The sequence below is a fragment of the Pituophis catenifer genome, unplaced genomic scaffold, assembly GCF_029215685.1.
Source record: "Pituophis catenifer annectens isolate HBS135680 unplaced genomic scaffold, rPitCat1.0.hap2 SCAF_2, whole genome shotgun sequence".
Lineage (NCBI taxonomy): Eukaryota > Metazoa > Chordata > Lepidosauria > Squamata > Colubridae > Pituophis > Pituophis catenifer.
In genome coordinates this window covers 238,008,121-238,080,209 of record NW_027256882.1, presented here as the reverse complement: position 1 = coordinate 238,080,209, position 72,089 = coordinate 238,008,121, and the positions used below count along the sequence as shown (strand labels likewise).

Genomic DNA, 72,089 nt, shown 5'->3' with positions numbered 1-72,089 from the left:
TCATTTCTAGATGTAAGTCTCACATGACTTACAGTACATATAGAAACAATATGTAAGTGAGAAGGCTCCAGAATCTCTTTGTGGTAACTTTTGTATTTTCAAGATTGTTCTTATTTTTATGTATGCAATTCCTTAGTGTTAACGGGAGACACATTATTTAGTTAGATGGATACACATGGCCCCAGAGAGTGTTTCTCAATTACAAGAATATTAGTATGAAACTTAAATTAAAACTTAGAAATGTTCTTCTGTTATAAACAAAATATTCCCTTTGGTAATTAAAAAATATTGTGATTTTAATTAAAAGGGCTTATGAGCTTATCAGAGAAATAGCAGATTTTCAGCCATGCTAATTATTTTTGTACATTTGCTATTTAGATTTGCAAATTACTCAATGGTATATTTAATTGCTTTTAAGGGATATGATTATTTCATTTCTGTACAGCGCTTGAAAAAAAAATTCTCCCTCTCTCTCTCCCTCCTCCCTCTCTTTTGCTAATAACTTAAAAGGCCAAAATAGTGCAGGGAGTTTTCTGAATGCTGAGGGGAAAAAATAGGGCTCCATACTCCTGAGGAACAAACTAAGTAAAATATATATAGTTTGATATAGTTGTTAAATACACCATATAGTTTGATATATGCTTGGAAATCATGAGTTCTAGTTCTGGCTTAGGTACCAGGCCTGCAGGATGATCTTGGGCCAGTCATTTTCTCTCAGCCCTAGGAAACAGGCAATGATAAACCACTTCTGAAATCTTGCCGGGACTAGTCAATGCTGACTCAAAGGCACAAAAACAAACAATCCCCTAAACCAGTGGTCCCCAACCTTTTTATCGCCGTGGACCAATCAGCCTTTGATAATTTTACCGTGGCCCGCTGAGCGCGCACAGGGGTGGGGGCTTTGGGCCACACGTGCGTACCTGCGCGGGGCTCTCTTCCCTGGAGCCTTTGCGCACGGCCCAGGAGCCTTTGCGCTGCAGCGTTCATGTTCCCCGCCCGCTGCGCGGCCCGGTGCCAGGTACTCCACGGCCCGGCACCGCGGACCGGGGGTTGGGGACCACTGCCCTAAACAGTTTTTTCCTTAAGGAGCAAAGCAGTGCTGGGTTTCAAAATTTTTTACTACCGGTTCTTTGAGTGTGGCTTGGTGGGAGTGGTTTGGTGGACATGGCAGGGAAAGGCTACTGTAAAATCTCCATTCCCACCCCATTCCAGGGCAAGGTTACTCCAAAATCTCTATTTCCTCCCAATCAGCTGGGACTTGGGAGGCAGAGAATAGATGGGGGCAGGGCCAGACATAATTTTTACTACAGATTCTCCGAACTACTCAAAATTTCCACTACCGGTTGTCCAGAACTGGTCAGAACCTGCTGAAACCCACCTCTGGAGCAAGGGTATTCTGCTGGAGAGCTAACAGGCAAGGCTAAGCCAAAAAATAAAAGGGAATGTTTTTCTGATAGCCCACTTACTTCTTGCCAATCTTTTTCCTGATACTTCTTTTTTTTTTTTCATCAAAGAAGATAGTGTAGAGAAGTGAGAAATATTTCTTAGGAGAGGGTTGCCAGGTGTCCACTATTTGAGCGGACAGTCCACTTTTTTTACATTATGTTCACTATTTTTTTTCACAAAATAGTGGACATTTTTTTTATTCAAAAGCTTTATGATGAAATGGTACATAATCTAAAACTGTACAGTCTAAGAGAATAAGGATAGGAGAATTGCGTTTTGTCTTTTTTTTTCATAAGTTAGAATGAGACAAAGATCGAATGCTCATTGCAATAATCACATTTTACACAACAGCGCAAAAAAATGCATTAAAGCAGTTATCTTTTGATATCGAAAAGGTAGTGCTGAAGGTTTTTGCTGAATTTTTGAATTCTGCGAAGAAACGAGAAGAGTTGAAATCATTTTTTGAGTTTTGCGAGTCAGAATTCCATGAAGTTTTGCGCCATGTTCCAACATGTTGGTTAAGTTTGTTTAAAGCGGTCGAAAGACTTCTTTTAAACTGGATACCTCTAAAATCATATTTTATTTCTCTTGGATCTGATGAGTGCCATAAGGTTATCTGGAACCTTCTTTTGGATCAGGAAAATGAACTCGCAAAGGACGATGAACCAACAATTTCAGAATTGTATTTATATTTCACGCACTTCTTCATGTCAATTATGCAAGACACCCTACTGAAGCTGGAAAGCAAGAAAATTCTTGCATGTGATCTTCACATTATCATATGTAAGCTGCGTGATTCTTTGCAAAAAAAATACGATAAGCAGTTTTTTGGAATGAAAGTTTTATTTGCCTTACGTAAAAAACATTTGTCTGAGAATGCTGTGCAAAAGTTCAAGAAAGAAGCCATCAACGTGTATCAGAGCCATTGAGTACCTGGAGAAGTGGTATAATTTCACTGATTCAGTATATGAGACACTAAGTTGTTTCAATCTAATTGATCGCAATAATCCTCCAACTTTAGAAGAAATGACGAACATCTGGTTATTATCACCATGGCGAGAAGAACTTCCACCCAACACTCTCTTTGATGAAATTTCTGCCTTAGAAGAAGTTTATGTTCATCTGCAGGGCGATTCATCCCTTGATAAGTGGACATACTTTTTCAATAAAGAGCCAGCTCCAAGTTTACTGAAACTGTTCCAGTATTGTGCATCAATTCCGGTATCAAATGCAAACGTTGAACGAATTTTCAGCGTCATGGGAAATTTGTGGACTGACGAACGTAACCGACTACTTGTACCATCAGTTTGAAGTGAACTTTGTATATTTTTTAATATTTATCAACGTTGTCCTGAAATTAAAGAATTATTTCTTAAACACAAAGAATTGATCAAAGCTGCGCAGTCAAATAAAAAATACACATGCAGCAAAAATGTAATTTAATATTTTACATATTATTATAATATATTTGATGTTTTGAATTTTAAGTAAAGTTTTGAAGTGATTATTTGAATATGTGTTAAAATGTTTGTAAGAAAATATATAATTTAATTTTAATTTTTTTTTATTTTTTTACTACTTAACCCCTCCCCCCACTTGTCCGCTATTTTTTGGAAGCAGACCTGGCAATCCTAAAGGTTAAAGCTCAATTTTAACAAATCTGTCAGGGTCTAAATTTAATGAGGTTGAGGTTGCAGTTTTATTCACTTCTGGGTAAAGAATTAAAGAAATATATTGTTAGAGTTTTTTTTCTAGGAATAATACAACAGTTTTTAAAAATAAATATTGGACTTTAAAATAATGTTGTATGTGGCTTTACTTTTGTAAATAATTTATTTGGTAGATTTATATTTCTCTCAAGACATTGCACATGCTTTTCCAATTTTTCCATTCAAATCTCTGCGTAGTAGGTTACATTGGACTAGGATAGCATTCAAATATTGTAAGAAATGAGAACACTAGCATCCCCAAACAACATGATAAAAAGGAAAACAATTATCAGGAGCAATTGTTTTAATTACTAAATGCACTTCCATCTAAAATATTATTAACAATAATCCTGTAACAATAGGAGATAATGGGAGAGGGAATTCTCCTTGCCCTGAGTTGCCCTAGGCCAGGGGTCAGCAACCTGTGGCTCTGGAGCCGCATGTGGCTCTTTCACCCCTATGCTTCACAACTGACAATGTGCGACACCCACCAGCATGCAATTTATTGAGTTCTTCAACCCCCAGTAAGATCAACCATAGATAAATCCAAGAAAAGAAAAAAAGTTTCAGAAGAAAACAGAATGTTTAATTCAACTACATATGCTAGTTTTGTGGCTGCTCAAGAAATAGTCAGGCATGGGAAGGATTTTGTGGCTCCCGGTGTTTTCTTTTCTGTGGGAAACGGGTCCAAATGGCTCTTTGAATGTTTAAGGCTGCAGACCCCTGCCCTAGGCCTAGACATTAGGGAGCTATGGAGAAGAAATGTCTCTCTTCACAGTATTTGGTAACACATTTCTTTTTCAGTTTTTGCAGCAATCTCATTGTCGCCAATTTTCCCTTCCCTTACTTCTTCATCACCATCTGGGTCTCATGCATTCAGGAAGAAGACAGAGCATGCATCAACTGCTCTGCCAATTTTAATTATGAAAACATACCTGTCAAATGCTATAAAGAAATCTGGCTCAAAAGAGTTTAGACTTTGACTAAGGCCCCACTCTCCTTGTTTACATGCAAGTTTATGTCCACATGGGATTACAAGAGCCAATGAAAGGCAGTGATGAGGTCAGGAATAGGCAAACTTACTTATGCTGTGCGCACATTTAGTTGTGGGCACTTTCACAAATTGCAAAGTGACTGTGGCTAGAAAAGAATCAGCGAGATGGCTCCCTACCAACTGCTCTATCTTCTGGTTGCTTACTTTTCTGAGCACTTGGGAACACCTGCAAAGTCCCCTATCCCTGTTTTTATTTTCTAGGAAAACTTGTGGACTATGTGTGTGATATGGAGACATGGCTTTTAAATGAAGTTAATGTTAGAGGCTGGCTGGCCCTTTGGTTTTGGGCCATTCTGTTGCCTATTACTTAATGGGGCTGAGTCAGAGACACAGAAGTGTAGAACTGCTTTCAGCCATGTGTGAACCATCTCATTATATTGCCTTATTGTTTAGTACCAAGAGTTACTAAAGTCTGTTTGCTTTGGTAAGGGAAGATACTTACTGGACTGATATTACTGTTTATGACCTTGGACTGTTTTACTTACACCGAGACTGTTTGTTATCTATAAAGTATTATTCTCACATGAGCTGGACGTTTATCTCCTTCCCTGTGTGTTTCTGCTCTGCTCGTTGCACAAGCAACAAATACTTTTTACACACACCCTAACATTGGTTATGGGCCCAGAACGTTCCAGGGCTCTTTAATTTGTTTTTGTGGAAGTGAGAAGTGCAGGCAGTGGGTGTAGTAGTCAAGATGATGGCTTTTGAGCAAGGTACAAGTTATTCTACTATAACCCGGTTGGATGGAACAAACTATGTTACCTGGTCCACAAAGTGCTGTCTACTTTTGCGTAAAGAAGGACTGTGGGACATGGTTAATAATCCACTGGACATAGCTGCACTGAATGCTGATGACGAAGAAGATGCCAAACAGATAGCGAAGTTTCACAGGGACAACGAGCGTGCTTTATGCATCATTGGCCTGACACTGGGAGACCAGCAACTTGTCCATTTCCGGGGCGAAGAGTCTGCTGCGAGGTGTTGGTCAAAGCTAAAGAAGCTCTACGTTCGTGACTCTGTGGGTGTCCATATCTACCTGACACGGAAATTATTTCGCTTACATCTTCAGAAAGGAGGAGACATGATGGCTCACCTGGACTCCATGACAGGGCTTTTCCAGGAGCTACATGAGGAAGACCTTGTGTTTACTGAACTGCAGCAAGTTTATATTATTCTTTCATCGTTGGATGACAGTTATGACTCTTTTGTTTCATCATTAGAAGTATTGTCTAGAGATGAACTAACATTGGCCAGTATAACTGGTAGGTTACTGGATGAGGCCAAACGTAGGCAAGAACGAGACCAGTTAAGGATGCAACAGCAACCAAAAGTGGAAGCTGTATATGAGAATGTCAATATTGTTAAACGCTGTTATGCATGTGGGGCTAAGGGGCACATTGCAAAATATTGTAATAATAAGAAAGTATCTGCTAGAAGCTCTGCTAAACCCAGGAAAGGGTGTAATTTAGCAACCAGTTCATCTAATAATATAAAAGATGATTGGTGGGTGATTGATAGCGGTGCCTCTCAATCAATAACAAAAAGCAGAAAACTGTTTCCAAACATGAAGAAAAGTACTAAAGAGGTCAAATTAGCTAATGGCTGGAATGTGACTGTAGCTGGGGAGGGACTTGTTCAATGTTCTATTTGAAATATAACCTTTTATCTGTAAAGTCACTACTACATTCTGGGTTTACAGTAACTTTTAAAAACAACAAATGTTTGCTGGAATGTGAAGGCACTGTAGTTACTGCAGAATTAGAAGATGACTTATTTGTCATTAGGGATAAGTCATTACTGTTAGTTCAGTCAAAAGCTAAATTTGGAAATGTAAAGCCTCATGATGAATGCGTACATTTACTACATAGAAGGCTTGGTCATCTGAATTTCAGGATGTTGCATTCGACTGTTAAGCAGTCTAAAGGCATCAAGTTAAGGGCTTGCAGCAAATACCTGAACTGTAATACCTGTAACCAGCATAAAAGTAATGTTACACCTGCAAACCGCTGCAATGGGTTTAAAACAACTAAACCTTTGGAGGTAGTCTTTTTAGACTTGATAGGGCCAAAGAAACCCAGTTTAGGGGGAGCATGCTATATTTTAAGTATAGTTGATCACTTTACCAGATATGGTTTTTGCTACCTTATGAAGTCCAAAAGTGATACGTTCCAATGTATCACAAATTGGCTTCGTTTTGTTGAAAGGAAGCAGAGGTTTAAGGTGAAATGCATTGTTACTGACAATGGAACTGAGTTTACTAACCATCAGTTGGCTAAGTTTTTGAAGGATGCTGGGATACAGCATAAACGTTCTGCCCCTTTTCGGCCAGAACATAATGCATATATAGAAAGAAGAGGCCAGACCCTACAAGCTATGACTAGGACTATGCTGGCTGATGCTTGTTTACCTGATAAATTGTGGGGAGAAGCAATACTATGTACCAATCATATTTTAAATAATGTGGTGCACTCCTCTACAGGAAAAATACCTTTTATTTTATGGCACGGGAGGAAGCCGGATTTAAGTTATATTCATACTTTTGGTGCACCAGCCTGGGTGCATATACCAGTTAGTCTGAGAAGGAAGGACCAACAGAGAGCAAAGAAAATGATTTTTGTTGGCTATGAGGCTAACCATAGGTCCTATAGGTTCTGGGAAAAAGGAACAACAAAAGTTTTGTGTAGCGCAAATGCTAAATTCCTAGAACATGAAGGCTGGGACAGGTTAGAAAAAGCAGACTATGGTTTTACAGATGTAGATGTTAAGGTAGACCATATTCCTGATGATAGTTCATCTGAGATGGATGATAAACCATCTATTAAGGTGGAAGAACAGGAACAGGAATCAGGGTTAGGGGAGGATGAACCCAATATACCTGATGTTAGTCCTGTTATGCCTAGACGATCTTCCAGGGACCGGCATCCACCAGATCGCTATAAAGCCACAGTGGTTTGCCAAGTAGATATCGAACCATCCAGTTATCATGATATAAAATTATATCCAGAAAAGGAGCAAAAAGCCTGGCAAGAGGCAATGGATAGAGAAATTGATTCTTTGAAGAGGCTTGGTGTCTATGAAGTTGTAAGAATACCACCAAATGAGAAACTTATAGGCTGTAGGTGGGTCTATAAGGTAAAGAAAAGTGTAGATGGGGTAGTAACCCATAAAGCTCGGCTTGTTGCACAAGGATTCTCACAGACAGATAGAGACTATGATGAGGTTTTTGCTCCAAGTCTACGAGCGAGCACTTTGAGAACGATGCTTGTTTGGGCAGCTAGAAATAAATGCTCTATTACTCATATAGATGTCGAGACAGCTTACTTGAACGCTCCGTTGAGGCATACAATATATATGAAGAAACCTCCTGGTTATGATACACAGGATAGAACTGAGTGTTGGAGGCTACAAAAAAGCCTATATGGTTTAAGGCAATCAGGTTACGAGTGGAACCAATGTATAGTGCAGGAATTACATAACATTGGGTTCTATGAGGGCGTAGCAGATAAATGTCTGTTTAAAAAAGAACAGGATGGATGTGTTTCATTCTTGTTACTCTTTACAGACGACATTGCCATAATTACCAGAACTGACGCTAAGGCCAGAGAGATTATCAGTCAGTTGCAAACAAAATTTAAACTTAGAAATCTAGGACATATACGGCATTATCTAGGGCTGGATATCCTGAAAACATCTAGAGGATTTAAAATATCACAATCTAATAAGATCTGCAAATTGTTGAAAAAATATGGGATGGAATTATGTAAACCTGCCAAGACTCCTATGACACAAGAATTCCAACAGGATAGTTTGCAGAGTCCACAGTTCAGTAAAGAACTGTATCAATCATTAATAGGTAGTTTGTCGTATTTGAGTAACTGGACACGGCCTGATATAGCTTTTAGTGTTAATCAACTAGCACAATATAGTTCAGAGCCTACTGATAGGCATTGGCAAGCTGCTAAACGTGTTCTTAGGTATCTTAAAAGAACATTGCATTTTGCTATGTATTTAGAACCAAATGCCAATATGATATTAAAGGCATATGCTGATGCCAGTTTTGCCAGAAAATCTACATCTGGAATAGCAATCATGTTGGATAACTGCCTGATTGGATGGAAATCAATTCGCCAGAAACACATCAGTTTGTCTACCATGGAAGCGGAGTTTTCTTGTCTATCACTTACATGTACTGAACTGATTTATTATAAACAGTTGATGGAAGATATTGGATTCAAAATGAATTATCCTATTACGGTTTATGAGGATAACCAGGCAGCCATTACAATGGCAACGAATCTTGCTGTAAAGACAAGGACTAAATACACTGATATACGTTATCTGAATGTTCGGCAATGTGTTAAGGATAACATGATTACATTGGAATATTGCGCATCAGAGGACAATATTGCCGATAATTTTACTAAAGCGCAAGGTGCCATTGAACACACCAATTGTTGTGAAAGATTTGGATTAAGAATCTGAAATGTAACTGATACCACTGTACAATGTATGATTTGGATGTGTATTTTTGTTTCTGTATCTATTGTGTATATTGTCCTGTCCAATGGGGAGAATGTTAGGTTCAGCTTGCAGCTTACTCCTAACTTGTTGGTCAGGCAATATATCTGTTTCTTTAAGAAACAACTGAGCCACGTAATCAGGGTTTGCTGAACCCTGTAATTAGGCTACAGTGCATAAATAAGCAGCACAGAGAAGCGTTTGTTCTTCCTGGTTCTTCCTGCTTCTTCCGGATTGATACCTGATTGTATCCTGTTGCTTATTGCGTCTGTTATATGGTACTGTATACCAAGAGTTACTAAAGTCTGTTTGCTTTGGTAAGGGAAGATACTTACTGGACTGATATTACTGTTTATGACCTTGGACTGTTTTACTTACACCGAGACTGTTTGTTATCTATAAAGTATTATTCTCACATGAGCTGGACGTTTATCTCCTTCCCTGTGTGTTTCTGCTCTGCTCGTTGCACAAGCAACAAATACTTTTTACACACACCCTAACAGTCTTTTATTCATGTTGTAAGCCAGTGGTAGGCAAACTTGGCTCTTTCACATCCTGTGGACTTCAACTCCCAGAATTCCTAAGACAGCTTGGCTGTCTTAAGAATTCTGGGAGTTGAAGTCCACAGGATGTGAAAGAGCCAAGTTTGCCTACCACTGTTGTAAGCCATCCGGAATCTGTGTGAGTTGGGTGGCCACCTAAATTTGTAAATAAATAAGGCAAAATTGGACAATGAATTAATTAACATCATCATTCTTCATCTTGTGGGAATGTACTGATTGGGTCACTTTCCTTCCGCTTAGCATAACCTTTCTCAAAGGTTTGATCAGAAGATATCATGTTGAGGGAGACCAAGTACACTATCGGAGCTCCTTGGAGAAAAGTTAAGGTGAACAAACATAATATATGAACAGAAATGGTTAAAATGCAAATAAAAATAATATATAGAAATAATAAATATTTGAGTGGCTACCTCAGTTGATGTGAGAAGACTAGTCTGCAGGCATAAGAATTTAGGATTAGAATGTAAAACCATAAGGCACATACTGTATAAGGAAGTCTTATGAAATAAACATGCAACAATAGCCATCTATTTTGTAAAATAAAAAGCCTATTTGGCTTTCAGATTTGATGCCTTTCCTCCCTTGGAATTTTATTGTTGTGATACTTAAAGTGCTGCAACTAACACTGTTATCAAAGCTTCCTTCATTAAAACCTTCCAAGCAAACTAATTATGAGGAGATTTCAGTGCCTCTTTTCCCTGATGCAAAACTCTCGAAAGGCTCTGTGGCCAATTGTAGCAGAGTGAAATTTAGAAAATGTTTTCCTGTTTTCTGTACGAAATTAATTAGAAAGCATATTAAACAAATGGTGAGTTTAATTAATTTTGCTGACTCTAAATGGAGAAGCTCATTATTTCTGGGAACAATTATAATATCGACTGCTAAATAAAGGTAACTCATCTCAAGGTCATTTTCAATTGCAAAATCATCTTAATGCTGGCAAGCAAGTGGTTTTTTTTTTTTATTAGAAAGTTATGTACACATTAAAACGACAATAACTGTGGATATTTAATAAAAAGCAACACCAACAGTAATAGCTACCATTATCTACAAGTAAAGTCAAAATCTCCAGCAAGAGAGGTTCTAAAGCATCTTGAGAATATACTAAAGTAAAGAGACCTCTATTTCAGGGAGAAATAAGTTCTGAGAAATTGTGAGGCAGATTTCAGCATAGCATAACAACGAAATGTAATCAAGATTCAAAATTCCTTGTATCTGTGAATTCAGTCCATACTTGCTAGAAGCAGATTTGTCTTTCACCTCTAATGGAGAGGGTAAAAATAGCCTAACATGCTAAAATGTCTTTGTGCAAATTAATATGCTTCTCTGTAAACTGTTTTATAAGGTTTTTCTGCTTTGCTTCATGCATGCTTACAGGTAATCCTTAGGTTATGACCACTCGTTCAGAGACCATTCAAAGTTAAGACAGCATTAAACAAGGTGACGTATACCTGATTCTCAGAGTTCTGGTTGTCACATCATCACTTAGTCCTGTGATCGCAATCTAGGCACTCAAATGCCTACCTTGCAGTTATGATGATGCAATGAGCTATGGTCATGTGATTGTGATTTCCGATGTTTCCTGCCAACTTCTCAGACATAGGAATTTGGAAGTTGCTCCTGATCCTGCTGCTTTTTCACCTGCCCATATTCCTTAGCACCTGACCATCGACCTCTTCCCAGCATCCCATGCACTTATCCACCAGCCTGCTTGCTTAAGAATCTGACCTCTTCCAGCTTAAATAATCATGCAGACCCGGGGTTATGATGGGATCTGGGATCCCAGTACGATGGGAACTGGGATCATCATGTGACATTGCACTTTGCAGCTGCATTGCTTAGTGATGGAAATATCGGTCCCAACTGCCATTGCAACCTGAAGACTACCTGCAGTGATAAATCCACCAATTCAAGACAACTGATTCCTATAAGGCCGTGATGGCGATTCTATGGCATACATGCCACAGGTGGCACGCGGAGCCATATTGGTGGGCACACGAGCATTGCCCTAGCTCAGCTCCAGCATGCATGCATACGCTGGCTAACTGATTTTCAGGCCCTCCAGTCCCACCGGAAGCTGGGAAACAGGCCTTTTCCAGCCTCCGGAGGGCTTCCGGGGGTGGGAAGGCCATTTTCACCCTCCCCAGGCTCCAAGAAAGCCTCTGGAGCCTGGGGAGGGTGAAAAACAGACCTACCATGCCATCGCGTGTCAAAAGTGGGGGGAGTGTGGGGGGGCGCAATGAATTATGCGTGTGGGCACACAAGCGCACGACTGCCCTGTGTTCTCCCCGCTTTTGGCACACAACGGCAAAAAGGTTAGCCATCACTGCCATAAAGAGTCCCTGGGGCAGGGGAACCAAAAAGTCAACATGGCAAGTGTACAATTGAAGCCCTGCCCGCTTTTTACATTAAGAAAAGGGGGCAGCCCTTCAGTCCTGGACTCCACCTTATTCTAATTCTAATCAGAATAATAATTCTGTTATAATTCACCTATAATTTACCTACAGGTAAACTGTAGAAAATGTTACATTCACTCCCTGGCATTTTTGTAAAGGTTTTAATATGTTAAAAAGCCATAGCTATGGCAGTAAATTATTCCTTATAATTTTCTCAGGACTGCTGTAGCTTTAAAAAGTTAGCTGTTTTCTCATTATTTTGGAATGAAAACATATTATTTATATTCCTTCAGAGACTTTCAGTTATTTTTTCTGACATTATGATTCAAGGCATATAAATATTATTTATTTATTATTCTTCCAGGCATAATCAAGTAATACAGAGCAGGCAAAAAACTTCAGGCAGGCAACTCAAAACATTTTATTTTGGCCAGTTTTTAATGAGGATCACATTTTAGTCTTCTTGGCTATACTGAATTATTTTACTTCCTCTGTTTGAATGCATTACATTGATGATCACAATTTATAGTAGGTTTTTTGTAACTTTTTCTGTTACTTCTTTTTTTTTGCAGAAGATATTTTTCAGTTTATTTGATAAAATGAAATAGATGCAGACTGAACTTAAAAGCATTTAAGCATTTATTTTCTTTTCCTGCTCAGGGATGATTCTAAGTCTAGGTTCTCTAGGGCACCAAATTTTAGGGGGTGCCAAAATTGAAACAATTCTTAAAATATACAATATGCGTATACATTTTAATCATCTTTCTTCATTGCTTTAGAATGACTTCTTTCTGTTCAACAAAAGGTCAAACAAAAAGTCATTTGAGTGATATTGAACAGTACACACTATGCAAGTCATGAAAAATGAATTATTATTACAATTATGATCCTCAGGAAGCTGATAATTTTACCAAAGCAATACAATGTTCTGATAGGAAGGTACTGAGCAGGCAAATCCTATGCCTATTGGGCTCATTTAAATTATACTGTATTTGGAAACACAAAAATAGTATATTTTTTGTGCCAGTGCACCAGCTTGAAGGTTAATACAATTTTGCAGAATTGTTGCCATATGACAACAATGGATGATGATGTCATTAAAATATTATGATTCACAATAAATAGGAGGAATATGTCTGCAAAAATAAACACAAATTGGAGTGGAAAATTATAAGGGTAAAGTTGAAAAGCACAAAGAGGAGAGGAGAGGAGAGGAGAGGAGAGGAGAGGAGAGGAGAGGAGAGGAGAGGCAAGGAAAGGAAAGGAAAGGAAAGGAAAAGACAGGAAAGGCAAGGCAAGGCAAGGCAAGGCAAGGCAAGGAAAGGCAAGGAAAGGCAAGGAAAGGCAAGGCAAGGAAAGGAAAGGAAAGGAAAGGAAAGGAAAGGAAAGGAAAGGAGAAAATGGCACCTTTCTTAAATTCCTAACAAAACTAGAAGATAAGCCAAACCATAGGTGGTGCCAGAATATGACTTTGCTTTGGGTACTGGCTTTGTCTATTGCAGAGGATTGAATATCAGAAGCCAAATCTACATCTTTCTGCCCAAAATTGAATGGAGTATATTATTTTCTGTAAGCAATTAGAAAGAACTGGCTACTGAAGAGAGGCAAATTTTGGATGAAACAGTGACTCTATTAGAGAGTGGAGAAAATCCTCCCTCCTTTTGATTAAGCCTTTTTCCTTTAAATGCTGCCATCACTTAACATCATTGCTGAGGCTCTTCTGCCTATCTTGTTTATATAGTACATTTCCTGCTAGATACAGTCATTCTTTAGCTCCTTTCTTTAGTACAGTAGTGTGGGAAGGAGAAGGGAGCTCATAAGGATGCCATTTAGAATTCCTCTTAGTTTCCTTCATTTCATTCCTTTCAAATGCTCCAACCTCCCCCATTATTTGTAAGTTATTCAGGTTCAGGGGTGAAATCCTGCAGGTTCTGACGGGTTCCGGAGAACTGGTAGTGGAAATTTTGAGCAGTTCAGAGAACTGGCAAATACCACCTCTGGCTGGCCCCAGAGTGGGGTGGGAATGGAGATTTTGCAATATCCTTCCCCTGGATTGGGGAGGGAATGGAGATTTTGCAGTATCCTTCCCCTGCCTTGCCCACCAAGTCACACCCTCCAAGCCACACCACGCCCACCAAGCCACGCCCACAGAACCGGTAGTAAAAAAATTTGGATTTCACCACTGTTCAGGCCTTTCCTTCAATGTTTTCCTTCTTCAATTAGAGTAGTCCTGTCCCAAAAACTCCATGGGAATGAATTACTTTTCCTCTCTTAATGTTTCCTAAGATTTTTCAAACACTTTGATCTTTAAAGGCAAAATTCAACTGCTCACTCTCCTCAGATCAAATTATATTTCTCTTTCAAATTCTTTTCCTCCATTCCCAAGAGATCCTTCTTTTCTCTTTCATTTTACTAATATCACCAAAGGGCTTTCCTAAAATCTTCCAGGTACTCTCTTTCCTTGCACTGGCACAAGGAAGCTCCGTATTTGTAACAGTCTGCTTCTCTGTTTCACCAAGAAATAAATTAACTCAGTAGAACTGGACCCAACCCAATCTATTCATTGCATTGCCTGCTTTCTATGTCTTGAAGCCAAGCTATCTTTCCAGATATTTTGTAACTATATTGACTGAGAACTATCAGTGTTGTATCTGGAGGGCACAGGTTGGGATAGGCCAGATAAGGAAGACATCAGTGCACCTAGTTGAACTAAGAATAGACTTGGATTTCTGTTGTGTTTCAGGTTATTTTTTTTCCTTATAGCAATCACAAGGCAAGCTAACAAATTAAATATCCAAATGAAGCCTCTTGTAGTTACAGACAGGGATTCTAACAGTTACATTTTGGCAGTTGAACCACTGAGGCCTCCCATTCTTCAGGCGTTTTTATTAATGTGTTCATGTTCTGCTTCTTTATGGCTTTGTATCTCTATTTGTGTCACAAAGGCACATGGACACCTGCTTATAAAATCACATTTTTCCTATAATTAGTCAAAGCACATTTTGTGGTTCTGGTATTTTGTTCTGCAAGGATAAGGCTGTACTCACATTTCTCACAAAAAGTCAGTTTTGGTCCTTCCTTTGTTTTTTCTTGAGGGGAATGGGTAGCTCATATTCTCCGTTTATCACTAAATGCACATCCGAGGAAAACAGACAAGTTGATTTATGTCAGCTTCATATGACTTGGGTATGGGTGTCTTTTCCTCATTAGCTATACCTGGTTGTGGCTTTGTCGGCTTTCGGAAGGCATTTGAGTTGTGTTAACTCCCACAACTGGTGCCTTGTTTCCGGCAGATGTCCCAGAGGCAAGCCTCTGGTATTCCACCACAAAAAAAAAAAAAAAACCCAGTTCTGTAAAATATGCTTGTTCGAATCTGCCAATGGAACTGATTTAAATTTAGCTGTGCTTTTACAGAACCAGCCCAATTGATGGAGAGTGGGTGGGTGTCCACTAGATATTTTTTTGTGGTTTGGCTAAATGACTTCTGCTTGAAAAAAAAATGTAAGGATGTACTGTAACTTTCTTAGGATGTATCTTTCTTAATCATCCTTAAGATTTGGATGGTTTGTGTGCCATCTCCATCTCCATTCTCCACTTTGTAGGCTTAGTTCTGGACTGAAGGCCTGCTTGGCAGAAACAAAGCAAGTTTGATCTTGTAAACTCTTTGGAAAATGAGTATTATTCACCATTATTGGGCAAAGTCCTAATTGGTTTCTCACCAGGAATGAGCTGCGGTCAATATAAATTGTCTGTAGTAGTTGAATCCAACAGCATTTGAGCATGTGTTTGATGCCACAATATATGCACCAAAGTAGTAGGACTGGTATCATGATATCACAATGCTTCTTTCAGCTGTCTAAACCTTAATTCTTCTTCCTTGGTTGAAGCTTGGTGGTTCTCTCTTGGCTGATTAAGCTAATAATCAATCAATTTACAGTTCTGGAAACAATGCTCATTCTCACTTATCCTTTCCAGCTTTCATTCCCATTTATTTGGTGGGCTGTAAAAGTCTGTCATTGATGATTTTTACTGGGAAATATATATCAGGGCAAATTTAAATGATGCAGAGTAGCAGAAAGGAAGAAACAAGAATAAAGGCATTTAAGAGCATTTAAGAGAAAGATATTTGGTTTATGTGAGCTTCATATTAAGGAATGCAGGATAACCATTCTCATAGCTGCTTGATTTTCTGCATCATGTTCTATTTGTTCAATATTTCAACTAAAGAACATGGAAGTTATGAGGAAGGAAGGAAGGAAGGAAGGAAGGAAGGAAGGAAGGAAGGAAGGAAGGAAGGAAGGAAGGAAGGAAGGATTTCTTAAAACACACGAGACAACTGGAGAATTTTGTTTTAGGTAAAAAATGAATATTTTGTCTATTGAGTCAACACTGAACAAATATAGTGATTGACACATGCTAGTGGCTGTGGATTTTCCCTTTTGTTTCCTAAAATTGCATTTTCCTACATTGTGCTTACAGCATTAAAACTCATATCTGCATTCCATTGTTGAAATTTATCAAAGATCTTAGAGTGCATTCCTAAGTGGAGATCCTGGTCTTCTTATGTTTCTTGCCTAAGATTTTAAGTTGTATGGTTTATATATAATGGTTAATAGTGGCTAATCCTGAGCTATACACTCAGTGTATCCATATGTGAACCATATGTAAATGGAAGCAATTGAAGAGGTAGTACTACTTATATTGAAAAATATGTGCATAAAACTGTCTGAAAGCAATTGCTTGGTAGCTAAGGATAAAATTGCTCAGGTTCATTTTGAGTTGGATGCAGCTGGACAAGTTTTATGGAGATCTCATAATCTCATGAGGTTATTTGGAGGAAATTTGAGTGTTGGTCCAGAGGAAATGAAGAACATTATCCCAAAGGTGCTTTTTCAAAAGGCAAGTGGTCTTTCTTTGTTTTTCCTTGAAGATGTTTAACTTCTCATCCAAGAAGCTTCTTCAGTTCTGAACTGAACTTTAGAACTGAAGGAGCTTCTTGGATGAGGAGTGAAACATCTTCAAAGAAAAACCAAGGAAGACCACTTGCCTTTTGAAAAAGCACCTTTGGGACAACCATGACCTGGATGACTGAGAATCTCCAAAGACATGAAACACATTATCTGCAATATCAGTCCTGCCTCCAGCAGCCTGGATCCCTGGTCTTCTTAGTTGGTGAAAGCTCTAGAGAGGTAACAGGAGGCTGGATCAAGGCAATGGTGATGGTATCCTTAGGAGTGCAGATATAACTTGCTTTGAAAGAGGCAGTGGTACACTTGCTCCTCAAGAAACCATCATTCTTCCTTGCAATTTTGGACAACTATTGCCCATTCTCCAATCTCCTATTTTGGGGGAAGGTTCTTGAGAAGCTGAGCTGTGCAGGAAACAGATCTTCTGGACACTTTTTCATACTTCTTTCAGGGCATATTTCCCATCAAATAGTTATCTCACTACTTCTTTAAAGACCTTTTATATAGAAAAGCAAATATGGTATTTTAAATAAATTAATACATTGCAAGGCTTTTCTTATGCCTGCCAGGCATTTTGGTATTCCTGCTCTCCCACTGTTGATAGTTAATAAATTATTAGCCCCAATGGGATTGATCTGCCTGACTCGTTGTGGCAGAAGTGACTTGCTATGGACCAGTGGTGGTATTCACTTACCTTCGCTACCAGTTTGCAAATGTGAGCGCGTGCGCTTGTGCACTCGCTTTACTTGCACACACCACCTCCATGCATGCGCAAGACCTTCTGCGTATGCTCAGAGCGTCAAAAATGCAATGTGATGACGTCCGGGTGGGTGGGCGGAGCTGCCTGCCGCCACCGCTACCGGTTCGGCTGAACCGGTTAGAACTGGCAGAATACGACCACTGCTACAGACCCTGTTTCTCAGCTGGCCAGGTCTAGGAGAAGAGCCTTTTCTGCCATGGCTCCTGCCTTTTGAAACATCTTGTTGCTGGAATGAGATCCATCCCCAGTCTTCTGGTCTTCCAGAACAGCCTCAAAACTTGGCTCTGATGAGGCTTTTTATGCTAGAGGTGGTGGGTGTTTTTAGTTTTTATTTAACTCTTGTAATTTTAACTGTTTTTATATTTGTGTTTTATTGTATTGTAAGCTGCTCAGAATCACTTTGGGTAGTGAGATGCGTGGCATATAAATTAATGACAAATTCATAAAAGAAATGTTAAAAAACAAAGCACCAAGAAATATAAACAGCAAGATGAGGATAAGAGGAATAGTTTAAATGATGAGTTACTAGAACTGAATCCTGTTATTCTAATAGTGTAAGAAAGCATAAAGAACTTAAGTGAAGTGCTTCTTTTCTTCTGCCAGCCTGGCTCTTTCCCACTGACATGGCTGAACTGGCCTAAAAGGCAAAGTATTTGGGAAGTGTATTTATTTGAATTTGGCTTTGAATTTTCCATTAAATTAATGGTAGGTGTTAAATAGAACCCAATTCGTTATTGTATTATATTAAAACATTAAAAACCATAATGGTTGAGTTCATACAACATAAGTGAAAACCAAATGAAAATACCTTATGGCTATCTGAATGTTAAAACTATCTGTGGATTTCTTGAGATTTATTTTCTCGGTTTATCTGTAAGACAACGTTCAGTTACTTAAACTGAATGGATGGCAGAGAAGATTATTGGCAGTTCACTTCCATTTAGCCAGGACATAGCATGTAAGTGATGCTTGACCAGGGTCTGCAGGATTGTCTGGGACACTACGCATCCTCTTCATGACCTGTTTTCCTTGTTACCATCTGGGAGGAGGCTTTGTGGTATCCGAAGCAGATTCAATTTTGTTCTGTTCCATATAGTATCAACCCAAGCACGCGCTGTCCACACCAAACGTGTGTCAAACACACGTGCAGTACACACCATATGTGCTGCATGTGCAGTGCGCACCAAACACGCGCTGTGCGTGCACGTATGCACAGTACATACCAAAAGGAGGCTTGGGAAGGTAAGTAGAACAGTGGGGGGGGATCAGCTGTGTCACGTGATTTAGATTCACTAGAAAGCAGGATTTTATATATATATATATGAAATCCATCTATGTGTGTGTGTATATGTGTGTATATTTATATGTATATGTGTGTCTATCTATCTATCTATCTATCATCTATCTATCTAATCTCATGTGTATATGTGTTATGTATGTTTTGAGAGCAGGGAACAGAAATTTATTTTCAATGTGTTCCAGTGTGCCTACAGTAAAAAAAAAAAAAAAAAGGACAATAAAGGTCATCTATCTATCTAAAACTGAGCCAGGCTAAATTTAAAAATATTTCAATTCAGGCAGGATATACTTTTCACTGAGACATGCATACGTTTCCTATGCGCTACATGCATAAAATTTACTTTTCATGATTTCAGAATAATGATGTTGTTGAAGGGACTGCATGCTACTCACTAAAATGAAAACTAGAACAAAAAAAATGAGCAAAATCTATTCAAATACTGACACCTGCTGGTCAAAGGCATGTTTTACTTTCTTTGGCTGGTATGGGAAGGACATGGTAAGATTACATTGGTTGTATATTATATACAAGGTTTTCTCCTGAAGCTTCTGCATGGCAGAAGTTTCCCTATTCCTTCCGAAAATAAGTGAGTTGAAAGAGATAGAGTCTGCAGATCACCCAATGAACTATTTGAGAGAACTGCATGAACTACAAGAGACACTAATATTTCATCATCTTGAAACACTGTTGGCAGTCATTGGAATTGAGATTGAAATATACCAATAAAGGAAAATATTTGTAGCTTAGGGTTGAAATGAAGGGTCCTTGGTGCTGTGAGCACCAAGGACCCTTCATTTCAACCTTAAGATACAAATATTCTCCTTTATTGGTGTATTGCTTGTTTTCTTGCACAACTTTCATTACCCTAACTAGGAAACATCATCAGTGCTAGTAAGGAGTGCTGTTTGTTGTCAGTTTATATTCTGCCTGTGGGGTTGGGAGCGGTCATAGAGATTCTTTGGTTGGGCTGTTTACTGATGGCTCTTTGGCAGTTTCTTGATTGGGGTATTCTTTACTTGGTTGTTGGTATGAAGTTAACCTTGGAGTTAATCTATACTGATCTGAGTGCTGATTACTGGTGTCTTGTCTGTCTGTCTAGATATCAACAATATACCATATTTTTCAGAGTATAAAACACACCTTAGTTTTTGGGGAGGAAAATAAGAAAAAAAAAATCTGCCTCTGACTATCAGCATCCATTGGTCTTCATCTGGCTAGCGTCCTGTCAGTGTGTGAGAGAGTTGAGGGCTGTTTGGAAACTGAAGCAGTATTTGCTGTGTGAGCAGCAAGGAGACAGCAAGGAGCCTGGGCATGGCGTGGCTTAGCTCAACTGTTCTGTACTAAAGCTGCATGCTGCTCTAAACTAAAACTGAAACTGAAACTCCTCTCCTCTGCTTGTGTTTCTGGATGTGATTGCTGCTGCAAACTCTGACACATCCTTGCAGCAAATAGCGAACAGCCAGGTCAGCTTCAGCACATTATTGCAATCTGATTCAGCACGAGCAGCTAATTGGCGGGTGGATTGGCCTCCCAGAATAGCCCCAATCAGCTGTTCCAGGCTGCAGGGATTGCCACAGACCATTGCTACCTCTGTGCCTCACGTTTTTGGCCTTATGGGCGGGGCTACATTCACCCAAATTTTCACCCTCTTTTAGGGGGGGGGAAGTGCGTCTTATACTTGAAAAAATATGGTATATAGACTATGGAAAAGAGACAATCAACCAACCCAAGACTCCAGCACCTCTCCATCAGTAATCAGCACTCAGATCAGCATAGATTAACTCCAAGGTTAACTTCATACCAACAATCAAGTAAGGAATACTCCAATCAAGAAACTGCCAAAGAGCAGAAGAGAGAGAGAGAGAAAAAAAAGAAACTGCCAAAGAACCATCAGTAAACAGCCCAACCAAAGAATCCCTAAGACCGCCCCACCCACCCAGTAGGCAAGACAGACAGAATATAAACTGACAGCAAACAGCAGTCCTTATTGCTATCCTGTTAGTTAGGATAATTAAACATCTGCAAGAAAACAAGCAAGCTCAGAAAGCATCAAGGACCCCACATTCAAATATACCTTAGTATATCTTTTGGTTGCAGAAATCCCCCAATTTTCCTGAAATCTGCAGTAAGGTTGGGATAAAAAAACAACAACACACCACCTCCGGAAATCTTTGGAAATCTCTGCCAATCAATATGTATAACAATGAAAGAGTGGTTACCCCTAGAGAGTAACAAGCACAAGGTACAGGCTGAATTGTAACCACCATACAAATGTTGAATGTTTGTAAAAGAAGTCCATTGCCATCTGTAAAATATCTTTTAATATACAATGCACTTCATACAGAAACTGAAGTTGTAGATAGAGAAAGGCAGCTATTTAGAAAAAAAACTAGGCAAACACAAATTTAATTTTCAAAACTCCAGACAGTGGAAATAAGGTGACAAAAACATTCTATTCATTTGTGGATGATAAAAATAACATAATTTAAAAAAAAAACATTTTAAAAATGCATACAATGACACCTTTTATTTAGAATATCAAGGTTTAAATGTCATTGCATTTCGATGTATCCTTTATTTTGGCTGGTTTTTTTAATTTCTCACATTTCACAGACATTCTTTATACAAAAGTTTTATGTGTCAAAAGAACTAATCTCTACAATCAAGAGAGATGAGGGAAAGATTATAGCAGCACTCTCTTTTGTACACATTTACATTGAAAGCCTCTCAGAAAGCATTCCAGTAAGTAGTTGGTGATGAGATTCTAAATGTTTATTTGCTATGTTTCTTTTTTCCCCTCTGGCAATAAAGTCAAAATAAGGGAGTTGTATTGTTTCAAATCATTTCTAGAAACGGAAGCTCATTTTTCCTTCAACCCACAAAGAGGTCTAAAGAGGCAATTAAAAAACAATCCTTGTAAGTATGTTTGGAAGCTCCATGGAATTCAAGGTATATAGGCTTAAATGAAGAGGAATTTTGTTTTGTATAAACTATGTATAGTCAGTAAATTGTCTTTCCGTGGTTTCAGTCACCCTTGTCAGCCACACATTTATTTCCAATGGTTTATTACAAACAAGAGAAACAATGTTTTAAGGTGTTTAAAATAGGTAAGAAAGATATTCAAAGGCCTCACCTTCAATTTTGATAGGTACATCAACTTTTAAAAAGTCTGTATTGTTGACGGTTGTGACAATCTGTTGTTGACAGATTGTGACAATGAATGTCTAATCAGAGATGGGAAATCTTTATTTAAGCTACACGTATTATTTCTCATTCAGGAAATGCATTAGGATTTTTAAATAGATACATTCATCTTATTACTATGACAATATCTGTCATACGCAGGTGGGTTTGAATTCATCTGCCTCCTTACAAATATATTTACCATAGAAACAGATAAAATAAGATCTTGTGAATGTATATAAAATTAACAAATGATAATTTGGTACTTATTCTTTTCATGTATTCAAATTATGTTTATACTTTTACCTGTTATCTTATATATGCTTGACAAATAAATTTATATGATTATGATATGAATTAAGTTTTAGCTATTCAATTCTATTATTACCAAATATTTTACTATATGCCTAAAGAGATTTTAAAATAAATTAAAATGAAAATGTTTTATATCCAGTTATTTAAAATAATATACATTTCTATTGCATAATTTAGTTTATATTACCATAGTTCTTAAATCTTCATAATAGGATGTATGGCTACATATACCACATGTCTTCAGGGATAAAATTAAAAACTAATAACATTTTTAAAAACATACAGAAAAGATCAAGAGTTCTTTAGGGACTTATTCATCATAAGCAATACATAAATAATTAAATTCTCAGCCAATAATAATGCTTTAAAAAAAGTTTGCTAATACTATCAATCAAACGTTTTGTGGTGTTAGTCAAAGTCTCCCTTTTTAGTGGACTTTCTGTGATAAGGAAAAAAATGCAGGATTACATAAATGTAAGATAGTTACAAACTAAGGTGTGTATTTTTTTTCTTCCATTTAATCCTGTCTGATTCTCAGAGACTACCTGGACAAGTCCCTGCAGTTTCCTTGGCAAGGTTTTTTTTTAGAAGTGGTTTGTTCTTCCTTTCTTCCTAGGGTTGAGAGAGAGTGATTAGCCCAAGGTAAGCCAGCTGGCTTCATGCACATTGTCTCCTCTTTTCTAGCCAGGTGCCTTAACCATTACACTAAACTGGCTCTCTAAATAAGATAATAGGGGATATCTAAAATTACATTTATATTCTGTAAGCACATGGAAAAAGAATTTGCTTTTATTCTCCTTGTAATACCCCCAAGTGGCTGCAATCTTCTGCAGCATCCTTGAATAGAACACTGGTAGAAGAATATATTTCACTGCCAGATGTTAAACTAACAGGGGAAACATGCATAGTTGGATATACCCTACTGTCTGAACACTTGATATTGTTCTGAGAATAAGGCTGTTTAGTAGAAACATTTCAAGAAACTTAAATTCAGATGCTAAGGCATGAACATTCCAGTTCTTTTTCTGATAGCTCTATATTACAGCAAATACAAAAAGCACAAAGAATAGTATTATTGCCCAGTAATGCAGAAATAGAAACTCTTATTATATGAATCAGTTCAGTAACAGTTTCTCTATGCCTGAGCTGAGAAAGCTTTGGTTACTTGCAGATGTTTGTTATCAAAGCATCTTGGTCATCAGCTGTGGAAGGATTTCTAGTCACCTCATAAATAACATCACCTCATGATCACAAGCTAATATCATGAGCTTACAGTTGGTCATGAAGATGGTAGATGGTAAGTCAGCTTTTGGGCTCACAAAGTAAAGTAAAAATAATGAGTAAAGAAGACATTCATCTTAGAGATAAATGCTGTGGCAAAGATGGCCCTTCCCTAAAGCCTAATTCAAGTGGCTATGTTTGAATCAGCAGAAATCAATATTGCCATAAAATATATTGTCCCATCGCCAATCCCATTCCTGGATCTGGAGAACCTTCACAATTTGTTAAGTTCTTGATGAAATTGCTGGGTCTGGAGCAATTATGCCCAGTGCTTTCTGCCAAAGGCTAAGAAAAGAAAATGGTGACAGAAGGTACTGAAGGGAAATGTGTAACTGCAGTAACTTGAAGCTGATCCTACCCTCTAGAAGTCACCTGACTCTGCTGCTGACAGAATAGTCCATGAAGCATCTAAGATTTTACACACTTTGGGATAACTAAGGGGTTACTCTCCCTATAAGAGAAAAAGCATTGCTTTGATAATGGATGAGAACAATTTAAGCCTGTCTCATCAGTGGGCTGGGAGCAAGATGAAGACGTTATGGGAACACGTAGTATAAAGAAGTTGCTAGAATATGTTTGTATTATTGTTAGACTGGATAAACACCCTCACTGAAGGATATTTTACAAGAGAATATTTGATGACAATAATGAACAGAATAGTTAAAGCAATGATCTTTCCAATAATATACTGTATATCGATACTGAAAAAGAATGAAAGAATGAAGTTCAGATGATGGATCTAAAGACAGTAAGAATACCCGACAAAAATGATTATTCAGTCCTGGACCACGTAAAGGCTCACTGTCTTTTGAAGCAACAATTAATAAGGTGAAATTCACAAACTTTGAACATGTAATGTGAGTTGATCATAGCATAAAACATACAAACTTTGTCAAGTTGGACAAAAGGAAGAAAGGGGGGATAAAGGTTAAGGTAGAAGGAGAGGATAAAAGAGAATTTTGCATGATTGTCTTAGGAAGAGTTATGGGCTATTGTTGGAAATAAATTGAAATACTGAGCAATATCCCAGGAAATAAGCCTTACTCAATGACCCCTAACTAAACAATTAAGGTTTAATATAGAGTAGACCTAAATAAATGGGGTTCCCAGAGCCTATCAGGGTCATGATTATATGATGCAACAGACTGAGGTTAAGCACTGTTAGTTCATCTATACTTACACTTATTTTTTTACTTTTATTATTAAATTTAAAGATTAAAGCAATAGGGATCTGTTATTACTATATGAAACAATTTGCTAATTTTGTTTATAGACATTTATATTTTTTCCAAATAATAAATACCAAGACAGAGGTAGGGATGTAGGTTTTGTTTTGCACATATATGCCATATGTTTTAAAGCTATGATCTATTATTTCTAACCTTATTGGCTCATTTCTAATTTAAAACCAATCTCTGCTTTGAGTTTTCAAAAGTGAAAGTATCCAATTCTCTTAACAGCAATAATGATGAAAATAGAAATGTTCTTTTGATATCATAAAAGATGGTTCATTTGAACAGCAAGACAGAAACAACTGGACAAAACCCATTTTTAAAGTAGACTTAAGCAAGTATAACTAATGCCACATCCTTGAACATCAAATAAGCTCACTTTAAAAATATTACTGTAGAAACTAGCAAGTTTTTAAAAGTAGCAAGGTAATTCTACTGCAATGGTCTTTTCACAATGATTCTTCTGGAGTGCATTTTGATACTTCTGCAACTTATTTGAAAAGTCAACTTTTGTATCTGCCTCTTGGGACGTCTTCATTGCAATTCCACAGTATACTTATTGAGCAATGTCATAGTAGTAGTTGCGTAGCTTTAATTCAACAGTAAAAAATGATGGCCGATCATCAACACTGGAAGAAAAAAGGAAAATATTTTTGTAGCCAAGCAGACTCTTTATTATTTGTTTGGCAATTTTCAGTCAATATATTATCTCTTTAACAACAAAATTTACCAGCACTTTCTCTTGCTTCAGAACAGCTTATTGTATAACTGCTATCCTTATCAGATAATCTAATAGTGGTTTCTCAGGACTTAGCAAGAAGCAGCCAATAAAATACTGCATTGTGAAATGACATTTTGGAAACACTGGAAAGGACCACAAATCTAGACAAAGTTATGATCTGTATTTTTCTTTCATCTTCTTACCTACCAATACTATCAAATAGTTCCAAAAGAAGGTTATCTGCAGGGTGGAGGTGGAAACAGAGAATGGGTCAAAAAGTCAGGATGGTGGTCACAACCAAGAGATCAAATCATGGTATTTACTGTATTTTTCTGAGTATAAGATGCCCCCATGTATAAGACGCCCCCGTGTTTCATGTAGTTTCTTGTAGTAAGCACGCTATAAGCCATAGCTGTAAAGAAGCCAACTTGTTAGAGTGAGTAATACAACAAGAACAAGAAATGCATCACAGGAACAATAGAGATGAAACCTAGAGTGAAACCAATGTGATACAGGAAACAACTACAATAGAGAGGAATGATAGAGCTGCATATAAGATAGAGGCTCATCCGGCATGTGTGGAATTCTCCTTGGCCTCCTGTGTATAAGATGCACCTCAATTTTCAAGTAAACATTTTAAGGAAAAAGTAGTGTCTTATACACAGAAAAATACGGTATGTTGTGACGCATGAAAAATGAGATGTATCACTTCTCATTTGCTAAAGAATTCCAAACTGAGGGGCAAAGAATGATTCTATATCAGGGTCTCCAACCTTGGCCACTTTAAGCCTGGAGGACTTCAACTCCCAGAATTCTCCAGCCAACTGGCTGGAGAATTCTGGGAGTTGAAGTCCTCCAGGCTTAAAGTGGCCAAGGTTGGAGCTGGAGAATTCTGGGAGTTGAAGTCCTCCGGGCTTAAAGTTGCCAAGGTTGGAGACCCCTGCCCTATATGCTGGTTTCAATGGAATATTTAACTATTGTCAATGAGCCTGATAAGCTCCAAGAAATATTGATATGAAAATACTTACTTATATGTCCAACACAATTTCATTAATTTATAGATATCAGACGAGCAACCCACTGGACATTCTAATCGTTCTCCTCTTTCAATCATCTGAGCAACGTCAAGTCCTTTCAGACCCTACAACCGAGTGACACAGAAAACTGAGACAATGTTGGCTTCGACTGAAATAAGAATATCACAATTTCTGAAATATTTTGTCACAAAGATGTGTCGCAATGGACATTTGAATAGCATCTCCATCTTGGTTTATTTTTTAAATCTGTGATTTGGAATTAAAAAGGAAAGTTTAATAATGGTAAAGAAAGTTTATTTACCTTATATGGCTTTTGCCCATAGGAAAATGTCTCCCACATTAACACACCAAAACTCCAAACATCACTCTTGCTAGAAAATTTGAAGAAGTTCATGCATTCTGGAGCATACCATTTAACTGGCCACTTGCCATGATGTTCTGCCTGTAATGACACCCAAAATTGAAGAAAACAATAAAATATATTAGTATATTATATCTATCAACCACAATCTATAAAAGAATCAGAAAACATGTTCCATTGTAATTGTTCAATGAACCATAATTATTTGTTGAAAATTTGTGCAAGGCATAAGTTTGAGCAAAAGCTGAATTATAGTGACGCCACAATTCACATTGACATTTGGTGATAAAAATTTTAAAACATGTTAAAGGATGGAAAAATTACCTTGTAATAATCATTAGAGCCAAGAGCTTTTGAAAGTCCAAAGTCACTGATTTTGGCATAATGTTGTGTAACCAGAAGCACATTTCTTGCAGCTAAATCTCTATGTACAAAATTATTTTCTTCCAAATATTTCATTCCCATGGAAACTTGATGCACCAACTCTATTAGATTCTTTTCCGTGACATCTCTGCAAAATCAAACCAAACTTTTAGAAACCTATTTCTTTTTATATTCTTCATTCCTCACTCCCACGCAGTAGAGAGTGGATGCTAATAATACATTGAATAAATATTCCAACTTTATTGCTTAGAGAACACATTATGCATTCATTTTTTCCGTACATTATTGCTAAATTTTTATTATATCCATGTAACATCCAAATAGTCTAGAACAGAGTATTTCCCCCCCATCTTGTACAGTCTCAGAAACTTTCAAAAATTGTCAATTATAAATTTTAATGTGAAATAATTATAATTTGACAGGTGCTTATTATTATTATTAATACAGGAAATAAATATACTAGTTGAATTAATCTTTTAAACTACATTTAAATTAGAATAAAATTAATATTTTCTTGCTATTTGCTTATTTCTTTGTCCTGATTCTAACAGGACAAATGTTAGATTCTAATAGGCCAAATGGAATGTGGCCTAAAAAGCTTGACTTAGGTTGATTTACAAGCAAATGCCAATCATTAAATAGAGATTTTCTGGAAAGTAGACCTTGCAGAAATCAAAGGTTCATCCAAACCAGTGGTGGAGAACGAAGGCCCTTTTATGACTTGTGGACTTCAACTCCCAGAATTGTACTGGCTTGTCCAAACAAGAATATATACTGGATCAATATCACAATTAATATGAGATAATTAAGAAGCATGATGATGGTATAGACCAGGGGTGAGGAACTAGGACTCTTTTATGACCTGTGGACTTCAACTTCCAGAATTCCTGAGCCAGGATGGCTGACTCAGGAATTTTGGGAATTGAAATCCACAAGTCATAATGGGCCCATTGTTCCTCATCTCTGACCTGAACAGACTCAATCATTTACATTTGTCACTTTTCTACATTGCAGTGACTTCCATGCTCTGTAAATGTACCTGTGGAATACTAAATCCAGCAAAATTGTAGCCATGAATTCAGGTAAGCATGGATGGCAAGTCAAAATATATCATCCTTTATATCAGTGGTTCTCAACCTTCCTAATGCCATGACCCTTTAATACAGTTCCTCATGTTGTGGTGACCCCCAACCATAAAATTATTCCTAGAGCCATTGAAAAAATGTGTTTTCCGATGGTCTTAGGCGACCCCTGTGAAAGGGTCGTTCGACCCCCAAAGGGGTCGTGACCTGGTTGAGAACCACTGCTTTATATGAATACAGCATAGCTATGTATATTTGTATTCAGTAAATTCACTTGTAGTGAAAATAAGCAGTATGACAGAAGCTGCATATATGCCTTCAAAGTAAATTAAAGAAGAAAATGTTAATTTTGAAAATGTCACTGTTATGAAAATGTTTCCTTTTGAAGTATTCAAACAATACCAATTTCAGCAATTCGTTGGATATTACAAAAGCTGTTATTTTCATATAATCTACACTTTTCAATGAACAGTGGTCATTTTAATTATCAATTTAGATTCCATCCATTATTGGTCAAAGCCTGCCAGCTTAATGTCAACTCACCCATGTTTTAGCAGATATTTATTCAAGGGGCCAAGCTCAGCCATTTCCATTACGAGCATCCAAGATTCAGCTTCACATATGCCAATCATTCGGACAATATATGGGTTATCAAGTTGTTGCATTACATTAGCTTCTCTTAGGAGTTCATCTTTTACTGCTGGATCATTACTTTCATTTTTGAGAATTTTCACAGCCACAATTTTCTTTCCTCTGTAACAGGAATTCCAGGAAAACATAATTATGTTAAGCTTTGGAGAATGGTAGATGGCTGGAAATGAGATGGTCTATTTCTGTCCTAAAATAAATTTTGCTTGCTTTGCTCTGTTGACATTTTTCAAACAGAATTAGCCTTAATTTCAAATCTGTAGATAACATTCATGAAGCCATTACGGTGGCTTTATCAGAAATTCCAATTCTTTAGTCTATCTTTGAAGTATCACAGAAGAGTCCATGTCCAAATTTTTCGTGCCCTTTTATAGAAGTACAGCAGTGGTCGGTTTCAACTGGTGTTACCACTAGTTCACTTTGTGCATATGCTTTGCGCGTGCTTTGCGCAAGTGCATTGAATTTCAGAACAGCTGAGGCACGGCAATCCACGCTGCCACGCCTATCAGCTGGGCTAAAAACAAACAAATATAGGTAAGTATAGCGCAGGGGCGGGCGGGAAGGCCCAACTGACGGACAGAGCGAACCAGTTCACTCTCACCTCACCATCTCCGCTACTGGCTAACCCGAACTGGGGAGAACCAGTAGCAACCCACCACTGAGGTGCAGTATGTTATAGTGTAATGGATTCCACTACACGAAAGCAACTCAGGTGCCTTTGAGGTAACCAAAGCATCTGGTCCACATTGATCCCTTAAAACACACTTAAGCTGAAGACACTTCCACTACTACAAACTGAGAAACCAAAATTCAATTTGAAGTTGGAGAAAATCCTTAAACTAGTCATTATATCATAGTTGATTTAAAATCATGACCCAGCTTGTACTTTAGCTTTCCAATTAAATAATTTACCAAAATAGAATTTTCCCATGGGGTTAGATATTCTTGAGTCCCTATCACAACTCAATTTACATCCTAAAATGGCTCATAGATTTCTCACCATTAGTTCTCCTAGAAATTTTTCCTACCACATGTTGTTTCAAGAACTTGCCATGGAAAATAGCACAAAGGAAATAGTTAATAATTGCCAAACTTATAAGAGATAATATTTGACTATATTTTCATTTTACCAAGAGGTGGCTTGGTAAAAACTTGGCCCAATGCGATTTTTGATCCATATGATATAGTATTTGACCCATATTGACTTATATTATATAGTAAGGTGATCATTTAGTATCTTTTAGGGGATAGTGAATTAATGCATATTAATAGATTTATGGGAACATCTTTAAATGTTAAAAATATGTTAATATCATGTTGAAGCTTTGGAATTTGGCTGTTTATCAAGAATTGTGCTTGTATTGAGCATGGGGGTGGTGATGGGTTGCAAAACAATTATGTTAAGAAATAGGAATCTGTCAAAGAATGGTTGTCAGAAATGTGTGACCAATCTGTTTTGAAAAATGCAAGAGAGATTATTTTCTACCAATCAAAGGATGCAACAATATAGCACAGGTTCTGTGATATCTTACAATAATATTTTGAACTATTCATGTTATAGTAGTGAATTCATTGGTAAATCAGTGACTATTGATAAGTATAAAATATTAAATTTTTCTTTTTTTTTTAGTTTGTACTTTTTTTCAAATTAAATTGTTTTGTTACAAAAAATAAATAATCATAAACAATAAAATAAAATAAAATTTTAACGTACAGAAAACTGAATTTTAAAGATTCAGTTGTAAACATACAGAAAACTGAATTTTAAAGATACAATTATATCCATATTCATAAGGAAGATTCAACTGAAATTCGGTAGGCAATTATTGAACTTAAGGGGACTTCTGACTGAGCTAGGAGATAATAGTGTCTTTGGTTTAAAAGTAACATGCTAGATTTTTGTTATACAACTGGAATCCAGTGCAAATATGTGTGACTTGAGAGTTAATGTAGTTAAAGCAATTACTATTGTTTTATGGGAACAACTCTCTATTCATTTTAAATTATCAAGTGTTTTGGAAGGCTATAGCAAATGAACAATATTCATTTAATTGAACCGAGTTAACTTTTAATTCTGTTAAAGGGTCTCATACAATTTTTTTCTAATAATTACTGTAATAACAGTATCAAAATCAAAGAAAAGGATACTAAAAGCATAAAGATGAGGAACAATAACCTACTTTTTCATTTCATAAGTGCCTTTTTTTACAGTACCAAAATTACCAGAACCAAGTTCTTTTTCTTCCAAAGTCAGTAAATTTCGGTCAAGGGTGACATTTTTAGCTTTTACTTCTTCTGGATCTGCATATGGACTTTCATAAACTTCTGTATCCATAGGCAAAGGTTCCCTTTGTTCACCTGTTAAATGAACAGCATATCTTATTTTATTACAACACTCCTTTGTAATCTGTCCTTACTGATTGAATTTAAAATATTAACTTTATAATATTAGCTCAAAATGAGACACATCTTTTCAAACAATCATAATTATATTTTAGTTTGAACTTTGGTATTGAACTATAATGCTTTTATTACTATGCTATTTTATGCATAAGGTTCTCATTTGCTTTTGTACATCTTAATGAATCACATACAGCAGGGGTGTCAAACTCGATTTCATTGAGGGCTGCATCAGGGCTGTGGTTGATTTAGGCGGCTGGGTGGGCGTGGCTGACTGGGTAGGTGTGGCCAGCTTGACGCTGCTCACTGGGTGTGACTGACTGGATGGGCATGGCCAGCTTGATGCCGCTCACTGGGCGTGGCTGACTCACGATGGTTGGGTTGGGATGGAAAAAGTCATACCAGCTAACTTGATGTGGGGACACTTTGATGCCACACAAAGTTCCTCGCCTCCCCAAATTGCTGGCAGCCAAGTGCATTCCAGGTTTGGGGACTTTTATCCACATAGGAAGGAGAAGGCCTTCTTCCTAAGCCCAGGCATGATTGGCAGTTTGTATGCTCCGATGTGGATAAAAGTCTCCAAGCTTGAAATGGTGTTTGTGTGTGTGCGCACGTGCACAGCATGCCAAAGGAGATGTTCTTCTCCCAATCCAAGACACCATTGGCATTTGCCTGTCTGGTGCACCCTCCCAGCAAAGGAGGAGGCGGAGGACGCCACTGCTGTGTGTAGAAACATAGAGGAGAAAGTTTGCAGGAAGCAGTTTCCTCCGAGTCCAACTTCTGCCGTGACAGATCTCTGGAGAACAAGAGGAGGCGGCAGGGAAGCAGTGCTCTCTGGTCCTGCATGAGGGAGGCTGGCCCTTCTTGAAAGGGAATCCCTGTTTCCAATTATGAGTGGTAAGGATGCTAGCTTGTTGGGACAGCTTTCCCTCATGCTGCTCTCCCACCATCCCCTCCTTCTCTCTATGGCAGCTCTCCACTCCATTCCACTCCAGAGATCTTTCAAGGCTGAGGTTGGACTTGGAGGAAACTGCTTCCTGCAAAATTTCACTGCATCAGCATTATGGTTGCCCTCAAAGGGCCAGTTGCATGTAATTGTTGATTGTATCATATTAGTTCAGGAGTGTATTAACGTGGGACGAACAGGATTAACATTTCAAATATGAACAAATATTTCAAATAAATCTGCAAAAACAAATTTAAAACAAAGAAAAAAACTAAGTTTTTTTAGTTCTTTCTCTCTCTCATGCTGTTTTGTCCGAGCCGGATGCTTGGCATCTTTTATTGGCTACAAGTTCATCCATGTTTGGAGTTAGGTTCTGAGCTGTGGAAACTCTCAGGATAGAGTGGAGGTGTGCATCGGTGAGAACACTTCTGTGCGCGCTTTTGTTCACCCTCATCTTAAGAGAAAAGTTGCTCACACAGGTATATATTTCCAAACATGCACAGCATTCAAGCAGCTTGTAGGTGGAGTTGGGGAATCGTTTCAGGGATGAACCTTGTGAATTGTGTGGGCCCTACAGAATCATATTTTGCCTTAAGTATGGTGTTACATTGGAGTTCTATCAGCTCCATCTGCATGCTTACAGGCGTCAACTGCAAATGGATTGCTGAGCTGCCCAAAATTGAATGTCTGTGCTTCAAAAGCAACAAAGCGACGTGGAAACTCCATTTGAAGTGTGCTCAGTTTATCGGCAAAATGAGCATCTGAGAACACAGCGGTGATGACTTGGCTGATGAGTGTTTGGCAACAGGGAAAGTGACTCAAGTTTGCTACATCTGAGTCTTCCACAGTCGCAGCTTTACTCGAAAGGCTCTCACTGCATCATACATGTCCGTGATCACGGGCCCATCCCTGAAACTGAAGGTTTAGCACAGTGCCACTATAAAACTAGCTTTCACAGCAGCTTCACTTTGTGACTTTGCTTTTGTGAAATGTGCTGCCATGATATCAGACTCTTTTTCAACTCTTCCACCTTCTTTAGCTTCTGGTGTATGTCCACGTTTTTGTAATTGTCCTGATGTTTTGTCTCATAGTGCCATCAATTTAAATACAGCCACAATAGCTCCGCAAACAAGGCACACGGCCTTATTTCAATGTCAGCAAACAGGTACACTGTCTCCCTCATTTTGAAAACACCTGTTTTCAAAGGCCACTTTCCATTTGGCCATTTTTGGGGGTTTAAATATCAGCACACAGGTATTCACAGCAGATTTGTCTATATGGCGTATAAGACTGCACAGAAAACTCAAAGTCCAAGGTGCTGCTTGAGACAAGCAGTTGCGAGTGCTCCTGAGGTTCAGTAGGATGCTGCGAGTCCGGAAATGCCTGCAGCCCTTTGATACAATTGAGATTATACATTTTATATAGGAGAGCTCCTGGATGGATGGAAGAAAAAAATCAGCAATCCACCATCACTCGGAAGCTGGTCTAGCAACCACAAGGGCTACTCAACCTCTCTAGTTAAACTATCTCCATTTCTGATTAGATTCTGATATTTTCAAGGCTGCCTTTCAGTTTTGACAATCCTGACATACAGTTTCAAACTTTATGAAAACAGGCAACATTAATCCTTAGAAGGAAAGGACTCTTCATCAAGAGCACCTAAACTCTGGACTTATCTGTTTTCTGACAAACAAGCCAAGGATTTCTTAGATAAATTTTCTGAAAATACATTTGTGTTATATATTATCCCAATTATGGTCTTTCTGTTGTTATGTCGCTGACTTTATTTCCACATACAAACTTTTTAATTCAAGAGAGAGAGAAAAATATATTCACTTGTTTGAACATGTATTAAAGACAACTACAAAAGTGTGTGTGTGGTTTCCAACCAGTGTTACAAAATAATTTGGAATAGAAAGACAGATAGGCAAAACAAAGCCTTTTTCTCAGATTCCAAATTAAAGAGCAAGTGCATTTTTTGATCAAATAAATTTATAACCATAGAAAATTATTTGGATTATATATTGAGGCTAGAGTCCCTTTTAGACTCTACTGGAAAGGGAAATGCCAGATACAAAATGTAAGGAAGCTTTTATACCAGTTAGCAAAAAGTAAGAACAGAACATTCAATAGGCTGTGTTGGCTATGACTGCTCCTAATTGCTGCCCTTTCAAAAGGTCGTGAAGACCTGATTCAAATTCAGATTCAAATCTTTATTGTCAGTGCACAACATATGTGCAATGAGATTAGTTTAGCTCCCTCAGTGTACCCACCACCACCACAATACAATTCAACCCAACCCCAATACAACTGGGGTTGGGTTGTTGTGATGACTCCCTGGATGCTTCCCCAGATCTCTTTCCAGATGTCAGTTCAGAGGAAGATGAACCAGTTCCAGGCACATCTGGAAGGCAGTTGGTTAATGGCTCCAAGCAGTTGTCTGAGAAGGATTTAGCTCAAGGACACCTGCAGCAGGATAGCCTTTAGGCTTCAGGTGGAGAAAACATGCAGCTGCAGCCAGTCAGTGATGAGGAAGAGGAACTGCCTTCTGCACTTGATCCAAGAACACGTAGGGTAGAGAAAAGGCAGGAGCAGAAAAAGTCAGCCAGATTACTCTCGAGGAGAATGCCTCGCTCTTCTTGATCAGTTGCACCAGAAGTTAGCTTTTTAACACAGCAGGCAGATGGAAGTGATGCTGGGAACAACGTGTTCATTTTCTAGCTGTGTGTTTTCTTGTTGCTGTGATTCTTGCCTTGTTTTGGATTGACACCATACCTTGACTTGGATTGTGCCTTGTGAACTCTGGACTTTTCTTGCCTCGTGAACTGTGAGTTTATTTTGATTGAGAAACTTTCAAATGCCTTGTGGACTCATTGGCCATTGCTCTGTGGACTAGCTTTGGTCTACTTGTGGCTGGACTTAATTAGGACAGTTCTGGGTTTTAGTGAAGAGAGTTGCTGGGGAATATTAATAAATCCACTAAACCACAGTTGTGTGTGTGTGCGCACGCGCGCAGGATAGCACAGTTGTCAGCATTGGAGCTATGTCATGGATATATGCAGTTAGTGGGTTTATAGCTTTGTTAGGCCTCAGTACAGTTTATATGTTTTTGGACTATAATGGAATTCTTTGCTTTTATCTGACCCACTTCCCAGAGTTTATTGGATAGCTGGATGACTATATAAACTGCATAAATAAATAAATGACAGTCCAGCATTTTTCTGGGCACCAGGTTAGAGAAATATTGGAGAAGTCTGGTCCACAGTTTTACAAAGCACCAATATATCTCAATCAGTATGCATAAGTCATAGGCCATTGTGAGACCTGAAGAAGTGATTTCACTTGTAGTAAAATAAATAAGCACTTTGAACTTGTGAATAGTTGATTTTCTTCACTGCTGTATTTTAGACATTATCAGAAATGACACAATATCATTACGCACCTCGTTTTGCCCATGAGGGCGCATAATTGTTAATCATTGCAAGTAGTGCAGAATCATCTCTCTGGCCACGAACAGAGAAAGAGGGCTATGATAAAAAGATATATATTTTTTATTTCAATCATTTGGGGTCAAAGAGAGGGACAACATTAAGAAGAAAATTACATGACAAACATTAAGCAAAAACAATGTGCAAGCGGAGTTAAAGAAAGAGAGTAAATCTTACCTAAATTTTTGAAAAGTTATTTGTTGCTTATATTTGGCAGTAAAGTAAGACTTACAATGCAAAAGCATAAAGATTTCTGCAAATATTTTAAATACCTTCCTAAAGAAGGAATTAAATAACAGTTTTATATTTCAATTAGACAACTACAGATCCTATTTTGGAATCCCTATTTTGGAATCCTGAAACAAGAACTGCTCAGTGTTTTTCTTCTAATATACTTTATATTTTCACTGCTATTTTTCATTTTATAAACTATTCTTCAAAAGTGCATGGACTTTGAAGCAGTAATTTGGGAAATAAATGTAATCTACTGGTCTAGCATTATTTGAAACTAACACGGATAACTTAGGCCAATTGGATGAACTTATCTCTAAATATCTCTTATTGCTTTTCCCAACCATTGATCTATGCTTTTTTAATGCAAGTCAATAAAAATGGAAAGCTGAATAACACATTAAACTTGCTTGGAACACTAGAAAACTGATAAATATAGATGTATGAGGATAAACATGATGCAATAGATAGTTGTCTATATAGATAACACAGAGATTGAATATACTAGTTGTAACTCTATATTACAGCAATAACAGCATTTTGCTAATATTTTTAATTGTTTTTATCACTTTATCTGTAAATTCAATTTTAACATGCTTCCAGTTAAATTGTAGAAGTTTCACAAAAACTGATATTCCAAGAAAGTGGAAGGTTTTGAGATAAATTTGATTTAAAAAACTAAGCTACAAAGAAATTGTATTGCTAGCAAAACAATTTAAGTATCTTTTTTTTAAAAAAAAAAAAGACAACTAGCAACCTGATATGCTTGTTTATAAATAAAATGTATTACTTCATAAATATTTACAAAGTAACATAGATTTAGAGCTGCCTCTATGATGGCAATTGGAATCCTGAGTACTATTTCGGCATCACTTTTCAAGGAAAGAATGGAAGTTCAGTTACAAATGCTTTTAACATAAAATCTGCTGATACTAGATCACTTATAAATAGTTTTATTTGTTATATATGCCACAGAAAAGGAAAATAATTGTTACTGGTGCTGAACCTTTTAAAGGGAATCAGTAGTAATTAATAGATGCCTATGAATTTCACAGTACATACACTATGTAAGTACTTATATCTGCTAGAACAGGGTTGTTTAGATCTGGCCCGTGGGGCTGCTCTGGAAACAGTGAAGGACTGGCCCGTGGTGCCTCTGCCAGTGAAAACGGAGCTCGGGAGGGCCATACCCAGCCTTCCTGAACTCCATTTTCACTGGCACAGTGCTTGGACCACCACAGGTGCCCCTAACATGAGTGACATTGAGCTGGCCATGCCTCCTAGCCATGACCTCCCAGCCCCCTGAGGTCAAACACAGCCCTGATGTGGCCCTCAATGAAATCGAGTTTGACACCCCTGTTCTAGAAAAATGTAAGAGAAACAGAGAAAAACAGAGATAGGTAAGAGGACTGATCACTTAATGTTCCTGTCTTCTCCAAAGCACAAAGTAATTCTCTAATGTTATTAATTAATTTAGTTCTGTCAGTTTCAACACTCTCAGTTCCCCATTGCTAAAGACAGAACTAAATTGATTGATAACATTGGAGAATTACTTTTAAATATGAAACTTATTCGTACGAGACTTTAACACAATTAAGGAGAGAGGCAAAATTAATTAACTTTTCCCTATTTAGTTATGAAGAGGTGAGTATGACCCTGTGATAGGAAAAGAAACAACCGTTTGTAAATCTGTTTTGTAAATCAGGCCTCTACATCTAACATTTATGTAAAATGCCTAAAACTCATTGTCATAATAGGCTGTGAATAAATACAATATTTATGTTTGTTTTAGACTCATCAACATATTTAATACTCTAATAAAATCTTTCTAACCCTTTTCTATTAGAAGAGTTTCTGTAGCACAATGAGATCCATGAACCATTTTGTTTATTGTATATCATATAGGAATTTGCATTGGACTAGGAAGCTGGAAGGCCTTGAAAGAGGTTACAAAATGGCACTCAAAACACTCAATAGCACCAGCACAGTTATAGTTTTGGAGGTAAGTAGCAGAAATTAGTGTAATGCTTTGAATTATGTAGGCAAGGGATTCATAAAGTCTGGGTCATGATCTCCTCACAAGTAGCTTTGAAGGAAGTTGCATTTCTCCTACTGAATCTGGAGCATGCAGTCTATCTGACTGCTAACTTAGGTTTGAGCACTTATTCAATGACCTTTTCTGTAACTGTTTCTACTCCTGATGGCCACCCAAGCAACCTAGCCAAGATCACAGTGCTCTTATCTAATATGTTTGTTCTCTTCTTGGGCATCTCTAAGTGGTTGAGATGGGAGTTGGTCTATTAAGCCCTGCACTCACACTCACTCCAGTCAAGCTAAAATTACTTCTCAGAGGAGAACAATGCATTGCAATGGGAGCCCAGTAAATTTAGGCTGCCTGATGTTTCAGAAATTAGACCTGCTTGTAAAATATTTATTTCCTTTCTAACCAACATAATTATTATAAAACAAATGATTGTTGTATTTCAAAACAAATAAAATGCAAGCCCAAGTATAAAATAGCCATGGGTTAATTATATAAATTAAGAAGTAAAAGCTGAAGAAAGGTGCTAGATGCTCAGAGATTAGCAACAAGAAGCAGAATAAACTACAAACAGGTTTGTAAATCAGCAAAATGAAGATAATTTTTAAATGTAGGGTAGGACTTAACAAAACTGTGTTTAATTGCACCTTTTGGGTTCCTGGCTTTGGAAAAGTGTATGATTTGATTCTGGTGATAAGTCCACCTGTTGACCAAGTCTAGAAACCATAAAGGATATCAAAAGAATAAATAAATGTATGAAGAAAATGTGAAAAATCCATATCTATTTTTTTTAGTCATTTACAATAGGTCTGTTCTAAGTATAGCATATTTTGTGATGTACATTATAATCAGTGGTTTTTAAAGTTAAGTGGATGTTTGCTTCCATCAAAACACTGGCTAAATTCAAACTTTGATTTATTTTAAAAGAGATCCACTAAAATAAATAGATCTTAAATTATTCATTTGCAGGTTTATTGATTACAATGGCCTACTATAAGTAGAAACAATTCTGGATTTCATGACAATGGTTGCATTTTTAATTAGAACTTTTGGCTTTGTAGTCAGCTTGCTCTGTTGCTAGTAAAGGTCATAAGGCTGGGACATACAGCCTTATGATGATATATTTAGCAATAATATGGGAGATATTAAGAAATTTTGTTGGTTGGAAAACTTCAATTTTTTATTTCTTTTCCCCAATGATATAATTTGTTTTATGTATATTTGAATATTGGAAATGGAATTTAATTTATTCATAACATACACTATCCTCATCTAATCCATTAAGAAAAAGTTTGATCATTTTGGTCTAATTAATACATTTATGGAAATATACATATAAATAGCTTCTGTGAAACCACAGTTTTTGGAGATTCTTCCAGAGGAATTTATGATACTTATTAATTCCCTTCCGGGTGTAGGTACTTGGGTAACTGCTTCACAAATCTATCACAAGTAGCCATCGATACACAAATTTAAGCCCTGGTTTGTTAAAAATGTTTGCAGATAAGCATAATTGGTTGGTATCAAGCTAAACCATAAAGCATCAATTTATAAGGCACAATGATCAGATTTACCAACTGGTCACGTGACTTATCACAATTAATAGATTATGTCTAACATAAGAGATTAGAGTATTTTAACTAGTGCAAACAAGTTTAAAACAATCACTTTCACTTACATGCTTGTTCTAGCATGAAGTGAATGGAAAATATAAAATCTAGTCTTACAAACTAGGACAGGAATTTCCAATAATGTTTAATGTTTGGGACCAAAAGCCTTATTGGATTGTGCTTATTATTTTCTCCACTTTTTCAAATATCTTATATAAATCTCTGTAACTTTGTCACATATAGTATTTCTTTTAAACATAGTCCCCATTATTTTATTTCATGTTCTCCAATTATACTTTCTGCTTCTAATGCATTTAAATCCTATATGCACTTGCTTTCAGAGAAAACAAATATATCTAAAACTACTTATTTCATTAGTTATTCTGAAAACAGAATTAGTGTTTCAAAATTTGAAAAATGATAGCTAATATTTTATTTGTACCAGATAAAAACTCATATATGAATATTCAGTAATCACTGGTACTATAGTTGCCTTTTAACAAATTAATATTATGTAAAATTTAAAAACAACAACAAACATATTTATGAAAATGCATAAAAAGGTAATTTGCAACCTATTTTTGATTCAATTCATTTATATTGATTATTTTAATTCACTATTCAGCAAGAATAAATATATAAGTCACACAAAATACTTAAATATTGCCAGACTTTATATTATTTTATATATTATATTATTTAAGATATTACTGGTTTTCAACAGTAGATTTTCTTACCGTGGAGTTGCGAGGCTTAGAAAGTTTGGTGGGTAATGAATCTAAGGTAAAAAAATATATCAATTACTATAAAAATATCAGTTGTGACTTATTATTAAGATTAGCTTCAAGGAGCAAAGACAGACTTTACCTCCATACAAAGACAAATTCAGTTCCCATTTAAAAAAAATGAAAGTAAACAAATGAGCACATGTGAATTGATCCTGGAACATAATTTTCTGGAATAGAAAAGGTTATGTATAAACTTTTGTCTGCTACTCAAGAGGATCTTGTACTTTTGCAATTTACTGGAAGGTTTTTCATCAGGCTGAAAAGTAGAAGAGCCTCATTACTAGTTCATCAGCAAAAGATAAAATTGGGAGCAAAATGTAATGTAACTCTCCCTAAAATTGGCCCCAGGTAGATAGAAACTTTATGAAGTCAGGTTTTTCTGATGTGTAAACTAACTACAGTTTATTATAAATCAAGAAAAATGTAGTTTTGTATGATAGTGAAGCTTTGTTTTACCAGCCCTCACAGTGAAAGTTTGGTTTTAGTAACATAGATCTACAATCTGAAAGCAGCCAAATTATCCAGAGCTCACTTTAACGGCAATATTTATGGGAGTCACACTTCATTAGTGTCATGTACTAGGCAAAAAATTCTTTGAAATATTTGCACACTCGTTTACAAGAATATGGCATTCATATCTGATCCAATTTCATTTTGGAGATGGAATGGATCACATATCGGTACATAAGTGTCCCTCCACCATACATACACCCCTCCACCATATCTCACCACTCCAAACTGAGAGAAAATTATGTTTCTATAATTGATGCAATAGATCAGGGATGTCACACTCAAGGCCCATGGGCTAGATCCAGCCTGTGATGGGGTTGGATCCGGCCCACAGGGCCATCCTGGAAACTGTAAGGGTATTACGGTTTTTAATCAGGTATTACATGATATTAGTCAGTTGAAATTTTTAGGCCCGTTAGATTTTAATTTACAAAATTAGATGCAATACACTGTTGTGATAAAGAACAATGTGATTTGAATTGTATCTATTGTAATTTTATATTACACATAAAATACTACAATAGATCTTGTAATAGAAATAAAAGTTACTACAATTTATATTCTGATTCAGACAGTACCTTCATGCCAAACTCTACTATCCATTGGGAATTTGCCTACCATTTTAAAGGCACTTAAACTGGAGGATATCACTCAAAGGTGATGAGGTACCCTGATATCACTAGGGTACAGGAGACACTGCCCAAAGGCCCAAAACCCTTCATTGGCACACTACACACGTTAAACCATTGGCACTGAACACCTGATGGGCATCCTGTCCCATGAGCCCCCATCCCCTAGGCCCCCAAAGCACACCATGCTCCAAGGCTTTGTGGAAAATGTCTGGAAGTCAATGGAGGGATGCTTTGGGTCTCCCCCCCCCAAAAGACAGACCCACAAGAAGGCCCCGAGGGATTTAACCAGCATTGCCCGAGAAAGCTAAATTTTGGATAGATATTTGGCTTCTTGGATGTTGGGAAAAGATGGAGACGGTGGTTCCTTGTTTCCTATTTGGGAAAGCTAGATTGTGTCTTGGGTTTTTCCCCCTACAATCAGAGACATTGAAAGGCAGCCCTGAAAAGATCAGAATCTGATCAGAAATGAAGATAGCTTAACTAGAGAGATTGAGTAGCCCTTGTGGCTGCTAGACCAACTTCAGAATGATGGTGGATTGCTGATTTTTTCCTCCATCCACAATTCATCAGGTTCATACCTGAAACAATTCGCCAACTCCACCTACAAGCAGCTTGAATGATGTGCATGTTTGGAAGTACATACCTGTGTGAGCAACGTTTCTCCATGATGAAAGAGTGCACACAGAAGGGTTCACACTGATTCACACCCCCACTCTATCCTGAGAGCTTCCACAGCTCAGAACCTAACTCCAAACATGGATGAACTTGTAGCCAATAAAAGATGCCAAGCATCCGGCTCGGACAAAACAACATGAGAGAGAGAGAACTAAAAAGCTTGTTTTTTTCTTTGTTTTAAATTTATTTTTGCATATTCAAAGCTTATGTTTGTTTCTTTTAAATTTGTTTTTGCAGATTTATTTGAAATATTTGTTCATATTTAAAATGTTAATCCTGTTCGTCCCACGTTAATACACTCCTGAACTAATATGATACAATCAACAATTACATGCAACTGGCCCTTTGAGGGCAACCATAATGCTGATGCAGTGAAATTTTGCAGGAAGCAGTTTCCTCCAAGTCCAACCTCTGCCATGAAAGATCTTGAGTGGAGTGGAGTGGAGTGGAGTGGAGTGGAGTGGAGTGGGAGCTGCCATGGAGAGGAGGAGTGGATGGTGGGGGAGCAGCATGAGAAAAAACTGCCCAAACAAGCTAGCATCTTTACCACTCATAATTGGAAACAGGGATTCCCTTTCGAGAAGGACCAGCCTCCCTAACGCAGGACCAGGGAGCACTGCTCCCCTGCCACCTCCTCTTGCTCTCCAGAGATCTGTCAAGGCAGAAGTTGGACTTGGAGGAAACTGCTTCCTGCAAATTTTCTCCTCTATGTTTCTACACACAGCAGCGGCGTACTCTGCCTCCTCCTTTGCGGGGAGGGTGCAATGCCAACAATGTCTGGGATTGGGAGAAGAACGCCTCTTTTGGCATGCTGTGCACAAGCACACACACACACGCACACATACACACCATTCCAAGCTTGGAGACTTTTATCCACATCTGAGTTTACAAACTGCCAATCATGTCTGGGCTTAGGGAGAAGGTCCTCTCCTTCCTATGTGGATGAAAGTCCCTAAACCTGGAATGTGTGTATGTGTGTGCGCGCATGCACACACTTGGCTGCCAGCAATTTGGGGAGGCGAGGAGCTTGTGGGGCACAAAATTGTCCCCACATCAAGTTAGCAGGTATGACTTGTTCCATGCCGACCCAGCCATCTCAAATCGGCCACGCCCAGTGAGCGGCATCAAGCTGGCCACACCCACCCGGTCACCCCTGTGAGGTCAGCCCTTTTGCGGCCCTCAATGAAATCCTGCAATAGTTTGACACTCCTGCAATAGATACTTATTATCTTTTTTTAAGAAACTGTATTTCAGAAAAATTAAGTTAATTTTGCCAATAATGACATTGTTAGGGTACTTTTAATTTTATTACTAGGAATTTTCTTCATCTTCTTGACATAATCAGATGTTAGTAATGCACACAGTGTATGGATTTGACTTCCATATTTTAAAAATGTAAGTCACTTACTATTTCTTGACTGAAAATTTGGATCTTTAACTGGCTCTGTGATTATTCTTAGAAGTCCATCTGCTTTGTAGGAATAATGTTCCACTAGCTGTCATTTGGATAAAATAAAATACCGGTAGCAGCAATTAAATGAAAACAAATGCATGCACAAGCTATTAAACGTTTAGTTCTATCCCACAACTAAAATTTTGGATTATAATTTCTACTTAATACTGCACATAAACATCAGGTTTCAGTGAACAAACAGGACTGGAAATAACTTGGCAATTTCATAAGAATGTAAGAACTTCTGATAAGTAATTTTATTAAAATTAGAAAGCTATCATAAAAAAATTGCAGCATTTCAAGTACAAGGGCCATTTATAGAACAACTATTCAAACCTTTTCTTTATGTTATATTGTTCATTCTTTTTAATGGGCTACTTGGCTTCTTCTTGGAGCACGAGATCCAATTTTCACCAATCTTGTTTTGATAACTATGTGATAGCAGACTGTTTTCTTCTGAAGTATGTGAGATTTAACTCTCATAATAAAATTTAAATAGCTTTGTGGAGCTACGTATGTGTTCTTCTTTTTCACCAACCATTGACTTAAATAGATATCTGCAGACATTAAACTTGTATACCCCAAGATTAGAAATATGATGAGGCAACATCATATTTATTTGCTAATATGCAAACTATCTCATATGGTAAAAGAATATAAGTATATAAGCATTAGAAAATTAGATTGTATGGACCAAATTGCTGTACATTTTGTATGTTTGATCAAAATAAACTTCTAGTATCATTGAAGAACTGTGTATTTAAAAACAAACTGCCCAGAGAAAGTAAAAATTTGGCTTGTCTACCACACTTTTAACCCAGTTTTCTGCAGACAGAATAGTAGTTCAGGTAGTCCTCAACTTACAACAGTTCACTTAGTGACCGTTCAAAGTTACAACATTGAAAAAAAGTGACTTATGATCATTTTTCACACTTATGACCGTTGCAGCAATCCCAAACTCATGTGATTTACATTCAGCTGCTTAACAACTGACTCACATTTATGACCGTTGCAGTGTCCCGGGGTTATGTGATCATCTTTTTCCGACCTTCTGATAAGTCCAATCAATGAGGAAATCTGATTCACTTAACAGCCATGTTACTAATTTAACAACTGCAGTAAAATGGGGCAAAACTCACTTAACAAATTTGTCACTTAGCAACATAGATTTTGGGTTCAATTGTGATCATAAATTGAGGACTACCTGTACAACATTTATGGCACAATTAAAAATAATTGCCTCTCTCTTTTTAACTGTCCTTTTCCATCAACAAGAAATATGAGTAAAGTTTTAGTATACAAACTAAAAGGAATTCACTCTACAATGTTATATAGGTGATATGAGAGATTTTTTTTATCAGTATATGAATGACATTAAAAGTCATAAATAAAATTTGAGAAATCCATATTAAGGATTTTCATTTTCATGCAGTCAAAATGCAGTAAAATTAACAGTTCATCCCACTTCTAAAATTATTCATAAAAATCCAGTACAACGTATTGTGATGCAAAACTGATTAATGGTCCATCATGATGTCAGAATACAAATCCTCACTTATCAAACGTTTCCTGAAATTGGTGTGTAAGTTACATAGTTTGTGTTGTGATGTCACAATGCACAATTTATTTATTCTAACAATTCTAACTGTCCTTTTCCATCAACAAGAAATATGAGTAAAGTTTTAGTATACAAACTAAAAGGAATTCACTGTAAAACAGGGGTGTCAAACTCAAGGCCCTGCAGGGCCGGTCTAGAAACAGCAAAGGAAGAGTCTGCAGTGCCTCTGCCAATGAAAACGGAGCTCCGTTGTGGCAGAGGGCTGCAGGAGGTTGTCATGGCCAAAAATGGGGTGCGGGGGGCACACATGGCCCCCCGGGCTCTGTTTTCGCTGGCAGAGGCCTATAAAAAACCTAAAAACAAAACAATGTTCCCCTTTTGCATTTGAGCATGCAAGAAGGGACAGAAAAGGAGAAAGGGAAAAAGGAAAGAAAAAGAAGGTAAGATGGGAAGAGAGCAAGGAAGGAAAAATAAGGAAAGAGGAGAAGGAAGAAGAAGGGAGAAGAAAGAAGGAAGAAAAGGAAGGAAGGAAATTATAATGAATGTGAGGTAGGGTCTCGGGGAAATCCTGCCTTAGTATTTGGCCACTACAGGTGCCCTGACACGAGTGACGTTGAGCTGGCCATGCTTAGCATGGCCACCGCCACCCCCAGCTATGCCTATCCCCTGCCCTCCAAGGTCAAACACAACACTGATGCGGCCTTCAATGAAATCGAGTTTGACACCCTTGCTCTACAATGTTATATAGGTGGTATGAGATAGGGCTATCCATCTCATTGAATGTGAATCTGGGTGAAGTTCATCCAACAATTAAAATAATGTCACAATGATTAAAACACTTAAAAATATATAAAGGCAAGAATTATTATCTTTCAAATATATTTATCAGTATTCAACTAGGGATGACAATTTACATATATGTTTGTTTTGTTTTTTCCTTCTATGCAAGTTTTTGTGTATAGTCTTGTCTAATGTTTTAAATAATTTTTTTCAAAAAAAAAATTGTTTGTTTATTGCAATTGTTTGCTTCCTTTCCAAGATTAAAATTTTCCAAGGTAGTCTCTCTTTTGAGACATTTTATAACTGAAACTCACTCAAGATACAGAAAATATTTGACATATTCTGAAATGGAATCCTAGATTTTTTTCAATAGCTATTTTCATCTAGGTTTAAATGAAGATCTAAATAGATCTGAATATAATAGATACATTATAGATCTAAATATAATAGATCTGTAATAGATCTATTATTACAAATATCTTTCTGAATCTACTCTGCCACAAAACTTGCTGGGTTATCTTAATAGGACAGGTTAATTTAATCAATATTAAACATGGCATATTTTATACACACAACCACACACAACACATACATAAGGGTTCAATAAATCTAACTATGAATATAATTATATTGTTAAAAACTATGGACACTTACAGCAACGTAAATATGTAAACAACCAGGAAACAAGTTAAATAGTTAAGCGAATACTATTCAACAAACCTGACATAAAGTATCAAATTTCTTTCCAGCTGGTATTGAAAGCTTTCCTTTCTTGTCTTTATCAATGCGATAATGTGCTACCTTGCCTTCATTGAGTAAACAAAGAGCATAGGATCCACTGTTATCTCTTTCCCGAATCCTAAAAAGTAAAATAAGAATAAAAGGGAAATTATAGTCTATATAAAAAGAAGGTCTATGAAAATCTAACTTAATATTCATGGCAAAACATGCTGGGACCAGGGGTGAAATGCTCCCAGTTCGGACTGGATCGGGCAATCTGGTAGTGATTGTGGCAGGTGGTTTGGAGAACCAGTAGCGATGGCGGTGCGAGGCTCCACCCACCCGCCTGGGTGTCATTACTTCCTGGTTTTAACCAGTAAGTAATGTGTTTTTTACCTTCTGCACATGCGCAGAGGGTCTGCATGCGCATGTGATGTGCGGCACGTGCATTTCTGAACCAGTAAGGAAGGTAAGTAGATTTCACCCCTGGTTGGGACACATTGCCCAAACTACAATCTTTAACTGCTCCTGCCACCAGTAGGTAAACAAGGATGATTGTGGTTCAGACTGAGGGATTTTTTAAAGAATGAATAATTTATTTTAAAAGGAAAAGGAGAAAAAAGAAACAGAAATTGCAAATTACACAGAAAAGTTTGCAGAATAATGTTAAAATAAAATTAAAATGAAAGCAGAACTTATTCCACTGAAAGAAACATCTCAAATGTTATCCTTATATAGCCATTTAGAATTGGATCAAAACAATTATAAAGATAGTTTCATGACATTTTAATACTTTAGCAGTTTCAATACTGTTATGTTTAATTATTATTAAAAATAATTTTAAAATAAATTTTAAAGATCTATCTACTGAAAATAAACCATCTTAGTTTAAAGGACACTTATTTTAAGAGAACCCAAATCTCAGATATGGCCGCAAGCTATCAACAAAATGAAATGTAATTTACAAAATATCCTGGCAGCAAATATCATATGTAAAGACAGTTCAATCTATTTTATATGTTTCTGTAAAATTTAGCAATACCTAACGGGAAAATAACTGCAAACGAAAGTCAGTATTTATAATTTGGTTCATCCTGCAGTTGATCATTTGCCACAAAAATTGACCATCACATATGATAAAACATTCCAACTTGATTCTTACATTTTCAAAAAATTTCTGAATATATATGCCTATTTTAGAAATCACCACTGGGCTAATATACCAGGAGAAAAACGTATCATTTTTCTCTTAGTGTATTATGAGTTATAGTAAATTTGATGTTTGTCTTCCATGACTGGATTGCATTGTTCATTTGTAGACACTGAAACCATGAAAAATTTGGGGTGGGAGGAAAAATAGGAAAAAAAACAAATGATTTCTCTAGGCAATCTCTCCCATGTCTGATCTATTCCTCCCTCCCTCTCTTGCAGAACAGAGAGATTGGAAAAGAAGGGATTATAAGAGAGTAAGTGGCACACAATAGGGAATATATCTATCAAGAAGAATCTGTTTAGTTTTATAAAATCCCTAAGAAAAGATATTAATATCTACAAAGTGTCTTATCCTGACTGTAACACCATGATGTTTTATAGCAATCTACTGTACCTCAATCTAATGCCTTTCAAATGCTTTGAGCGAAAATTGCTTTAATATACCCGAATGACACCAGATAAGGAGGACTATCATACAAATTGGTTTCATTTTTACTTATCCTCCTCCCTCAAATCATGTTCTGTGAAGTTTATATTTTTAAAAGTTGTAAAATAAGGAAAAATGAAGGCTAGTTAGAAAAAAACTGTACTGATTTATACTCATTCTGTGATCACAATCTGTAAAAAAATATAACTGATCCGATCTTAATACATTATTTCCAAGCTTCCATGAATGATTAGTATATTCCAGTTCCTGATTTACTATCATTCTGTGTATTTTTTGATTAACCTATAAATAGTTTAGTTCTAATAAAAAAGACAGGAAATACAAATAGATAAGAATATTTTTATCTGCAAATTACAGCATTTTTCTGTCTTTACAGAATTTAGACTTTCACACAATCTAGTTCTGGTTTTCAGGATACTAGAAAAGAGTTTTATAATGAAATCATATATTATGCAGCTTATCTTATTTATTATATTTCTCTGTTACTTATTTAGTAAATTATTAGAGATCTATTAAGATCACAGTAGGTTTATAGTTGCCTAACTCTTGGGGCTACTGCAATCTGCTTTCTAAATGGTAGATGAAACCTATCAACTGTAACTTTTCACTTGATTATCCTCAACAAGTAAGATTTGCTTCAGAGTTATTAGGTAATTTATTATTTTTTCTTTCAAGCCAAAACACAGGTAATAATTGAAAAGGGAGATTGTGCTATAGCATTTTGGGCCAAGTCTTCTTTTTTTCTTTTCCTGAAAACTGGTCTATTTCTGTTTTCTTCAACCTGGGTATGGTTTGGACTTTAAGAGTTTTCAGCAACTATCAGGCTAGCTGTAGAATTCTAGACACAGAAGGGCCTTTCTTAGGTCAAGCTTAAATTTGTAAATAGCACAGCAAAAAGAAAGGCAATTCTTTTAGATCTGAGTTCAAAGTATGAAATACTAATCTAAAAATAATACTGCAGAATGAAAGAAGAAGAAAGATGATAATGTATGGGACAATATCTACGTTGAAAAATTGTATAAATGGTATAAACATGGTCAGAAAGCACAGCAACCTAACTATAGTTTTAGAGAAAAGAATATGGAAATATCTGTCAAATTCAATATCTTTCAATTTAAAATGAGCAACAGAGGGAGTTCTCTAGTTGTTCATCCAAGTTCTGACATTCAATGACCAAATGAACTATGAACTAACTGAAATTTGGACCTTCTATTTGGCTACAGAGATTATAACCACCACCTACCTTTAATTTGTTCATTTTATTTTTAGAGACAGTGATAGTGTATTAAAAAAGTTTTTTCCAGCTTCACAATTGGTGGACATGGTGTTCTTTATACTTTAAAGAACTGATCATGCCACTGTAAAGAAATCATGAATGCTGTTTTAAGTAAATGGAACTGCAATGACCAACATTAAAAAGAAATGTTGGAATGGTTAAAAAGATTGTTTTGATTATTTTTCCTACACTTCTTCTGTTTTTTTAGCATTAAGTCATGTAGGAAAAAATGTATACTTACAAAAATTTCCCGTTGGTCTTTGTACCCAGAAGTAGGCGTTGCTCTGAATCCTCCCGAGATATCATCCCATGGAACCAGGGCATTTTCAAGTGTGCAGTTGTAGCGATCAGTTTCTCCAGTTGTGGTTTCTGACTAATAATTGCTTGCTCAAGGGCATGTCCCTATATAATTGACCGGAGGGCAAAGAATATAAGAATATAATATAGTTAATTATGGAAGTTGATGTATGAATGGTTTTGACATAAACAGAGCCGTTTACTAAGATTTTAAAGTATAAACTTTCTGAGTGTAGAACTTTAAGCATAAGTTTTAGAGATCATCTGAATATTTGGTTTGCCCTGAGAGAAATTTACCCCACTAATCCTTTTTTGAAGGATTTTAAAATATGATATTGTTCTCAACCATCATTGGCTCACTGCAAGGGCAGTCTGTCCATTTTTTTTTCTTGTCCCTTACCAAAAGTGGTGTTTTCTAACTTCTGCCTGCAGAAGCAGTACTGTGAAAATGATTGTGATATAAACCCTGGTAGAGATGGTGTAAAGTCATAATAAATAATACAAATAAAATTTAAAATAACTGAGAAATGAATTACAAAATCATTAAACAAGAATTTTGAAATTCATATTTAAAGTTGGATATTAGCCAACTTCACCAGTTTAGGTGATTAGATGACAAAGCAGTGAAATGAATGCTAGAGAATATGAATACAGAAAAACTGAATTAATACTTTGTACCTGTGCTTTTGCTGTAGAACTCACGGCCCATGGGCCAGATGCATCAAAAAGTCACATGATGACGTGACACCACTAGTTTGATACCCCTGATGTAGAAGATATATAGTCTTTGACTTACAACCATTCATTTATTGATCATTCAAAGTTATGATGGGCTGAAAAAAATGGATTTACAGCCAGTCCTCATAGTTATGACATTGCAGCACCTCTGTGGTTGCATGATCAAAATTCGGGCACTTGGCAACTGACATATATTTATAAAAGTTGCACTTTCTCAGTGTCACATGATCACCATTTGTAACCTTCATAGCGGGCCTCCAACAAGCAAAGTCAATGGGGGAATTTGGATTCACTTAACAACTGTGGTGATACAGTTAATGACTGCAGGAAAAAAAGTTGTAAAATTGGGTACAACTTACTTAACAACTGCATCACTTAGTGATGGAGGTTCTGATCCCAACTGTGGTCGTAAGTTGAGAACTACCTGTTGGACCGATATCTGAACCTGTACTGACTTTCCCAGGATAGAAATTGGGACATCCAAAGCACATTGTATTATCAGAAGATGTTCTAGCACATCCTGAAGATTAGAGTCTATCAAGGGTTACGAATTTTAGCATGTCCCAAATACCAGCTGCACAGAAGCATCAGAAAGACAGGAGTATGGCTCCATCTTGTGAGCAGTCCAGAGGCATCTGGTTGGACACTGTGAAAAAGGAAATGCTGGACTAAGATGGATCTTAGTCAGTTCCAACATGAATATTTTTATGAGAACAAATTTGAAACATGGAAAGTAACACAATATATCTGAAAGTAAAAAATATATGAATAAATGTTGCCTAGAAATAACATGATCAGTGTTTCCAAAATAACAAATTGAATTACATGTATGTATAACTGGAAAATTCCAGGTATTCTGAAATCCATTCTCAAATTAAAAGAAAAAATGTTGCACCCAGCAATAGTGGTATGTTAATTAGGGAGTACAACAAGCATGCTATTACAAGTTGTGGTTTTGGTTCACCTCTTGTTTTTTCTTACTCTTTTACATTCAGTGGTGCTTTAAAGTTTGTAAACCTTTTGAATTTTTAATTTTTCTTTCCAAGTATGGCCTAAAATATGGTATGTTCTGCACACAAGTTTCAAAATTAGGTTCACCTACTTTTGCCCCACTTAAATATGTAGTTTTGGATTATTTTCCTCAATAAATAAATGAATATGTATACTGTTTTTAACTCATTTGTTTAATTGGGTTTTCTTTACCTATTTTTAGGATTTGTGAGGAAATCAGATCATAGGTCATACTTACGCAGAAATACCGAAAATCCAAACGGGTTCACAAACTTTTAAGCATCACTATACTTCTTATTTGTTGAACAAAGGATAGCAACATGTCAAGAGGAGGGTATCTGGCAAGCTGACCTGTTTTTGCAGTTCACAGAAAATGCTCAGAACAAAATGGCTTAAATACATGCCAGAGTTCCCCACTATTTTAAAGGGATAAATACATGTATCACTTTAAAATGGTGGGAAACCATGGCATGTAGTTTATGATGGAAATTAAAATGGTATGTAGTTAAAATGGTATGTAATTAAAATAGTGGGAAAATACGTCAAGTGTAGTTTAAGTCCTAAAATAGAAGTAAAGGTAGTCCTCCACTTAAATCCACACTGAGACTGGAATTTCCACTGATAAGCAAGATGGTTGTTAAGTGAGACATAGCTGATTTTATGACTTTTTTGCCATGTTGTTAAGCAAATTACTGCAGTTGTTAAGTGAATCGTGCAGTCTTTAAGAGACCCCAGTTTCCATCATTGACTTGTTTGTCAGATGCTGGGTACGAATGTCATGAATGATGATGACATGACTCCAGAGTGCTGCAATTGTCATATATATATGCCAGTTGTCAAGCACCCGAATTTTGATCATGTGATTGTGGGATACTGTGACAATCATGAATGTGAGGACTGGTCATAAGTCACTTTTTTCAATGCTGTTGTAACTTCAAAAGGTTGCTAAATGGATCGGTTTAAGCTGAGGATGTCTATACTGAACAAATACAGTATAGGAAGCAACTTCAATTTCCAATTGAATTTCAAATTCAAATTCAAATTCAACTTCAAATTCCAATTTCCCCAAACTCCAGAAAAATTGGAAATCCTGGCTTTCTCCACATATATGACATGCTCTTAGAAACTTATCCAACTATAGCCACTAACCTCCCAAAAGCAAAAGAAGAAAAACTACAGAAAAGGAACCCTAAAGATGCTTTTTCAAGAGGCAACTGGACTTTCCGTTTTTTCTTTGAAGACGTTTCGCTTCTCATCCAAGAAGCTTCTTCAGCTCTGAGGAAGAAGAAGCTTCCAGAGCTGAAGAAACTTTTTGGATGAGAAGTGAAACGTCTTCAAAGGAAAAACAGAAAGTCCAGTTGCCTCTTGAAAAAGCACCTTTGGGACAACTATGACCTGGATGATTGAGAATCTCCATAGACGTACATAAAAGGACCAAAAAAAATAATCTTACACATAAATTCCAGGTTTGTTTAACGTATTCTTTGATTAGATTTTCCTTCAAGTCCTCGAACTGACTTGTTTTTGGTTCCACTCCTGGTGGCCGATTACATGGTTTCCTGAGTAAACACACGAGACCATCAATTTCATCTGAGTGGTAGTCAATGAGTTCCACTGGACTCCGGTGGGATTTCCCTCCAGTAATAGCATAAGTGCCATTAATTTCCCTCTCAATGGTATAATGATAAACCTTTCCACTGTTTGCCAGAGACAAAGCAAAACCACCCAGATAGTTTCGGCTCTGTCGCAGTAAGTACAGTCCGTTGTTTAGTCCTCCATGCAACAGGTAATCTTCAGCTTCTTCACGTGTGATGTTGCCAAAAAAATAAGATAGGTGGCTAACATTATCATAACTTGCCATTTTTCTCCCACTACTACTCTTTGCTTATCTGCTTTTGAAGCTATATTACACCTAGAAAGAATTAAAAAAAAAAAAAACAAGTTAGTGACACTTTTGTACAAGTGTATGTTATTTTGTATGCTACCTCGATGATCTTATTTGAAACCAGGAGATGGAAATGTACACAATGTGATCATGAGCTGAAAAATAATCAATGAATCATAATCATGAAAATCAAAGAGAAACAATAATTTCGCTGCCAACAATATGCTCATAATGCTCTAGTACAGGAGTAAGCAATGTAGTGCCAGAAAATAAACACGAAAGAGAAAGCATTCTGTGCAGTGGTGGAATTCAAATTTTTTTACTACTGGTTCTGGTGGGTGTGATGTGGCTTGGTGGGCGTGGCTTGGTGGGCATGGCAGGAGAAGGATACTTCAAAATCTCCAATCCCTCCCCACTCCTTAGGGAAGGATATTGCAAAATCTCCATTCCCACCCCAGTCTGGGGCCAGCCAGAGGTGGTATTTGCCGGTTCTCCGAACTACTCAAAATTTCTGCTACCAGTTCTCCAGAACCTGCTGAATAGCACTCCTGATTCTGTGGCTTCTGAAATGCCTTCTAACTCTTTAATAATACCTTTTGACTCTTGGTCAAAAGAGGGATGGGACTTAGAGTAGGGCAAGTATCCAAGAGCAAAAACAGATTCCAGCAGTTTAAGGATAACCTGACAGGGGGTTAGGAGATAGGAGAACCTTTTCATTCTTAAGGATCCCAGCTGAAATCCGTTTTTGTCAAATCAATGAAAAACATGAAACATTGCAACATTTGTGTTGAATTATTTTTCCATCATCTGCTTATCATTCAAATGGTTAAATCTAAACTATATATTCAAATATATAACATGAAGTTTCCTTCAGCTCTTCTATCTCCTCAGAAAAAGCATTTGGGAAAATATTACTAAATTTCTTTTTTAACTGAAACTACTGGCTAACTCTGGTCCACTTCTTATCTCAATGCTTCTTTTGCCATCTTCTTTGCCCACATCATTTGCTTCAGGTTTTTTCATACATATTTAGCTGAAAGTTTCCCAAGTCCTTTATGGTTTTTTTTCCTTTTCAACATTCCATTGAACTGGAAATAATTTTTAAAAATTGTTGACATGTTTTAGATCATCAAATTAATTCCCAATAAAGTGAAAATCCAAAAATAATTTTGTTTTAATAACTTTGGTCTTACCCTGAGTTAACTCAGGTAAAAAGAAGCATTTGAACTAAAATGACTATAATGTAGAACTATGTCAATAATGTAGATATTTCATCATCCTTCTATTGCATACAGGCTGAAGGAGTGCTTTCCTTAAAAGTTTATAGGTACATGTACATAACTGCACATCAGTTCTGAATCAAGAACTTCCTAGTTTAGCTTTATTCACCGAAGTGTGAATGGTTTGCATATAAATTCAAGCAAACAGTTTGTCTATATTGGTGCACATAACTCATACATATACACCATTGATGTACTAAGCCTTCTAAAAACCAATTGCTCTTTTATTCTAAGAGCTGCTGAATGATAGAAAAACTGTTTGCTTAGAATTCTGTAGTTATGACTATCTTTGGACTATTCCTTAGAAACTGTATATATATATATATATATATATATATATATATATATATATATATATATATATTTATCAAACTTGTATGCCACCAATCTTGCTAAGATGGGCTGAGGGCTCTTGGAGTATCTTTTTAAAATTATTTTAACCTTACTCAGTTTAATTTTATTTTAAATTAAAAATTCATAGTTTCTAAATTAATGTGTGATCTGACAATATTAATAATGGATGAATATTATTTGAAATGATTCTTAGAGATTTGCAGTGGGGTGAGAGAGACGGAAAAATAAGATAAAAATGTATACATGGATAGGATGTGGGAAGAATTATACAAATATGTCACATTAATATACATGCATAGATGTATTTTATAAATGTATTTACTGTATAAAAAGGCAAAAAATATGAGCAGACAAGACCTCTTACAAACTGAAGTTGAAATGGGACAGAATTAATATGTGCTTTTAAAAATGTGAACATCAGAGAACAGTTTTGTCCTACATTAGGCAATTTTCCACTGTTCTTATTACTGGTATAATTTTCAAACCCCACTCCCCCAACGAATACCATACATCAATCTTTTCAAGTAGAATGGATGAGTAGTTAGCAATTTTCTACTAAAGTCCAGCTGCATGTCATCATCCTCAAAAAATTTACCTGCAGATTTCGGAAGTATTTTCCAAGTATATACAAAGAGAAAGAAAAAATGCAACATGATAATATTCTTCAGCAAATAATTCCATTTCAATTGAAAGTAAATATGATTAAATTAAAATTCTTGCATGGACATAATATCCTATCTTGCACAAGCTAAAATAATAAATAATTGTTAATAATAAAGTTTTTTAAAAAAATATTGGGAGTCTTATGCATATTTAATAGAAGTTGGCATCAATAAGACAGTCCTAATTTCAAGTACCAAATTAAGAAAGCCAGTTAGATTTTTTTTTAAAGAAAAAACCCTCTATTTTTCAAAGATTTTTTTAAAATGAAAACTTAGAAAAGAAAGTGTGTTTTCTGTCAAAAACCAGAAGTATTTTAGCGACGGAAGAGTCAGGATTATAGTTACACTTAGCAAAATATGTCAACCAGTAAAATAAGAGAAAAATCCCCTGAGAATTTTAATAGCCCATCTGCCTTCATCTATTTTTATAAATAATTTGTTAATGCTAGCAATCCAACACTACATGAAAAAGCCAACACTTTTCCAAATGTGTTAGCTACATTTCACTCGCCTGAAGGTAATATTTAATATTGAAAATAAGACGCTATTTATGAAGTTTACAGTACAGCAGAGGAGAGGAAGCAATGGCTCTGAACTTAACCTACCAAACATCTAAATGTATAAAGCAGAATGCAGAGAGTGAGAGGCGGGAGAGAGATTCATTCCAAAACAGATGGCTGTCCAGGCTCTGCTTGAACACATCCTGTAAAAAGCAGTTGACTTTGTGTCTAAGTTGGAACTAGAACTCATGGTTTCCTGGTTTCTAGCTGGGTGCCTTAACTGATTCTCATATAATGATTTTAAAGGTAATCAAATGACAGATCTGTCATATTCACACAACAGATTATAACCAGAATGTATATATAGACATATAAATTAATAAATGGGATTATGGGTGGTGGGTCCTGACTTTGAATTTATTTTTTGTGAAGGCAATATTCTATATCTTAACCTGGACTTTTTATTTTACTATACATACAAGTATCAATTATCTGCCAATTCTGTGAATAAACAAATCTCATCAAGCATAGCACAAAGAAAGAAAATTGTAATAATTTGCATATATGTGAAAATGTAGAGCCAGCATCTCAAGGAATCAATACATGACCATTAAAAGGTATACCTAATTTCAGAGCCAATAGAGCAATAAGCAAATATAAAACTTTACCCATGAAAGTAAAGAAAATCAAGTGGAACAAAGTGACCTTTATGTATGTAATGATCTAAATGTTCCTCAATGTAAGTGAAGATATTCTTATTAAGTATGACACTATACCACAATAGCTAAAGTCCATCTACTTCAACCTCCACAATCATGGATTGTTATATGTAGCAATAACACATGATGAATTTTGAGCTTATTTTAATGTTGCAAAGTTGCAGAGCATTTGATTTATTCTTGTTACGCATCACTCTATTGCTCTGAAATCTCCCACATTTCTTGGTTTGAAAAACCCATATGTTTCCTTCAGAAATATTCCCATGGAATTGATCAAACATATAAAATCAAAGAGGACACAGGCAGAAATCTACAATAAGAGACAAGTTACATTAACAAATACTTCTGCCCCCTAATTACTTGCAAAACCCTGGCATTCTACCCAGTGGTGGGTTGGCCCTGGTTCGGACCGGTTCTATAGAACCGGTAGTAAAACCAGCGGGCGTGGCCCCATTACAAACCGGTAGTAAAGGTAAGTAGAACCCACCCCTGATTCTACCCAATATGTCACCAAAAAATTACTATATCGATTTAAAAAAAGTTAAGCAAACCAATCAAATTGAAAGACAATGTTAAAAAAAAATTAGAAAGATTTTATCACAGAATTACTATACAGTATATATGTGCATGCAGATGCAGAATAATAACAAATATCCAGAAATACTTTGCAACTTCAAATTAAAAGCTGTTCATCAGTTGGATAACTTGGGTATCTATTTTTGCTGACCCATGAACTGAGGACAAGAACCATCTACACTCCTAGAACACCCCTAGAATTTATATAAATTGTACACATAAATAATTCTCAAGCACAGTATTTTTAACTATATCTATGGTTGAAAATTAAAATTACTGAATTTAAAGGGTACAGATGGCAGGGTAAATTGAGGAAGGAGCAATGTTTCTTTCTTTTTTAATTCTTCCTAAACAAATATCTTCTGAATACTTCCCTTTCAGCTGGTTTCATTTTGGGTTAATACCTTTACTGGAATAGATTAGAAAGTACTTTGGGGAAGATCCTTCAGTGCATTTTAGGCTTCTTTCAACATAATGTCCAATGCCCCTTCCTATTGGTCCTAGCAAATTTCATATGGTCTGACAGGGGAGTTTCCAAGATTGAATTTCTTTGCCTATAATCAGTACTCTTTCCATTCCTGAAGGCAAAAATCTGACAAAATGTCTGTGCTTCTGTGACATCCTCAGAAGTTTTTAACATAAACCTTATTAAACATAACTAAAGGTGTTATTATGACTGTTGAAAACCTTGAGGTAAAGGCAGCAGAGTCTAAAATTTGACTTACAGTATTGTCTTGCAGATCCACCTACATGATACAGTACTTCTATTTAAAACTCAGCCACAATGGAGCAGAGATACTGTATGTGATTCAGGCCTATGCTGCTGGCTTAGTCTAATAAAGGACACAAATGTCTTATTGTCTTGCTTGACAACCTACTGGCCTTTGGAACCCCCCACCCCCACCTCCCCCACCCAAACAGTAGCATCAGATTCTCAATTACAAATTTCAGGGAAAAAATGAGCAGCAACTTTTGTAACTTACAACTGTGCTCATACAAGTAATGACTGACAAAATGCAATCCACAGATTCTTAATAAATAAAACCAATAAATAAGATTGGTATCATTCAGCAGAAATAGAGAGATCTGTTTGTTTTGATTTCTTCTTCACTAGTCTTTTTTTTTTTATCTCAGATTTGATCCCTTCCATATATAAATAAATCTGTATTTTTGATAACTTTTCATTGGACAATCTTAACTAAACAAAATGTTCTCTATGTGTTCTTGTACTGGTCTGGAAAACAGCCAAACTTATAATGAGTGAGTATTTATAGGGTAATTTGGAGTTGCCCAGATAAGGTGGTTTGCCACATGACCATTACCTAAAAAACATTGATTGGCGTCTGAAACTCAGGCCTCACAGAAAAATGGAGGGCGAGTCTTATATCCCATTACAAGAATTAGGAATTAGGTCTAAGTCTCTTCCCTCTTCTCACTGTTTACTGAAAAAGTTGTAGATACCTGTTTTGAGATCCATTATTGGTCTCAATCAGTGGTGGGATTCCAAAATTTTTACTACCGGTTCTGTGGACATGACTTGGTGGGCATGGCTTGTTGGGTGTGGCAGGGGAAAGATACTATAAAATCTCCATTCCCACCCCACTCCAGGAGAAGGATGCTGCAAAATCTCCATTCTCTCCCCACTCCAGGAGAAGGTTATTGCAAAATCCCCATTTCCTCCAGATCAGCTGGGACTCAAGAGGCAGGGAATAGATGGGGGTGGAGCCAGTCAGAGATGGTATCCCTGAACTACTCAAAATTTCCGCTACCGGTTCTCCAGAACTGGTCAGAACCTGCTGAATACCAACTCTGGTCTCAATATACCCAATATACTTGCATACAGTATTGGTTGTCAAGCACAAAGCCAGCTGGTTGACTTTGGGCCAGTCATTCTCTCCCTCTCTCAGTCTTAAAGAGGAAGCAATGGCAAACCACTTGCAAAAATGGTAACAAGAAAACTGCAGGGACTTGTCCAGGCAATTGCCAGGAGCCATGACTGACTGAAAAACAAGCAGGTGCACACACACACAATATTTTCATACACTAAGATTAGATAGTCTTAGTGTAGACTTTACGTAGAATTTACTAATTCAGTAAAATGAGTTTGAGGAAAAAAATGTACACATTTGTAGCTTTGCAGCAAAATTGTATGTGTCAACAGGGTTGTTTAATGAATTTAAATACATAAGGTTTAAAGGATATATTAAAGAATAGAAAAGAATCGCCCATAACACGTTCATTACACGGGCTGAAGTAATTGAAATCTTTGCATGTAATCAACAGCCCTGGTTATTTGTGGTCTGCATTCATGTTGCCTGGTTGCCTATGGTAAGGCAGGGTTATTTTGAATTACTTTCTCACACTTTCTCAGGACTGTTGTAATTTTTTCTCCCTTAATGATTCAATCAGTCTTTCCCCAAGATAAACTCCAAGAAAGGTCAGCAACCTGTGGTATTACAGTTAAATCAGATTAATGGATGAATCAACAACTCTCCCTAGTTGTACTGTATCTATCTATCCCATTTCGCCCAGTAGGAGAGGCATGCTCCAGGTCTCATCTACTAATATGTGTCATCTGTTCAGGTCCAGGAAGAGAACTTCTTTATTGTGGTACCTGGTCTTTGGACTACCATCCCCCCAGAGATTAGATTGCAAGGCTTTGAAGAAGCGGCTTTGCTTCTGCACTTGGGGATCCAGATGTGTGGCAGAACCTGCCAATGGCTATACTGAATTTTGCTGAAGTGTTTCTGGAATACTGCTGATTTTATTTAATATTTTTAATGCATAAAATATACTCTTATATGCTTTTATGTGGTTTTATACTGTATTTTTATTGTTTTTAGTTCTGCCTTTTTCATTGTTGTGAGCTCCCCAGAGTTATATAAGATGGGCAAATATCAGTAAATGAATCAATCAATGGCCCATCACCCCAGGGCTAGGGCCTCCATCCAGCCATGGGGCTCTGTATTTCTATTTCTCCTCCATCTGTCCAAGAGACCAAAATCCCAGTTCTTTTTTTTCCCCATGGACAAAAGGATACAATGTATTGGCTTGGAATGCATTGCATAAAGTCACTATTTTCATTAGTAACATCCATAAAACCTGCCACCACATTCCACCGTAATATTCTTTCTACCTAGCCTCCCTTACCATATCTGTTTCATTCTTTTCTTACTTGCCTGCACTTGGAAAAGACCATCACTGCTCTCAACTGCAGCAGCTAAATTGAAGAATTTGCAATCTTTGTTTAGGTTCAGTGGTGACATACTGCCCGCCAATTGCAGACGGAAAGGGGTCAGTTTACAGAAAAGGGAGAAGATTTGCCCCCACTGCAAAGAGGGCAACTCTGTCTTGAATCCTACTCTGGCAGGGCCTACAGATTTCTGAGTTATTCAAAAGTGAAATTAACCTGTAACTTAGCCTACAGTTTCACACATTCAGAATTTGTCAATAGTACCCATTCAAAGTCTTGAGGGTGTTTCTCTGCAGAATAATTCTAAGGGGATAAAACAAGGAAAAACAAAGATCCCAAAGAACTGTTCTTAAGTAATAGTGATGTGCAGACTGCAATATAAATTGAAGGTTACTTTGTCCTAAATTGATATGAGAGCCAGTCTGGTGTAGTAGTTAAGACATCAGGCTAGAAACTGGGAATTCTAAGAAGGAGGCAGTGACAAAGAAAATTGCAGGGACTGATCCAGTCAGTTACCAGGAGTCAACACTGACTCACTGGCACAAGACACCCAAAATACATCCTAAGAAGTTAAATAACCCTACTAATCAAACATAAGACAAAAGCAAATGAAACCTGCTAAGTTGTTCATGAAGGATCTTAATTTCCAATCCCATTTCATTCTCTCCTCCTGTAGGCAGATGGCTTATGATCAACAATTCTGTACACATTATTCTGATTCCTGGTTTCCCCTCCTGCCATCTGCGTCAAGCCACCCTATTTCTGCACTTATTGTAAAACAGCCACTTTTACTTCCCTATCTTGTGTAGCCCAGAAGGCATTTTTACTTTTTTTTTAAGCACTCCTCACTGTGTTTGTTAAGATTCATCCGCCAAACAGATAAAATCACGCCTATAAGGGCAACTTTTGTCAAATGGATCTGCACGCTAATATAACAAGACAAAAAAAACCAGCAACGCAAAACAAAATTGTGCCTGATCCAAAAAAAACCCCAAAACCTTCCACTTGTACTCTGTATATTATGAAATCCTTCACAAAGAAAAGCGATTTTGAGTTGACTTCAGGAGCAAGGCAGCTTTCACTTCAGTTCTGTCAATGCTTGTATGGAACAAAAAAAAAAATCTTCAAAAAAACAACAACAACCTACTATGTTTATCTGTGCATCCAGGTAACTATTATCCACAACTATCCATAGACACATCAGCCTGTCACAACCTAGTGAAACTCCAGTTTCGTTGGACCATAACCACCAACCATTTGGACCCGTTTCGTCCAGTTGCATTGGGCCAACCATTTTGCGAGAGAAGGCGAGAACTGTAACCTAACGCAGGCGCGATTTTTCAAGGAGTTTTTTTTGTTTTTTCAAGGAGTTCCCCCCGAGGGACCTGCTTTCTTTTCATCCTCTTTTCACACTAGACGCGCCTCTTTCCCCGAAATGACTCATTCCCTGCCTTGCTTCTGCTGAGCTTGACCTCGCATCCTCACGTCCCGCCTTCCAAGCGACCTTTTCGGTATATTTCTCGCTTTGGAGGGCATTGTCCTCCAGGTTACTCTCAGCTTCCCAAACTTGAAAGGAGTAGGGAAACCTTAAGTCGGACCTCGGGTTTCCTCCTCCTCCTCCTCCTCCGTCCGTCTCCCGCAGTTACCCAACTCCAAATCCTGGCTGCCATTAAAAAAGGGGAATCCGGAACCCCCTTTCTCCCTTTCTCTCTCTCTCTCTCACGCACACGCACACCGTCTCTCGAAATTCGGGAAGAAACGCCTCTTACTTGAGAAACCGACGGGTGGTGAGAACCTCCGACAGGGGCCTCTCCTCACCAGCCCCTGCCTCTGCGGGAGGGAATTTGCGGAGAGACGCGCTCGCAAGTGAAATCCTCGTCGGTTTGCGCCTTCAGGATCTCGGCGGCGAGCTTTCGCCAGCCCCCACCCCACCCCCCGTTCCAGCTTCAGCTCCCAAATCGGCGCGCTTCTCCCCCGACGCCTCGGCTCTTTTCTGCCCACGCCCGCTGGGCGCTTCTGCTGAAGCTCAGGTTTGGTTCAGGATGAGTGGAGCGCTCGCTTCCTCATTTTCTCCTTCGCAGCCCCAACTATTTCCTCAGCGCCGAGGCTCAGCTGAGCAACACTTCCTCGTCGGACGAAGGAGACAGCTGTCTTCATTTGCTTAAGAGCCTTTCGGGCCGATTAGGGAAGGGGCGGAAAAGAGCCAGCTTTGGGCAAGTAACCTGTTCAAACCGGGCAACGGGCGCTTCCAGGACTTCCGCGGGAACGAGGCAATTTCAAAAGTCGAGCTTTCCGCCTGCAAGTCTGGCAGAAAAGTTTGGGGAATTAACATTGGTTGTCACAGTCCACCGCCTGCGTGACCCGCAGGACCTTGGCTTATGTTTAAAACTTTCCAGAGATATAGCCGAGTTAGTCTGCCACTACAAAAACAACAGGCTGATTGTAGGTTACTTTTAATACCGATGTGGCTCGGCATGGACTTTGTGGATTTGTTTTATTAGGTTTATTAACTCGATAATAAACGTGAGCGTTCTGTTCAGTAGACCCTTAAACTGAAAACAAGATACCTAAAACCACAAATAGGGGATACTGGATTTGATAAGATTTGTTTGATTTCGTTCCTCAGATTGCCTGCTATGTTGACTCTGAAGGGGGGGAAAAAAATCTGACATGAGAAGTGATCTAACAGGAAAATTAGCTCTCTTTCGTTTTGTTTTTTTTCTTTTTCAACATAACTTAAGGTACCTGGAAGAAGGTCTCTAGGGCAGGCTTCCCAGATAGGCAGCTGCTAGCATCCCTTTTGCTTCTGTCCCACTTCGTTAAGATGCAAGAAAGCAAGAAAAGGCACCATCTTGCTTATTCTCTCTGGGAAGATAGTCAGATCATAGGGCCCACATTGGTAACCTGAGACATGAGCACAAACAGTTCATCTTACTCAGTGGTGAAATTCAATTTTTTTTTACTACTGGTTCTGTGGGCATGGCTTGGTGGGTGTGGTGTGGCTTGCTGGGCATGGCTTGGTAGGCATGGCAGGGGCATGCAAAATCTCCATTTCTACCCTACTCCAGGGGAAGGATACTGCAAAATCTCCATTCCCTCCCCACTCTGGGACCAGCCAGAGGTGATATTTGCCGGTTCTCCAAACTACTCAAAATTTCCGCTACTGGATCTCCAGAACCTGTCAGAACCTGCTGGATTTCAACCCTGAATTTACTCCATGGGGGGTGGGTGGGTTAGAAAATGGATCAACAGATGAGAAACCATCTCATTCACTCACTTGCTGGTGCTCTACCCTCTCCATGGCATCCTAATGAGAACTGAGCCAAAATAGTCTAGATTTACATATCAACCAATGAGAGAATTGAAACAGGAAGTGCAAGAATATAGTCCTTTGTAAAGGAGAAAACAGGTGAACCATTAATCCTTGGAGGACAGGAAAAGTACAACATGGAGGCAAGAAGCAGCTACTGCTTCCTTTCACTGTTTTTGGGAGTGTGGATGGAGTAGATAAGTGTGCTAAAGAAGAGAGACCAATTGTTGCCTTTAGTTCTTACTGAACTTTTGCACTGTTCCAAGGCCTAAGAAAGTATATAATAATCTTTTGCTACTCAATCTTTCCTTTGATTATTCAACATGCACGTTCAGCATGGAAACAGCCTTCTCATCTGCAGACCTGAATTTTTCCTCCAGGCAATACACTGGTGTGCCAAATGTCTGCTGTGCCATTCAGAAAAACGAAAGGAGCAAGAGAAACATCTTCTGTTTCCGTGCTTTTGTTGAACCTCTCCAAAAATCAGGCAACAGGTACAGTCTGTCAGCTTTCACTGTTGGGTAGAGGAGGTCCTGTATCAGTGGAGTTTGTGCATTTATTTATACACAGTAATTTTTTTAGACATATTTAGCTATTATCTTTAAAAAGTACCTGAACCATCTGTATCAAATTGCTTAGGTTTATGTTAAATGAGCCCATGGAAGGGGGAAAATACCAGGGCTTTAAAAAAAAAAGTCCTTAGCCTTTACGTGTAGTCTTCCACTTACAACCATTCCTTTAGTGACTGTTCAAAGTTACAACAGCAGTGAAAAAAGTGGCTTATGACCATTTTTCACTCTTATGACTATTGCAGTATCTCCCCATGGTAACATGATCAAAATATTTGGATGCTTGGCAACTGGTTTGTATTTGATGGCTGCAGTGTGCCAGGATCATGTGATATCTCCTTTTCTGACAAGCAAAGTTAATGCAGAAGTGTTCACTTAACAACCGTGTTACTAATTTAACAACTGCATTGAGTCACTTAACACCTGTGTCAAGGAAAGTTATAAAATGGGACAAAACTCACTTAACAACTGTTCTGGTTAGCAATGGAAATGTTAGGCTCAATTGTGTTCATAAATTGAGAACTATCTGTATTGTCTATATTTGACACTCAATTCCATATATTCTAGTTAACAAATAAAGCAGTACCCTGTTTCCCCGAAAATAAGGCATCCCCTGATAATAAGCCTAATCAGGCTTTTGAGCGCATGCGCTAACATAAGCCTCCCCCTGAAAATAAGCCCTCCCCGAAAATATTTAAATGCAGAGCTGGAAATCAGATAAGAGGGCAAGAGGAGCCCCATCTTGCTCCACACACCCCAAAATAATAAGATCTCCCTGAAAATAAGGCCAAGTGCTTATTTTGGGATTCAAAAAAATATAGGACAGGGTCTTATTTTCGGGGGAACAGGGTACACTGAAAGCTTTATACTGTGCTTCTTTTCAAAGTGTATTTAGGAACATTTAAAAAAAAAAATTTGCCTGCAGTGAATTCCCAGAATGCCAAGACATTCGCAGCCACTCCTATGCAAAGGTGTGAGCGAGGAAAAAGTTAAGAATAAGTTATGCAAGAGCTGGATGTCTGTCATTTCAAAATTTCCCAACCAGCTGGTTAAGTCAGTTTCTTTCTTTCAGATATTATATTGTATTAACAGGAATAAGAGGAATAATGATAGTAAATGTATTGGAAATAGATACAAAAATACACTGCTTTTATTGTTTCATGTCTCTGGAGTGAAAAATAGTTCCAGATGTTGATATTAAACAGTTAAGTTAAATTACATAAAGGTAATAGCCTTTATATAGAATAAATCATTCGTAAAATAAGTATTTGCTTTCTTCTGTATTACCGAGATATTTCATTGATTGCATATTGGTGAGTCCTCTCTGTACAGGTAGTCCTTGACTTATGACCACAATTGAGCCCACAATTTCTATTGTTAAGTGAGATATTTGTTAAGTGATTTTTGCCCCATTTTACAACCTTTCTTGCCACAGTTGTTGAGTGAATCACTGCAGTTGTTAAGTTAGTAACCTGGTTGGTAAATGAATCCGGCTTGCCCATTGATTGCTTGACAGAAGGTCGCAAAATGGGATCACATGACCCTAGGACCCAGCAATGGTCGTAAGTATGAACCAGTTACTAGCATCTGAATTTTGATCACGTGATCAAGGGGATGCTATACAGGTTGTAACTGTGAAAAATGGTCATAAGTCACTTTTTTCAGTGCCGTTGTAACTTTGAACGGTCACTAAATAAACTGTTCTAAGTTGAGGACTACCTGTAGTTCTGTGTAGATGAAATCTCATGCTGCTAAAATGGTTTCTTTCGATGTGCACAGAGTATTGCCTTTATTGACAGTTGGATCCCATTTGCTATCATCACACCATTTAATTCTGTGTTTCTTCAAGTGTTTCGAAATAAGCCTAAAGATACAATTCTGCTAAACAAGAATTTCCTTAGGTAGAATTCAATACTCACAGTACTAAAAACAGATCAATTGGGTCTTCTCTAGCAGATTTTACCAATTTTCTGTAACAAGGGATTCTGACTGGTGGATTCTAGAATGTCTTTGTCAAAATATGTGGCTCATTTTATAACTTGGGGGAGAGAGCTACTCTATTAGTAAAGATGCCTATAGATCTTGTAATGAATAATCAGGGATGAGTATGTAAAGGACACATTTTAATTTGAATTAAGATGCATTATTTTTGCTCCTTGGATATTTTTGTGGTGTCCTATACTTGTGTTCATTTTAATTAGGAATACTTTAATCTTAATCTCATTTAGTTCTCAAGAGGGCAACCGATTAATGGAATTGGAAGACACCAATAGCCCCAATATTCACAGACGGAGAAAACACTTATCAGTCTTCCAACCTAGTGACCTCAAGTTGTGTTGGCCCGTAACTACAAACTTATTGGTGAAAAATGATTGTAACAGTAAATTGAACACAATGGCAATTCTTTAAAGTATTCTTTTAAAAATGGCGCCCCTTCCTACTACAAAGATGAAGCTGCTTTTTTATCTGTTCTCTGCTTAATATGCATTTCTTTCCTCAAACTCTTCATCTTGCTTCTTATGTGTCTTGCTTCCTCTTCTTTCCAAAATTAGCCTTTGCTATTCCTGTATTTCCAGATTAATATTAATGACTCCCTCTCCCAACATTCCCAAGCTTTAAATCATTTGAGACATAAATTGAAGTGGACATTTCTTCCCTCATTTATATCAGCCTGTTCTCACCTCCAGTCCAGGATATTAATTCCTCTATTTGAGGGAGAGACAAAAATTAGGAAACCCCTAGGAAGCCTTTCCTTGCAGGTCCCAGTATTTGTGGAAGGGAATGTTATTAAGGTGAAACCTTGATTATTCAGACAGATATACTCCTTTGTGTCCTGTCTCAAATTTGCAATTTTTTTGTCCAAAAGCTCTCCCTCCCTCCCTCCCTCCCTCTCCTCTGAAATCAGTTAAGAATGAGTAGAACACTCACTTCCTCATTTTCTTTTTGCAGCCTTAAGTATTACTTCTGTGCCAAGGCTCAGTTGAACAACACTTCAGACTTTTCTGCATTGCAGCTTGTTCTTCCATTTGGAAACTGGACGGAAATAAAGCTGATTTAGGACATTCTGAGTTCTAACTCTTTTCTTCTCTTTGGCCATGGTGATACATGGCAATGTGAGGTTTCCGGATCAGGATAATGTTGTAAAATAGTCACAAGGCAGAGATGGTATTCAGCAGGTTCTGACCAGTTCTGGAGAACCAGTAGTGGAAATTTTGAGTAGTTTGGAGAACCGGTAAATACTACCTCTGACCGGCCCCGCCCCCATCTATTCTCTGCCTCCTGAGTCCCAGCTGATTGGAGGAAATGGAGATTTTACAGTAACCTTCCCCTGGAGTAGGGTGGGAATGGAAATTTTACAGTATCCTTCCCCTGCCACGCCCACCAAGCCATGCCACACCCACAGAACCGGTAGTAAAAAAATCTGAATCCCACTACTGTCACAAGGATAATTGTTTTTCTACCTGCCAAAGACATACAAAGTGTCACATAGAAACTAAGAAAGAAGCTTCTTGCCTAATGTTGTATGAACAGGCCAGTGGTGTTATGACCAATCTGTTATGCAGACCTCTCCTTCTAATTCCACTTGCCCTTGCTGGTTGCTCTGCTGCAGATTCCTTCTCCATTTTTGTTCATGCATCACCTCCAGACCCCACAGCACAAATATCTCTCCTCTGTTGCCTGTGAAGTCTGTCCTTTATATCTTTGCACTAAAAGGCAGAGGGCCTGTTCCAGTGGTGGGATTCAATTTTTTTAACAATAGGTTCTGTGGGCGTGGCTTATTTGGGTGGGCGTGGCTAGCTGATCATTTGACCGGGTGGCCGTGGCTATGTGTATAGCTGAAAAAAGTCATTTCTGACCGGTCCTTGCACTTTTGATTGGTCCTTACACTTATGACCATCTTCACATTTATGCCCGTTCAGTGGTGGGATTCTACTGGTTCGCCCCGGTTCGGTAGAACCGGTTGTTAAGTACTTAAGTAGTTAAGCAGTTCAGAGAACCGGTTGTTAAAAGAAATCTCCTTTCGTTTTTTTCCACTTTACAGGTTAATCCTGTAAGGAATTACATTTGGTGTTGTTTCCTAGCCTAATCTTTATTGCCCTGCTTACAGAAAATGCCTCTCTGGCAGTATGCCTAGACTCACTGTCACTTCTGGTTCCGGAGGTTCTCGGAGGTTTTTTTTTTTGCTTGACTTTCTTAAACGGGAAGGGTTATTTTAAGCTTTTTACACCGCTGTTGGGAGAAAATACTCCCCTGTTGGAGTTCTTCCAGCCAGGTTGCAATGATCAGCACTTTGAAGAAATAATTAAATAACAAAGCAGAAGCTTTTAATGACAAGGAACCAAGATGAGTGACATTCAGCTAGCTAGAAAGATTGACCTTCAAACGTGAGTTTACATACCCTTTCTGACTTTTGGTCTAAAACTGGTTTGATGATGTTTAATCCTGTGTTTAGTGATGGAATAATTTTCCCTATTCAGTTTTGCTTGGAAGGAAAAATGTTAATCTCTGTTCCTGAAAAGAAGCAGCTTTGGAAATCTGACTAGTTCTGTGTCTGTTTGTTCTGGTAATTGGTTTAACAAGCAACAGCTACTCTGTTTGCTGCTTTGCTTCATTCTGGAGAGCTTAAATGATCTCTCTCCTAAAGGGTTTCACTTTATGAGCAAGAGTTGGCTGCTGATAGTTATCATTGCATTTTAACTATTTTAATTCTTCAAGGTGCTCTGGCACCCTCCCTGATTTGTAACTCCAATTTGCAGGTATTTCTAATCTAATGATTGGTATTTAGGGCAGCTTTTTGCAAGCAAAGAAGCTTTTTGTATTTTTCTACAGGTAATCCTTGATTTACAACAGTTATAATGGCACTGGAAAAAGTGACTTATGACCATTTTTCACACTTATGACCATTACAGCAAACTGTCATTAGGGCAAAGAAGCGATGCCACATGACCACCTGGCCACGCCCACCCAGTCACATGAAGCACCGCAGTTGTGAAATGAGTGACATGATTGTTAAGAATGCTGCAATGGGCATAAATGATGACCAGTCATAAGTGCGAGGACCAGTCAAAAGTGTGAGGACCTGTCAGAAATAACTTTTTTTTCAGCCCTCTGGCTAGTCCTTTTCTGCATATGGACTACTCAGAGGGCTGAAAAAGTTATTTTTGACTGGTCCTCGCACTTTTGACCGGTCCTCGCACTGGTCCGAACGAGGGGCAACCCACCACTATGTTTTTTGCCCTATCTTGTCACCATGGTGAAGAGAAGCAGTTGTGAAATGAGTGACATGGTTGTTAAGAATGCTACAACAGGCATAAATATGAGGATGGTCATAAGTGTGAGGACCAGTCAAAAGTGAGAGGACCGGTCAGAAGTGACTTTTTTCAGCCCTCTGAGTAGTCCCTATACACATAGCCACGGCCACCCGGTCACATGATCAGCTAAATAAGCCACGCCCACAGAACCGGTTGTTAAAAAAATTGAATCCCACCACTGGAACAGGCCCTCTGCCTTTTAGTGCAAAGATATAAAGGACAGACTTCACAGGCAACAGAGGAGAGATATTTGTGCTGTGGGGTCTGGAGGTGATACATGAAGAAAAATGGAGAAGGAATTTGTAGCAGAGCAACCAGCAAGGGCAAGTGGAATTAGAAGGAGAGGTCTGCATAACAGATTGATCCTGTGGCAACAAAAAATCCACAACTGGGAGGGACAGATCAGATGTCATTGAGGCTAGATAATAATGGATTATTAATTATTATAATTAATTATATTAACTAATATATAATTATAATTATTAATAATAATAATTAACCCTAACCATTTGGGAAAAAAATATTTTTCCCTCTTTCTACTTTCTGTGCTAAAAGTAAGCGGAGAAGTATAAATACAAAAGCAGCTAACAAAATGAGCATATCAGCTTGTGATTAGAGACCTGTGTGATCAGGAACCAAAGGAGCAAGATAGTGAAGCGTCAGTTAAAGAGCTTTATATATAAAAGAATATATAGTTTGCTAAACTAAGATCACTCTATCTACATTGGAAATAAGAGATTATTTACCCAAAACACTGTAAAAGTAAATATGCCATTAACTTACAGAAGAACAGCATGTGCGCGTGCACATATGAAAAGTTCCCATCCCTTTTCCCAGCCTTCACTATGATGGCTTGTTTAAACATGCTTACTACAGGCCCTGAGGAGGGATTCTGCTGCTGATTTACATATCCCATCTGCAATGGTAACGCATCACTTTTTTCATGGGGATGGAGTTGACAACATTTCCATTGATAGGGTTTTTGTGTGAGCCCCCTCCTCATACTTGACTTCATTCTACTTGGTGCATCCAGAGTGGATAATTTTTTTAAAAAAGGAAAGAAAAAAACCCTCTAAGCTTTCACTGTTTGACCAGTGAATTTGATAAAGGAGAAAAAAGTCTTAGTCCACAGCCCTTCAGAAGCAGGCAGCAACTCAACTGTCCAGGACAGCATGGCTGTGGAGAGCGGTGACCACTAACTGAAGGGGAGAAAATATTTCTCCCCCACTGCTCAGTGCCCAAATAGGATGGGGCAGTGGTGAGTTGCTCCTGGTTCGGACCAGATCTATAGAACCGGTAGTAAAACCGGAGGGAGGCTCCGCCCACCAGCCCTGACGTCATCAGAATGCTTCATGCCCCGTTGCGAACTGGTAGTAAAAGTAAGTAGAACCCACCCCTGGGATGGGGGCATTGTCTACAATGAAGGTGATGGCTTCAAGTAAGAAAATTGCCTTCCTGATGCATACCAGAGAAAGATGTGTGGAAATCTCCTAAATTCCATGAACTGAGGTGTGTGGAGACATTTATTTAAAACATTTATATAACACCCACCCCCCTTGTACTAAACCCTGTGCAACAGGGGTGGGTTCTACTTACCTCCACTACCGGTATGCAACGGGAACGCACACGTGCCTGCACATGCAGAGAAGCTTCTGCGCATGCGCAGATCATTCATGATGGGTGGGCACAGGTGGGCGGAGCCTCCTGCCGCCGTTACTACTGGTTCGCAAGAACCAGACCGAACCAGGAGCAACCCACTCAGTGGTGGGTTTCAATTTTTTTTACTATCAGTTCTGTGGGCGTGGCTTGGTGGGCGTGACAGGGAAAGGATACTATAAAATCTCCATTCCTTCCCCAATCCAGGGGAAGGTTACTGCAAAATCCCTATTTCCTCCCGATCAGCTGGGACTTGGGAGGCAGAGAATAGATGAGGGCGGGGCCAGTCAGAATTTTTACTA

At 37.6% G+C, this 72,089-nt stretch overlaps 1 protein-coding gene across 1 annotated transcript; it reads right to left on the bottom strand.

Moving 5' to 3' along the window:
* Positions 1-25,280: 25,280 nt before the first annotated feature.
* SYK (spleen associated tyrosine kinase) lies at positions 25,281-53,644 on the bottom strand. Its single transcript, XM_070935668.1, has 13 exons — positions 53,225-53,644; positions 49,967-50,127; positions 46,790-46,928; positions 43,687-43,774; positions 40,411-40,451; positions 38,711-38,779; positions 35,746-35,830; positions 31,138-31,315; positions 28,853-29,062; positions 27,168-27,354; positions 26,784-26,924; positions 26,474-26,586; positions 25,281-25,353 (listed from the first exon to the last, which is right to left on the bottom strand). Exons 1-13 carry the CDS (start codon positions 53,630-53,632, stop codon positions 25,281-25,283), a joined length of 1,893 nt encoding a protein of 630 aa, XP_070791769.1. The 5' UTR covers positions 53,633-53,644.
* Between the last annotated feature and the right edge of the window lie 18,445 nt (positions 53,645-72,089).

Bases quoted from the DNA above. Each gene is read 5' to 3' on its own strand.
- SYK (XM_070935668.1), bottom strand. From the start codon at position 53,632: ATGGCAAGTTATGATAATGTTAGCCACCTATCTTATTTTTTTGGCAAC. The intron at 27,355-28,852 runs GTGAGTTGACAT...TTGATTTTGCAG, and splicing joins AAATATCTGCTAAAACATGG to AGATGTCACGGAAAAGAATC. The intron at 26,587-26,783 runs GTAAATAAACTT...ACTCGGTTGTAG, and splicing joins ATGGGCAAAAGCCATATAAG to GGTCTGAAAGGACTTGACGT.